Source organism: Mustela nigripes, chromosome 14 (genome assembly GCF_022355385.1).
Source record: "Mustela nigripes isolate SB6536 chromosome 14, MUSNIG.SB6536, whole genome shotgun sequence".
In the NCBI taxonomy this organism is placed as follows: Eukaryota; Metazoa; Chordata; class Mammalia; order Carnivora; family Mustelidae; genus Mustela; species Mustela nigripes.
This window is the reverse complement of record NC_081570.1, coordinates 72,662,201-72,734,289: the sequence shown is the minus strand read 5'-3', so window position 1 is coordinate 72,734,289 and position 72,089 is coordinate 72,662,201. Positions and strand designations below refer to the sequence as shown.

The following is a 72,089-nucleotide window of genomic DNA, read 5'->3' as shown; positions in this document are numbered from 1 at the left end:
AGAGAGGAGGAAGCAGGCTTCCTGCTGAGCAAAGAGCCCGATGTGGGACTCGATCCCAGGACCCTGAGATCATGACCTGAGCCGAAGGCAGCGGCTTAACCCACTGAGCCACCCAGGCGCCCCAACCCCTCGTTTCTTAAAAGTTGTTTTTCTTCTTGCATTTCCTGTAATGGTAAACTGAATTATATGCACCAAGTCACCTGAGCTAAAAATATGAGTCCCCTATAATTATTTACTCTTATTTCTCACATGCAATTGATCAAGTCTTGCTAATTTTTTTTTGCTGAATATTTCTCATCTTTATTTTCCTTTTTTTAAAAAATTGAGGTATAATTGACATACCACATTGTAGTAGTTTTAAGTGTACAACATAATGATGCACTGTGCTGAATCGGTTACAAATTTTTTTTCTTGTGGTGTGAACTTCTAAGATCTATTGTCTTTGCAACTTTCAAATGGGCAATATAGTATTTTTAACTATAGTCACTGTGTTGTACATTAGATCCCCATTACTTGTTCATTTTATAACTTGAAGTTGTAACTTTTGGCCCCTTTCACCCATTTCTTCCCCCAGCCCCCTCTGGCAACTACCAGTCAGTTCTCTGTATCTGTAAACTTGGTTTGTTGTTATTGTTTTAGATTTCATAGATAAGTGATATCATATGGTATTTGTTTTCTCTGTCTGACTTATGTCATTTAGCATACTAAGTCCATCCATGTTGTCACAAATGGCAAGATTCTCTTTATGGCTGAATAATATTCCACTGTGTATATGGGCCACATATATTTTCTTTATTCACTCATCCACTAATGGACACTTAGGTTATTTCCATATCTTGGCTATTGTAAATAATACTATAAAGGAATGTGGGAGTGCATAAATCTTTTTGAGTTAGTGCTTTCAGTTTTTTTCAGGTAGATACCCAGGGGTAAAATTGCTGTATCATATAGTAGTTTTTTTTTAAGTTTTTGAAGAATCTCCATACTGTATTCCAGAGTAGCTGCACCAATTTACATTTGCATCAGTAGTACATAATGGTTCTCTTTCCTCCACGTCTTCACAACACTTGTTATTTCCTGACTTCTGAAAATAGCCATTCTAACAGGTGTGAAGTGGTTTTGATTTGCATCTCCCTGATGATTAATGAGCATCTTTTTATGTTCTCGTTGGCCATCTGGATATTTTCTTTAGAAAAATGTCTACTCAGATTTTCTGTCCATTTTTTAATTGGATTTTTTTTCTTTTTTTTGCTGTTGAATTATATGAGTTCTTTACATATTTTGGATATTAACCCCTTATCAGACATATGACTTGCAAATATTTTCTCCCATTCAGTAGGTTGCCTTTACATTTTGTTGGTGTTTTCCTTGCTATGCAAAAGATTTTTAGTCTGATATAGTCCCACTTGTTTATTTTTGCTTTTGATGTCAGGTTAAAAAAAAATCATTGCCAAGATCTATGTCAAAGAGTTTACTGCCTATGTTTTCTTCTAGGAGTTTTATAGTTTCAGGTCTTATATATAAATCTTTACTCCACTTGAGTTAATTTTTGTGTGTGTTGTAATATAGTGGTCCAATTTCATTCTGTTGTATGTGGTTGTCCAAATTTACTATCACCATTTATCGGAGAGACTACCCTTTCCCCATTGTTCTTGACTTCTTTGTCATAAATTAATAGACCATATTGTGTGGGTTTATTTCTAAGCTATCTATTATGTTCTGTTGATCTATGTGTTTGTATTTTGACAGTACTATACTGTTTTGAGTACTATAGCTTTATAATATAGTTTGAAATCAGCATAACTCGAGCTTTATTCTTCCTTATCAAGGTTGCTTTGGCTATTCTTTCGTAAATGATTTTTAGTTTTAGGGAACATTGTGTTCAGAAAAGATACTTGATATAATTTCAATCTTCATAAACTTACTAAGACTTATTTTTTGGCCTAATATATATTCTTCCTGGAGAATGTTCCATGTCTATTTAAGAAGTACATATATTCTGTTGCTTTTGTATATTCTATATAAATCTGTTAAGTCCATCTGGTCTAATGTGTCATTTAAGGCCAATATTTCTTACTGATTTTCTGTCTGGATTATCTATCCACTGATGTAAATGGGGGTAATAAAACCCCACTATATTGTATTGGTGTCTGTTTTTCCTTTTAAGCCTATTAGTGTTTGGTTCATTTATTTAGGTGCTCCTATACAGGATGCATAAAGTATTTATAAGTATTTAATTCCCTTGTTGGATTGGCCCCTTTGTCATTATGTAATGCCCTTTGTCTCGTATTAGAGTCTTTATTTTCAAATCTAGTTTGTCTGATAAAATGTAGCTATCCCAGTTTGTTTGTTTTTTGGTTTTCATTTGCATAGAATTCCCTTTTCATTCTTTCACTTCCAATCTTGTATGTGTCTTTACATCTGAAGTCTTATAGGCAGCATATAAAATGGGTCTTGTTTTCTCACCCATTTATTCTATGTCTTATAGTTGGAGAATTTAGTTCATTTACATTTAAAGTAATTATTGATAGTTATGTACTTATGACTTATGACATTATTATAAGTACTTATTTTGTTAATTGTTTTCTTTTGTAGTTCCCTTCTGTTCCTTTTTTCTTGCTGCTTCCTTACTGGTTTGATGGCATGCTTAGATTCCTTTATCTTTTGTGTATATGTTATAGGATTTTCCTTTGGGATTACATGAGGCTTACATATAACAACCTATATCTACAGCAGTCTATTTTAAGTTGATAACAACTTAAGTATGATTGCATTCTAAAGCCCTATATTTTTACTTCATTTCCATATCCCCTTGTTTTATGTATTTGATGTCACATTTTACATCTTCTTTTTTAAAGACTTTTATTTATTTATTTGACAGAGATCACAAGTAGGCAGAGAAAGAGAAGGAAGCAGGCTCTCTGCTCTGATGCGGGGCTCAATCCCAGGACCCTGGGATCATGACCTGAGCCGAAGCCAGAGGCCTTAACCCACTGAGCCACTCAGGCACCCCACATTTTACATCTTCTTATCCTGTGTATCCCTTAACTAATCATCTTATAATTATAGTTATTTTTACTTTTCCCTTTTAACCTTCATACTAGTTTTATACATGTTTAATCTATTACCTTTACTATATATTTACCTTTCCTGTGAGATGAAGTCTTACATATGTTTTCTTGTTACTAATTAGCACCTTTTCTTTTCAACTTGAAGAAGACCATCTGCCATTTTATGTAAAGCCAGTTTAATGATGATGAACTTTTTAAGCTTTTGTTTGTCTAGGAAACTCTTTATCTCTTCTTCAGTTCTGAATGATAACTATTCATGTATTCATGGTTGGAAGTTTTTTCCTTTTAGTACTTTGAATCATGTCACTCCCTTCTGACCTGCAAAGTTTTTAACAACAACAACAACAACAACAACAACAACAAAATCTGCTTGTAGTTGTATGAGGGGTTCTCTTGTACTTAACAAGTTGTTTTTCTTTTGTGGGTTTTAAGATTCTCTCATTATGTTTGACTTTTGACATTTTAATTATAATGTTTGTTAGTGTGGGTCTCCTGGATTTGGGACTTTCTGGGCTTCCTGGATCTGGATGTCTGATTAGTTGTCCAGATTGAAGAAGTTTTCAGTTTTTATTTCTTCAAATAATTTTTCACTCTTTTCTCTCTCTTTTCTCTTCCTGGGATCCCTATAATGAGGATGTTAGTCTATTTGTTGTTGTTCCATAAGCCCCATAAGCTCTCTTCCTTTTTTTTCCTTCCTTATATTTTCTTTGTGCTATTCTGGTTGGATGAAATCCACTGTCCTTAGATTAACTGAGCCTTTCTCTTCCTTCATCTAGCCTGCTTTTGAAACCTACTAGTCTATTTTTCAGTTCAGTTATTGTAGTGTTAAGCTCTGTGACTTTTGTTTTGACTTTCTGTATCTTTGTTGAAGTTCTCACTGTGTTCATTCATTCTCCCAAGTTTGGTGAGCATCTTTATAACCATTACTTTGAATGCTTTGTCAGATAAATTACTTATTCGTGCTTCATTAAGATGTTTTTCCTGAGATTTTACCTTGTTCTTTAGTTTGGAATATATTCTTTTGTTTCTTCATTTTACTTGATTCTCTTAGTTTTTCCATGTTAGATGAAATATCCACCTCTCTGAAGTAGTGGCCTTGTGTATAAGAGGTGAACATTGTCATTCAACCTAGCCCTAGCTCTTGGTTGTCTCTCAAACCTTTGTAATTGTCTAAGCAGCCATTATATTTTTAATAGCTTCCAGTAGCTGAGGGTTTGTGAAAACCTTTCAGTGTCCCCAAGGGGAGGATCTCAATCGGCACCTAGGTTCAGGCTGATTGGCATATAGACCTTTTGGCAGCAGCTATTAAAGTATACACATGTACATAGTCCTTTGGGATTGCAAACATAAGCCCTGCAGGCCACCAGAGCCAGGCCATCTGGAGGTGTCCTCTGGGTATTAGTCACAAAAATCAGCACTCCGGGCAAGTATATAAGGTGGGTTTTTACCATGAAAGACTATGGACTGTGAAAAACAATCTGAGGGTTTTGAAGGGGAGGGGGGTGAGAGGTTGGGGAAGCCAGGTGGTGGGTATTAAGGAGGGCACGTATTGCATGGAGCACTGGGTGTGGTGCAAAAACAATGAATTCTGTTACACTGAAAATAAATAAATTTTTTAAAAAAAGCCAAAATTTAAAAAAAAAAATCCAAAACAAAACAAATTTACAAGGAAAAAAAATAAAAGAAACATGCCCCAAGTCATCAGAGTGGTTAGTGTCAGAAACAGAAGTAGAACCAAGGCTCCCCGATTAGAGGCTTTTTGTAGTCCTTTCTGTTTGTAAGCAGCCATGAATCTGTATAGGTGGGCTTGGTTCAAGACCAAAGAAGAAGTGAGTCCTTGAAGGGTAGGGTTTGGTTGTGGACAGAAGAGCAGATGTTCCATGATGGAGTGTCACCGGAAGACCTGGGGAAGAGTGAAGAAGGGAACAGCCTAATGAGAGTAGAAGGCACAAGTAGAGACTGTGCCTTCAGAGTCCTTTCAGACCAGGTAGATTTTTACATTGTGGGCCTTGGGGTACTTGCATGGATTTCTCAAATGGAAAGACTTGGTAAAAATTTTATTTTGGGAAGATCAGTCCATGTGGTGAACAGGAAAGATGGAAGCAAGAGAATTCAAAGGGCAGGAAGACAGGGTAGGCTGGGGTATCAGGTTGTGGCAGTAGGAATGAAGCAGAAAATTCAAACCCACAAGGCACTTCTAGGAGGGGAAAACAATAGCCCTAGATTATAGTTTTATAAAGAGATTAAAGGATCAAAGAGTATAGAAGAATGGGATTCCCATGGACAGAAATAAAATAACTTGAGTGAGAAAAAAAAATAAGGTGGGTTTTGTTGTTGTTTTGTTTTGTTTGTCTCTCCCCCCCCCCCCACCCCCAGATGCTGACAAGTTGTAGCAAGGTAGAGGGGGAGTGCAAAGATAGAATCCATTGGCTTTGTTCTGTGAGATTAGCTGCCTAGGCCCTAGGTGTATGCCATACCTGTCCTTCAGGCTGAAACTCTAGGATAAGCAAATAAACCTCTTTCATAAGAAGACTGGGGATGTGCTTCAGTCTGTTGAATATGTAGTGCCCTAGGGTGGTATCCTGCCAAGAACTCTTTCTGTGATTGTTATAGTCCCATGAGAGCCATGAATGCAAGCTCCCTTGGGCTCCAGAGCCAGGCAATCAAGGATCATCCCCTGGGTTGGTAGCTGCACAAATAAGGGTGCTAGACATCTGTAAAAACTACCTTTTGGGAGTTACTGCTGTGCTGGTGTATGGCAAGATAGTGTGGTGATGGTGCTCATCAGCTCTAGGAAGCGAGAGAAAGAGTATAAAGATGGCACCTACCAGAGTAAGAAAAAAGAAAGGTTGTGCCTGTTGGCTAGGAAAGGCAGTGGGAGAATGTGACAATGAAGTCCTCCAGTTTCTGTCCCCAGAGAAGGTTTTAGCAGGCTCTTATGTGTATGTTTCAAATTAGATGTCTGCCCCTCAGGCCAATACTTTCATATAAGTAGGTGAGCCTTTCTCGCTTAAAGTCTAAGAGCTATCAGCTGCTTCTAAGCTGGGCCCTGGTATGGGTGAGTCCAAGCATGTGAGCCCTATGAGAGCTGTTTCTTAGATTGCTACAGTCTTGTAGTGTGAACCCCACTGGTTTTCAAAGCTGCATGTTTTGGGGGCTCATCCCTTAGGTGCAGATCTTAAAACTTGGAATGTTGGGTATGGGTTTAAACCCTTTGCTTCTCAAGGACAAGCTCCAGGTTTTGAAATTCCCTCCTGATTATAAGTCTCCACACTTCAACTGAGGTTTATGGCAATTTATGGCAAGATTGTGTACAAGCCTCTTCTACCTGCTTTGTTGTGGCTTTTTTTCTTGTTTCCTCAAAAGGTAGTTGTTGCTCAGCCAGCCTTTAGTTTTTTTTCAGAGGAAATTATTTGGTATGACTGTGGAAAGAGGTGAGTTAGGAATCTTCATCACCATGTTGAACTGGAACCCATCTTCTTATTTTTTAAAAATAATTGTTTTATATTGAAACAATTTCAAGCCAATACAAAATTGCAAGAGTAGTACAAAAAATTTCTGTATATCCTTTGCTAGAAAGCTCTTTCAAGCTTTGCCAGCTATTCCAATAATGTCTTTATAGCAAAACGTCCAAGCGAAGATCAGGTGTTGCACCCAGTTGCCATGGTACTCCATCCTCCTTGAATCTGGATCAGTTCTTCATCTTTTTCTTTTTCTCTTTGACACTCTATCCCTACCTCTTTCTTTCTGAAGAGTTCATCATTGTTCTTAAGTTGGCTTGATTAATATTGATTGTGTCTTGTATTTTCACTGATTGTATATGGAACAATAAATGATATTAGTTTGTATTTTAAACTACATAAATGATATACAGATGCATCCTTTTGTGATTAGGAATCTAATACTGTTCTTTGTCATGTCTGTTTCCTCACTGCTTTTAGACTGATGATTCCTTTTCTGTCTTGAAAAAATTAATTTGTTTTTAATGTTTTTTTAAAAAAAGGATGTTGTTTCTATGACAGATCTTTATGGTTATCACTGGCCAGACACCAATTTTTATATGAATTTTTTTCTGGACTTAGAAGTTCCAAGATTATTCAGATATTGTAAATTTGAAACGCTAACCAGCTGAAGCATGTATCATGATTACAAATACTATTGGGAGACCATTTTCCACTCTTTTAAGAGTTCATGCCATGACAGAAAAGTTTCTTTGTCCTCTTGCTAAGGGTTGCTACAGGGTGAATTTTTTCTAATTTACTTTTTCACTGAGGGTGCAGAATTTACCAGGCCTTAATTTATGTATGTAGTGAGACAGTAGGAAGAAGGGCTTGTAGTTTCTGCTTTCAGCAATGGCTCAAAATCTTATCTTTGGTTACTACATGGGTTTAAATATTCTAGCACCTTCCTCACCCATCCTCTCCCTGCTCAAGACATGGTTATATTGTGTGCTCCAGGCTCTGGTATTCAGTTCCTTTTTTATTTCTGCCACTTAAGTATTTCCCTTCATTTTTTGTAAGCTCAAGCATGTATTAAAAGCATTTTTTTTTCATTTCACCCAGTATGTGTAGTGGAAGAGTTTTCATGTTACCTAGTCTGCTGGTATTAGAGATTGATTGTGATCAGCTCAGTTAACAGAGATCTGGTACAGTGATTTACCCAAATAGGGATTTATTTTATCACTTACTAAGAAGCTCAGGGGCAGGCAGCTTTTTGTGTTTCTATTTTGCTATTCTTAGCATGTAACTTTCATCCTCTTTTCATGAGATGGCTTCTGTATTTCTAGGCATTACATATATCTTGAAGGCAGGAAAAGGGGGAGAAAGGTGAGGCAGAAGGTACTTAAGTGAGGCTGTTTTCTTTTCTTTCTTTCTTTCTTTTCTTTTTTTTTTTTAAATCAAGAAAATACCTTTTCACAAGCTTCCATCTAGTAAACTTTTACTTATATGTCATTGGCCAGACCTGGGTCATTTCTTTCCTTGTTACAGTAGAATTTGTAAATGTAATGTGCCCTGTTTAAAAATATTAATATTTAACAAGGTTCATTATTATCCTGAACAAAACAGCAAAGCTCTTGGCAAGGAAGAAGGTGAGAATAGTTATAGAACAAACAATTATCAATATCAGCAGTGCTACTGAAGGGCAAGAACTGAAAGTCTCTTGTGCTCTTTACTATACTGCAACTTCCTTTCAGTTTAGAGTAATAAACAGAGTCAGCAACAAAACTTGAAGAGCTCAGTGCAAAATGAAACTATGAAGCCCCTTGTTCAAGGAGCAGGAGGAAAGTGCCATTAAAAGGTACTAAAATAAGAAAATTTTTCCTTTCTTCCATAGTCTCTTTCTCAACTTTCAAAAGTTTTTGTTTTTTATTTGCTGTTCAATGTCATTCTAAACAAAGAAAAACTAAAAATTTAAATTGTTAGCATGAATTTACCCTACATTTTCATATTGTGCAATGCCAGTTTAAAAATGTAAATTTAAAAGCATTTAATATGTATACATAATTAAAGAAATGACAATTTACAAAATACAATTTGTATTTCATAGTCTATATGCACTGTATTTCATTCTTACCAAAATAATGGGAATGCTGCACAAATATAACTTAATTTCTAAAATTTTGTTTCTTGACATATGCACATTCTACCATTACTCTCTATCTTTGGCTTCCTGATGAGTGAGGAAAGACTGAAAGGAAGAGGAACTATGGATTACCATTTAGATATTGTAAATTTGAAACGCTAATCAGCTGAAGCATGTATCATGATTACAAATACTATTGGGAGACCATTTTCCACTCTTTTAAGAGTTCATGCCATGACAGAAAAGTTTCTTTGTCCTCTTGCTAAGGGTTGCTATAGGGTGAATTTTTTCTAATTTACTTTTTCACTGAGGGTGCAGAATTTACCAGGCCTTAATTTATGTATGTAGTGAGACAGTAGGAAGAAGGGCTTGTAGTTTCTAATGTCTGCTTTCAGCAATGGCTCAAAATCTTATCTTTGGTTACTACATGGGTTTAAATATTCCAGCACCTTCCTCACCCATACTCTCCCTGCTCAAGACACAGGATTTTCAGTAACTTTAAGTGGTTGGCAGCTTCCATGCACCCTTGCCTTTTACTCTGGTTGGTCTATTGGAACTTTTTCTTCATGGAATATTGAGAACACTGTGTGAGTAGGGCAGCAAGGACCTGCAGTGGACATGTGTATCTGTGGAAAGATCTCCAAGGTGTGTTTAAGACAAACAAACAAACAAGGTGCACAACAATTTGAGTCCTTCTGTGTAAATAAAAAAGGAATGCGTGTGCTGTTTTTATATAAGTACATTGTATATGCATAACTTCTTTTAAATAAAAATATAAAGAGACTATAGTGGTTATCTTTGTAGAGAAGGTACAGTGGGGCAAGGAGTGAGAAGGGTTTGAGGTTTTCATTTTGTATCTTTCTTTACTGCTTGGATTTTCAATCTGTGCATCTGTGTGGGTGCATGTATAATGTTTCATATTTCTACTTTTTTGACTTTAGTAATTTTATTGATTTTATAAATATGATCCCTACTCATTAGAAATATTCATTGGCAGGGGCACCTGGATATCTCAGTTGGTTAAGTATCTGCCTTTGGTTCAGGTCATGATCCTGCGGTCCTGGGATCTTGCCCTACATTGGACTCCCTGCTCAGTGGGGAGTCTATTTCTTCTCTCTCTCCCTCCCCACCCTATTTGTACTCTCTCTGTTTGGCTCTCTCTCTCTCTCTCAAATAAATAAAAAGTTAAAAAAAAACGAATAGCTAAACCTCATTTATTTCTTTTACATGAGAGATATTAGGTCCTTAAAGATCGCTCTTGGAGTCATTAGAGTCATTTTGTGTGAGTTTTCTTTTTTTCCCTTCTTTTTAAAAAACTATCTGTTTCAACCTTAGACATTATCTTAAATTATTAAAATTTAATTAATTTAAAATTTAAATTATTACATTAAAAGTGAGATAATGGGAACCCATTTTTTTTTTTCCTTTGTTACCCTACAACCTTATATAGCTTTTATTATTTTTACTTTTCAGCCAGGGGTTAAGCAGAGAATCACCTTTAATGTCCAGTGTTATTGGACGTTGTAGGAAAACAAGTACTCTCATATACTGTTGGAGGAAGTATACACTGATAAAGACATTTGAAATGGTAATTTGCATGTTTTTCAAAATTAACAATATTAAACACTTTGAATCAGAAATTCTACTTATAGGAATCTATCCAAAGACATGTTTATACAGAGATAAGCATACAAATATTATTTTGCAATACTGCTTTTTCCCCCAATTTTTTAAAAAATATTTTATTTATTTATTTGAGAGACAGTGAGAGAGAGTATGAGTGAGGAGAAGGTCAGAGAGCAAAGCAGACTCCCCATGGAGCTGGGAGCCTGATCGGGACTCGATCCCGGGACTCTGGGATCATGACCTGAGCTGAAGGCAGTCGTCCAACCAACTGAGCCACCCAGGCGTCCCTCTCCCCCAAATTTTTATTTAAATTCTGGTTAGTTAACATATAGTGTAATATTGGTTCCAGGAGTAGAATGTAGTGATTCATCATTTACATGTAATGCCCAAGGCTCATCATAACGAGTGCCCTCTTTAATACCCATCATCCATTTAGCCCATCCTCTACCTCCCTCCCTCCATCGACCCTGTTTGTTCTTTATAGTTAAGAGTATCTTATGATTTGCTTCCCTCTTCTCTTTTTTTTTCCCCTTCTCCTATGTCCATCTGTTTTTTTCCCCCTAACTTCCACACGAGTGAAATCATATGATATTTGTTTTTCTCTGACTGACTTATTTCACTTAGCATAATGCAATACTGTTTTTAATACTAAAAATTTGGAAAGAAATTAAATGTTAATCTGTAAGGAATTGGTTTTATGACTTGTAATGTATCAATGAGGAACACTATATAGTTAGAAGAATCATGGAGACAAGTGTACTAAAATGGAAAAAAATCTCTGAGCTGTATTCTTAAGGGAAAATCCCCAAATCATATAATGTACCTACAGTGTGATTCCATTTTTTATTCATACACCTACATATGCAGAGAATGGTACACATAGAAAAAGAGTGGGAAGGGCCTGGGAGGATAAGGGGGTAGTTTCACTTTTAATCTTATATACTTAAAAACTGCTCTAGTGTTTTACAACAGAAAGGTATTCATTGTATAAAAGGTGGGGGGGGGAACAAAATTCTAGTCAATTCTAAAAAATTTATGTGAGAACAAGGAGTCTAGTTAATTTTGTTGGTATTTCATGGTTAAGAATTAATATAATAATTAAATCTGCATTACATTTCAAACAAAAAATCTTGATGCAGTCCACATGACTTGCCATAGATATTCTCAAACAAGCTAAAACTTTCCCTCATATTAAAATGACATAATTTCTTTCCTGCTATGCTTAGGGTCTTGGAATAATTTAGTTCACCACACCCTTTAATCCTCAATAAAAGTGCTAGGTTACTGGCAATGTTACTTTCTTTCAAAGTATTTGTAGAAATATCTTGCTCTTTATGCCCATGTTTTCGTTGGAAGGATTGAATACTTATTCCACTATAAAATAAGGCCTAATTTTCATTTTATTTTGTACTTTAGTGATACTACTTTATGACTTGGGATGAAGGTAAAAAAGGAAGAGTGCAATAACAAGTTGGCCCACATAATTGTAATTTAGGTTAATGTGACTCACACTAGTAATAAACTTCCTGTCCTGGAAGGTACATATCAGTTATTAACTCATGCTTTGAGGTATGGGAGGAAGGAGACACTATTATCAAAGTGGTATAAGTTTAAATTCTTAAGCTGTCAAGGAAAATTTCAAAAGGACCCACTCACCTGTTGCTTACCAAACAGATGAACTAGCAAACACCTATTATGAACAACCCCTATAATAAATTTGATGGATACCAGTCAATAAAAGATTGTTCCTTTTGTCAAAGAACACCACACAAAATATTATGGAAAGTCAAATATAAGAAAGTCTGACTTTGAAGGCATTCAATTGGTCAGTGGAGTTAGGGATTACACAAGTCTTGCTAAGAAGTACAAGACATGATCCTTGTTCTCTGGAGGCATATGATCTGGTTTTATTCACATAGAAAGAAGACCTACATGGTGAGGCTGTGTATTGCCAAATATTAACTGAAAAGAACAGAGAAGTGCTATGGAAAATCACAGAAGGGACACGTTATTACTTCACTACATATGAAGTAGTCCGGTAAATTTCACAGCATGAGACATGAGATATCTAATAATGTCTAGAAGGCAATTAGAATATGTAATTAGGGATACCTGGGTTGCTCAGTCAGTTGTGTCTGCCTTTGGCTCAGTCATGATCCTAGGGTCCTGGGATTGAGTTCCACATAGGACTTGCTCAGTGGTGAGTCTGCTTCTTCCTCAGCCTACTGCTCCCCCTGCTTGTATGTGCTCTTTCTCTTCTCTGACAAAAAAAGAAAAGAAAAAGAAAGAAAGAAAAAAAGAAATACTAAAAATATATGATTAAAGCTTGGGAAAGAACACTGGGTTGAAGATACAGACTCTGGAATCATTTGCATAGATGTGACAGATAAGGTTTTCATCCAGAGATACCCAGAGTGAGAATGGAAGGAAGATTAAAACCTAAAGAAAATAGTAAGAGTGTGGGAAAATAAGGACAGATTAAAAAAAAAAAAGAACATCAAGAAATTTAAAATACATTTAAAATAAAAATTTTATGAATTGAGTAATAGCTTATGGATACAGGTGTAGAGATATTAGTAGATGGAAGATAGTTCGTAGGAAATTATACAGAAGGCAGCATGGAGAAATACGTAATGAAAAGTATGGATTAAGAAAGCTGAGGAAAGAGTGAGAAAGTTATTATCCAACAAAATTTCCAGAAAGCAAGATAAAAAGGAGAGAGAGAAATTTGATGAAATAATGGTTGATAATTTCCCAGAATTGATGAAGCAATGTCTCAAAGTTAATAATCAGGAGTCTTAAGCTGAATAAATAAAAAGAAGCACACCCTAGGCATGTTGCAGTGAATTGAAGTGCAGCAAAGATAAAACGTGGAAAGGAATCATATAAAAGGCAGATTACCTATGAAAAAATAACTATTAGATTAGCAACAGAGCAGCAACAAATTTTCCCAAGAATAGTAGTGGAAGCTAGAAGTTAATTAAACTGTATCTTCATCTTTTTTGTTATTTTTTTGTTTTTGTTTTTTATTTTTTATTAAACAGTATCTTCGGGGCACCTGGTAGCTCAGTGGGTTGGGCCTCTGCCTTCAGCTCAGGTCATGATCTCAAGAGTTAACTGACTGAACCACCCAGGCACCCCTCATTTTATTATTTTTAGGCTTTTTTTTGGCCTATTTGAAATATACTTAAACAGGAGAGAGTTTTAAGAAAGAGAATGATCTACAATATCAAATATTAAAATATTTATATATATAATATCAAACATCCAGAAATATACAATATCAAATATCCAGAAAATGAGACCAGGAAATTCCACAGTTTTGTGTTCTAAGAGGCCACTGATTATGTGCCAAAGAATTGTTTTCCTAGAGAAGGGAGAATGGAGACATCCTTTCCAGCCTGCCTACATCTGCTCCTACCCTTTCTCCTCTCCAGTTACAATAGAGGAGATGTCCTTCTGCCCACTGAAGATCAGTCCTTTCTCTCTGTGTCTGGATCCCACCTTTCCTACCATTTTAGGACTCATATATTTATCCCTTGTCTTTCATATTATTTTTGCTCTCTCCCTTTCTACAAGTTCCCTACTAGCATTTAAACATGTTTAAGTCTCTCCTATCTATCTTTGAACTCCTCCCAAATTTCCACAAAACCAAATACGGCCTCTAATTCACTCTTAGAATGTTATTCCAACCACTGCCTTATTTATCTCTTTCCATATCTGCTAAACATCTTAAAAGAATTATCTCCAATTATTGTCTCAATATCTGTATGTCCTATTTACCTCTGAAACCTCTCGAAATGTAGCTCCTCCCTACCCACCCAACAAGAATTACTCTCCTAAAGATCACCAGTGATTTCTTTGTCTTGCTCTTTTACCATTACTCAGTATTCCGTACCACTTCTTTCTCATTCACCATCAAAATAAATGCAGTGTTCAGTGAGTATTTACCATATTCCGGGCACTTTATGTGCATTATTTGCCTCTTCAAACCTCTCTTCCTTTGGCTTCCATGACCTAATACTCCTCTGATTTCCCTTCTACTTCTTCAGTAGGTACTCTCCAGTTTCTTTGCTCATCCTCATCTCTCTGGCCTTTAATAGATGAAGTTTCTCGAAGTCATCATCCTTATTCCTTTACTCTTCTCACTTTATACCACAGATAACTGCCTCCATTCATATACATCAATCTGTACAGAGATGAGTCCCAATTTTATTTTCATTTCATCCATTAATATTTTAATATGTAAATATTTTCATTTATTATTTATTTTTATTATTATGTTATGTTAGTCACCATACAGGAGATCATTAGTTTTTGATGTACTCTTCCATGATTCATTGCTTGCGTATAACACACAGTGCTCCGTGCATTCCGTGCCCTCCTTAATACCCATCACTAGATTTACCCATCCCCAACCCCCTCCTCTCTAAAACCCTCAGTTTGTTTCCCAGAGTCCATAGTCTCTCATGGTTCATCTCCCACTCCGATTTCTCCCCCTTCAGTTTTCCCTTCCTCTTCTAATGTCCTCCATGCTATTGGTTATGTTCCACAAATAAGTAAAACCATATAATTTACTTTCTCTATTTGACTTATTTCACTTAGCATAATCTCCTCCAGTCCCATCCACGTTAATGGGAAAGTTGGGTTTTCATCCTTTCTGATGGATGAGTAATATTCTGGGTATACAGACCACATCTTTATCCATTTGTCTGTTGAAGGGCATCTTGGCTCTTTCCACAGTTTAGCGATTGTGGGTGTTTCTGCTATGAACGTTGGGGTACAGATGACCCTTCTTTTCACTACATCTGTATCTTTGGAGTAAATATCCAGTAGTGCAATTGCTGGGTCATCGGGTAGCTCTATATTTAATTTTTTGAGGAACCTCCACACTATTTTCCAAAGTGGCTGCACCAACTTGCCTTCCCACTAAGATGGTTCCCCTTTCTCCACAACCTCTCCAACACTTGATGTTTCTTGCTTTGTTAATTTTTGCCCTTCCAACTGGTGTAAGTTGGTATCTCAGTGTTGTTTTGATTTGGATTTCCCTGATGGCTAATGATGATGAACATTTTTTTCATGTGTCTGTTAGCTATTTGTTTGTCTTCTTTTGAGCAGTATCTGTTCATCAACATGTAAATCTTTAAAGGATAATCACTCTTTTTTTTTTTTTTTTGTAAAACATAACCATAAAACCATTATTGTACATAAAACAAAGCTAACTATAATTCTTTAATATTAGCAAATACCCAATGACCAACTTTCCAAGTATCTTATAAATATCATAAAATTTTCTATTTTTAAAAAAATTCAGGTTCTAATTGAGCTTTTGTCTTGATTGCAAGTCTTTAATGGTTTCTTAATAGTCTTAGAATAAAGAAGAAAATCTGTATCCTGTCCTATAGATTCTGCACGATTTTTTTTCCTGGCTTATCTATTCAGCCAAATCAATAAGGTCAAATCTGGAAATCTAAATTGTTGTTTCATATCCAGTATATATATATATATATTTTTTTTTTTTTTAAGATTTTATTTATTAGAGTGAGAGAGAACACAAGCAGCAGAGGGAGAGGGAGAAACAGGCTCCCCACTGAGCAGGGAGCCTGATGAGGGACTCGATCCCAGGACCCTGGGATCATGACCTGAGCCAAAAGGCGGATGCTTAACGACTGAGCCACCCAGGCTCCCCTCACATCCAGTATCTTGAGTTGACATACAGCTAATAATATTAAGCCAAAAAGGGAACTGAAACCCTCTTGGTGAAATTTGCATCTTTTGAAGTTTGTTTTGACCAAAAGGAGGGAGTTGAAAAATACTGATGGGGGAGGTGATGCAGGCCTAGCTCATCTAAAGCAAGGGGAAGGGCCTTAGCAGACATTGCCCTCTGACAGCCTGCCACTTGTGCTCCACAGCAAACTCCCAGTGTTTGGGGAAAATCTAACATGACTGGAACTCTTTCCTGTGTTATGCTTGGCCAGTCTTCACAAGCACAGACTGCCTAGACAAATCTCTTGCTGCTAGCTAATTAGTTTACCTCTAAAGATGTGCAGACAAAACTTGGTCTTCCTAAACTGTTTGCGTTTTTCCCCCCTCATAAGTATGGTTCTTTGTTTTTTCCTTGACAACAATAAAATGACTGTCTCCCTCTATGTCAAAAATTTTGTTTGTAGTTAAATGTCCCTAAGTTATTCTTTGGTATTAAAGGATTGGTCTTACTCTCAAATCTGTTCTTTCTTTGCTGCTTCTCTCCTCAATAGTTCCAGGTGGAAATATGGAGTATTTTTAAGTGATTTCTTGTCCCTCACCACTGGCTCCTTTCCAATTGCCAATTCGTCACCCAGATCTGAATCTACTTTTAAAATACATCTTGATAGCAACCTCTGTAGACTGAGCCCAAACCATCTATCATTTGGACTATTGAAATTCTCTCCCAGTTTGTTCTAATTGTTCTTCCTACATTCATATTCACTCCTTCCATTTCATTTCCCCATTGGAGCCAGAATGTGTTTTATTTTTAAGATTTTATTTATTGATTGATTGATTTTGAGAGAGAGCAAGAGAGAGGGAGAGAGCACAAGGGAGAGAGGGAGTAGATGGGGGAGAGGGAGAAGCAGACTCCCTGCTGAGGAGGGAGCTCCATGTAGGGCTTGATGCAGGACTCGATCCTGGGACCCTGCAATCATGACCTGAGCTGAAGGTGGACGCTTAATTGTCGGAGCACCCAGTCATCCCGCCAGTGTTTTTTTAAAACCTCCTTTCTCATCACATATTGCTCCCTTTTTTTTTAAATACTTCAGATGGCTTCCATTATATATGATAAAATGATAAATTGTGAATCCTTAACTCGGCCTGCTCTTTCACAAGGCCTGCTTGCTTTGGCCCCATAGACCTTTCTAAGTTGATCTGATACTATATTTTTCCCTTACAACTATAGTCACACTGCCCTTCTTTCTCATTTGGCAGCATATCTTCTCCTACCCCAGGACCTTGACACATGATATTCTTTCTGTCCCAAATCCCCATTGCTACCTTAGAAGTTGGCTTACATATCACTTCCTCAAAGAGGACTTTCCTGAACTTCCTACTAAGTTAAGGATTTTTTTCTGAAGTCTGTCATAGCTCTAAACACAATTTATGATTTTAATGCTTTATATAATGATTTGTTTAATATCTTATTCCTGACTAGCCTATGGATTCCAAAAGGACAAGGATCATATCAATTTTTTTAAAAATTCTGTATAATAAATGCCTAGAATGTAGCAGGCACTAAATACTTGTTTTGAACAAATGGATGAGATAAGATATCAGACAGCATTTAGTAACAGTGTCTGGCAATAAGGCAATGCTCAAGTTGATTTTCCTTTTTTATTTGAACTATTTGCATCACATACTGGTCTTTAGAGGAATATTGTTAGGTTTTTTTTTTTTTTTCAAGGTATGTATTTTAAATATTTGGGATGGCTACAATTGTTCCACAGATGTCAGGCTAGCCTAAAAAATTAATTGCTATAAAATTAAAGTACCATGTATGATTCCAGTGTTCAGTTGAGCTGTTAGATGATTCCTATATTTTCAATTTAATGAAGAGAGAGAATGTTTTTGTAGATACCTTTGAAATTGAGATTGTTAAAGCTCCATGATTGTATATTGAGTACCAAGAATGTAATTCTCCTATGCTATAGAAGGTTATAGAGGTTTGTGTACTCCCCCCCCCCTTTTTATTAACATATAGTTTATTATATGTTTCAGGGGTACAGGTCTGTGATTCTTCAGTCTTTCACAAGTCATAGAACTCAACATAGTACATACCCTCCCCAGTGTCCATCACCAGCCACTCCATCCCTCCTGCCCCTTTCCCCTCCAGCAAACCTCAGTTTGATTCCTGACATTAGGTATCTCTTATGGTTTGTCTCCCTATCTGGTTTCATCTTGTTTCATTTTTCCCTTCCTTCCCCTATGATCCTCTTTTTTGTTTATCAAATTCCTCATATCAGTGAGGTCATATGATAATTGTCTTTCTCTGATTGACTTATATCGCTTAGCATAATACCCTCTAGTTCCATAATCCCTCTAGTTCCATCTTGCCATCACTGCAAATGGCAAGATTTTGAGATTTTTGATGGTTGCATAGTATTCCACTGTATGTGTATGTATATATATGTATATGTGTGTGTGTATACATATATATATGTATGTATATATATATATACCACTTCTTTTTTTTTTAATTTTTAATTTTTTTTAACATATAATGTAATATTAGCCCCAGGGGTACAGGTCTGTGAATTGACAGGTTTACACACTTCACAGCACTCACCATAGCACAAACTCTTCCCAATGTCCATAACCCAACCACTCTCTCCCTATCCCCCTGCCCCCAGCAACCCTCAGTTTGTTTTGTGAAATTAAGAGTCTTTTATGGTTTGTCTCCCTCCTGATCCCATCTTGTTTCATTTTTTCCTTTCCTAACCCCACCCCCCTCGACATTGCTTCTCAACTTCCTCGTATCAGGGAGATCATATGATAATTGTCTTTCTCTAATTGACTTATTTTGCTAAGCATAATACCCTCTAGTTCCATCCACATCGTTGCAAAAGGCAGGATTTCTTTTTTTTTTTTTTGATGGCTGCACAGTATTCCATTGTGTGTGTGTGTGTGTGTGTGTGTGTGTGTGTGTGTATATCACTTCTTCTTTATCCGTTCATCTGTTGATGGACATCTAGGTTCTTTCCATAGTTTGGCTATTGTGGACATTGCAGTTATAAACATATAAACATTTGGATGCATGTGCTCCTTTGGATCACTACATTTGTATCTTTAGGGTAATTACCCAGTAGTGCTATTGCCGGGTACTAGGGTAGCTCTATTTTCAAATTTTGAGGAACCTCCATACTGTTTTCCAGAGTGGCGCACCAGCTTGCCTTCCCACCAACAGTGTAGGAGGGTTCCCCTTTCTCCACATCCTTGCCAGCATCTGTTGCTTCCTGACTTGCTAATTTTAGCCATTCAGACTGTTGTGAGGTAGTATCTCACTGTGGTTTTTTTTTTTTTTTTAAGATTTTATTTATTTATTTATTTGACAGATTACAAGTAGACAGAGAGGCAGGCAGAGAGAGAGAGAGAGGAAGGGAAACAAGCTCCCTGCTGAGCAGAGAGCCCAATGTGGGGCTCGATCCCAGGATCCTGAGATCATGACCTGAGCCAAAGGCAGAGGCTTTAACCCACTGAGCCACCCCAGTGTCCCTCACTGTAGTTTTGATTTGTATTTCCCTGATGCTGAGTGACGTAGAGCACTTTTTCATGTGTCTTTTGGCCATTTTGGTGTTTTTGCAGAAATGTCTGTTCATGTCTTCTGCCCGTTTCTTGATTGGATTCTTTGTTATTTGGGTGTTGAGTTTGATAAGTTCTTTATACATCTCAGATACTAGCCCTTTATCTGATATGTCTTATGCGAATATCTTCTCCCATTCTGTCAGTTGTCTTTTGGTTTTGTTGATTCTTTGCTTTGCCGTGCAAAAGCTTTTGATCTTGTTGAAGTCCCAATAGTTCATTTTTGCCCTTGTTTCCCTTGCCTTTGGCGATGTTTCTAGGAAGAAGCAGCTGTGGCTGAGGTCGAAGAGGTTGCTGCCTCTGTTCTTCTCAAAGATTTTGATGGATTCCTGTCTCACATTGAGGCCTTTCATCCACTTTGAGTCTGTTTTTGTGTGTGGTGTAAGGAAATTGTCCAGTTTCATTCTTCTGCATGTAGCTGTCCAATTTTCCCAACACCATTTATTGAAGAGACTGTCTTTTTTCCATTGGACATTCTTCCCTGCTTTGTCAAAGATTAGTTGACCAAAGATTGAAGGTCCATTCCTGGACTCTCTATTCTGTTCCATTGATCTATGTGTCTGTTTTTGTGCAAGTGACATACTGTCTTGATGATTACAGCTTTGTAATAGAGTTGAAATCTGAAATTGTGATGCCACCAACTTTGGTTTTCTTTTTCAACATTCCTCTGGCTATTTGGGGTCTTTTCTGGTTCCATATACATTTTAGATTATTTTTCCATATATTTGAAAGAAATTAATGGTGTTTTGATAGGGATTGCATTAAATGTGTAGATTGCTCTAGGTAGCATAGATATTTCCATGGTATTTGTTCTTGCAATCCATGAGCATGGAATGTTTTTCCATTTCTTTGTGTCTTCCTCAATTTCTTTCATGACTACTGTATAGTTTTCTGAGTATAGATTCTTTGCCTCTTTGGTTAGGTTTATTTCTAGGTATATTATGGTTTTGGGTGCAATTGTAAGTGGGATTGACTCCTTAATTTCTCTTTCTTCTGTCATATTGTTGGTTTATAGAAATGCAACTGATTTCTGTGCATTGATTTTATATCCTGATACTTTACTGAATTCCTATATAAGTCCTAGCAGTTCTGGAGTGAAGTCTTTTGGGTTTTCCACATAAAGTATCATATCATCTACAAAGAGTGAGAGTTTGACTTCTTCTTTGCTGATTCTGATGCCTTTTATTTCTTTTTGTTTTCTGACTGCTGAGGTTAGGACTTCAAGTACTATGTTGAATAGCAGTTGTGATAGTGGACACCCTGCCATGACCCTGACTATGGGGAAAAGCTGAGAGCTTTTCCCTATTGAGAATGATATTTGCTGTGGGTTTTTCATAGATGGCTTTGACGATATTGAGGTATGTACCCTCTATCTCCACATTGTGAGGGGTTTTGACCAAGAAAAGATGCTGTACTTTGACAAATGCTTTTTCAGCATCTATTGAGAGTATCGTATGGTTCTTGTTCTTTCTTTTATTAATGTATTGTATCACATTGATTGATTTTCAGAGGTTGAATTAAGCATGCAGCCCAGGAATATATCGCACTTGGTCATGGGATAATCCTTTTAATGTATTGTTGGATCATATTGGCAAGTACTTTGATGAGAATTTTTGCATTCGTGCTCATCAAGGATGTTGGTCTGTAATTCTCTTTTTTGATGGGGTCTTTGTCCGGTTTTGGGATCAAGGTAATGCTGGCCTCATAAAATGAGTCCTCTTTGCTTAGAGGACTCCTTGCAATATTTCCTGTAGGGCTGGTTTGGTGTTTGCAAATTCTTTTAGTTTTTGTTTGTCCTGGAAGCTTTTTATTTCTGCTTCTATTTTCAGTGACAACCTAGCTGAGTATAGTATTCTTGGCTGCATATTTTTCCCATTTAGTGCTCTGAATATATAATGCCAGTTCTTTCTGGCCTGCCAGGTCTTTGTGGATAGATCTTCTGCCAGTCTAGTATTTCTACCATTGTAGGTTATAGACCTCTTTTCCTGAGTGCTTTCAGGATTTTCTCTTTGTCTCTTGTAAGTTCTACTACTAGGTGATGGGGTATTGAACTCTTTTTATTGATTTTTAGGGGCATTCTTGGTGCCTCCTGGATTTTGGTGCCTGTTTCCTTCCCTAAATTAGGGAAGTTCTCTGGTGTAATTTTCTCCAGTATACCTTCTGTCCTTCTCTCTCTTTCTTCCTTTTCAGGGATCCCAATTATTCTAATATTATTTCATCTTATGGTATCACTTATGTCTCAAATTCTCCCTTTGTGATCCAGTAGTTATTTATCTCTCTTTTCCTCAGCTTCTTTATTCTCCATCATTTAGTCTTCTATATCAATAATTCTCTCTTCTGCCTCATTTATCTTAGCAGTAAGAGCCTCCATTTTTGATTGCACATCATTAATAGCTTTTTTGAATTCAACTTGGTTTTTAGTTCTTTTATTTCTCCAGAAAGGGATTCCCTAGTATCTTCTATGCTTTTTTCATGCCCCAGCTAGCATCTTTATAATCGTCATTCTGAACTCTAGTTCTGACATCTTACTAATGTCCATATTGATTAGGTCCCTAGCAGTTGGTACTGCTTATTGTTCTTTTTTTAAAGTGAATTTGTCTGCCTTGTCATTTTGTCCAGAGAAGAAGAAAAGAATGAGAGAACAAAATACTAGAAGGGTAACAATGACCGTGGAAAGATATACACTAACCAAATCAGAAGAGACCCAAATCTGGGGGCAGGGGGGAATGATTAGGCTGGTGAATAGAACAGATCCATGCACTTGATTTTGGGTGTATTTTGGTCTGTTAAAAGAGACTGCCTTCCAAAATTTTAAAGAAAGAAAACATATATATGTATATAAATAAGGGTTAACACAATGAAGGGATAGAATATGACTGTAAAGGTGAAAATTGAAAAGGTTTTAAAAAAGGAATTAATAAGTTAAGCAGTTGGTTAAAAAAAGAAAAAAAAAAAGGAGAGAATGAGATCAGGCTGGAGACTAGAACAAAATCATATGCTCAATTTAGGATATATTTTAGTCTGTTGAAGAAACTGTATCCCAAAATTTTAAAGAAGGAAAATCTCACATGTATATAAAAAATAAGGTTAAATACAATGAAGGGATAGAAATGAGTATAGAAATAAAAATTAAGGGGCACCTGTGTGGCTCAGTGGGTTAAACCTCTGCCTTCAGCTCAGGTCATGATCTCAGGGTCCTGGGATCAAGCCGTACATTGGGCTCTTTGCTCAGCAGGGAGCCTGCTTCCCCCTCTCTCGCTCTGCCTGCTGCTCTGCTTGTGATCTCTCTCTCCCTCTGTCAAATAAATTTAAAAAAAAATTAAAAATATTTTTTAAAAGTTATTGATAAGATAAAATAGTTAAAGTGGGTTAAAATGGAAGGAGGAAAAATTTAAAAAATAGAAAAAGAAAATAATAATATACATTTAAAAAATTTAACTTGGAAATACTAAAGAATGATTGGGGGGGGGAAGCCGTGAATTCTATGTGCTATATTCCTCTAGAATTGGTGTTTTGCAGTCTCATTGATCAGTAAACTTGTTCTTGGCTGGATGTTCTGGCTGATCTTCTGGGGGAGGGGTCTGTTGCAGTGAATCTCAAATATCTTTGCCTGAGGCAGAATTGCACTGCCCTTGCCCAGGGTTAGGCTAAGTAATCTGGTTGGGTTTACCCTTGGTAGCTTTTGTTTCCTGAAAGTTTTCCCTACAGCTTTGGAGGATGAGAATGAAGATAGCAGCCTCCTAGTCTCCCTCCTTGGAGGAGCCCAGAGCTCTGGGGGCCCCCCTTTTCAGTGAGCCCTCAGTGAAAAGCAGTCCATCGTTCCTGTCTCCCTGGTCTCTGGCCACTGTCCGAGCTCACCCAGCCTGTGACCAAGCATTTTTATCTCTGGCACATGGCTCCTTTTGGAGTCTCCACACCCAGCAGATTCCTATAGCATGCTCCCATGTCATTCCTCCCAGTAGAGGAAGTGGGGGGAGGGGTGTCCTGGATCTGACACTTGTGGCGTCTGTGCTGAAAGTGTAGTGGCCTGACATTGCTTCAGATCATTGTTTATGGCAACCCTGAGCTGAGAGTGTACTCTTCAGTTCCATCTTTGCAGCTGGTTTCCCTGCTCTGATACCTGAGAGCTCTGCCACACTTAGGCACTCAGTCTTTCTGTGACTACTGAGGGTCCTGAAACCACACTGACCCAGCAATGATTCCACCCCCACTTAGCCTCTGGAGCAGCATCCCTCAGTGGAGTAGACTTCTAAAAGTTCTGATTTTGTGCTCCACTGCTCTACCACTTGCCGGGAGCCAGCCCCTCTCCCCACCAGTCTATCTTTTTGTATATTGTCTCAGATTCACTTCCCTGCACATCCTACATTCCAGAAAGTGGTCATTCTTCTGTTCCTAGAATTGCTTCTATTCTTCCATTAGAGCTGTTGAGTTTGTAGGTGTTTGGAATAGTTTGATAAAAATCTAGTTGAATTCCTGGGACCAGATGAAATTTATGTCTCCTACTCCTCCACCATCTTGCTCCTCTTCTGACTTTGGGTTCTTTATCAAAGGATTGACTTCTATCAGTAGTAAGGTATTTATAAAACATAACAATAAGATAATAGTAGCTTATAGAATTTATTTAGCACTAACTACATGCCAGATACTTTACTAAATACTTATGTGTTTTATCTCATTTAATCTCGATTAACAAATTAGGTCAGTAACTAAAAGTATTTCAGTTAATAAAACCAATCCTGTGATATAAAAAGTATTTTCAATGCCATTTCTAGAACTTGAGTTTGAATAGGTTAAGTAGCTGTTCTTAAAAACTCTAAGAGATGGCATAATCTATCATCATTACTTGTTCATAAAATTAAATATGTGTTAACAATGGGTACTTGCCAACAATCATTGCCACTTGGAACTCAAGATTTAGTTTATGTGACAAATTAATGTTGTTTAGTGGACGAGATTAGGATTAGGAAGAGATTACATAGTGGACAGAGCATAGATTTGAAATTAGACACACCTTGGTTTGCAGCTCAGTATCAACATTTAGTTTTAGTCTAATCTTGGGAAGGTTATTTCATATCTTTGAACCTTAGTTCCCCTATCAGTTAATTGGGGATATAATATAATGCCTGCTTTACAGTGCTAAAGTAAAGGGTAAACAGGAAAATATATGAAAGTGTCTACTATTTGCCATGTAATAAGTTATAGTTCAATAAATTACAATTTTTAATTACTTTTGTTATAAATATTTCAATCTGAGAACAATAGATATTAATTTTGTGGATTTTTAAAAAGATTTTATTTATTTATTTATTTGACAGAGAGAGAGAGAGATCACAAGTAGGCAGAGAGGCAGACAGAGAGAGAGGGGGAAGCAGGCTCCCTGCCGAGCAGAGGGCCCGATGTGAGGCTTGATTCCAGGACCCTGAGATCATGACCTGAACCAAAGGCAGAAGCTTAACCCACTGAGCCACCCGGGTGCCCCCAATTTTGTGAATATTATGGGTAAAAATAATCCCTCATATTTTGATAAAAGTAGATGAATTTAGTAATGTCTAGTAAAATAGCAATATCAAAGTTATACCTAAATTACTTAAAATTTATTAATAATTTGCATGCAAAGATTAATTATTTAACTTTCAAAATTATTAAGAGTAATTTCCATTGAGGAGTAAGAATTAAGATTGTATATCTTGCAGGACTGGTGGGTGGTTCAGTTGGTTAACCAGGCAATTCTTGATTTCAGCTCAGGTCATGATCTCGGTGTCATGAGATCAAGCCCTCTGTTGTGCTCCATGCTTAATGGGGAGTCTTTCTCTCCCTCTCCCTCGGCTCCTACCCCTCTTGTGTGCATGCTCTCTTTCTCAAATATATGAATTTTTTTTTTAATGTGTATCTTGTAGTTAGTCAACATTTTTCAAGTACATTTAGTGGCTGAATGTGATAATAAAAGAAGTAGAGGGAGAAATGAGATTCACTATTTTCTTTCCATGTTTATTACTACTTACCATTTATTAATACTGATTTATTACTGCTTGCTTAAGTTTCTCATTAATAGCCTTCTAAATCATCTTTCCATTTCACCTCATTTATACAAGTTTGAAAGATGAATACTCCTAAAAGTACAGCTCAAACCATATTATAACTTAAGCATCTGCAGTTTCCATTTTCTTAAAAGATTTTATTTATTTATTTATTTATTTATTTATTTGTCAGGGAGAGAGAGAGAGAGAGTGAGCGCATGCACACTAGTGGGCAGAATGGCAGGCAGAGGAGGAGAGAGAAGCAGGCTCTCTGCTGAGCAAGAGCCTGATATGGGATTTGATCTCAGGACGCTGGGATCATGACCTGAGCTGAAGGCAGTGGCTTCACTGACTGAGCCACCCAGGCATCCCTGCAGTTTCCATTTTCTACCAAAGAAAGTATATACCTATCTTGGTTTGTAGACTGTCATGTTGTAGACTGTTTCCCTCATTTTTACTCAATGATATGTTCTCATACCCAGAGCTGGATCAAGGTGTGTCATCACACAGACTCCTGTCCTTAATTCAACTTTGTATTTTAAAAATATTCGTAAGTTTATTTAATGGGGGTGGAATGAAATAGATTTTTATTTTACACTTTAAAACATTTTTAAAATTCAGGAAAATACAAAAAAGAGTATAGCAATACTTTTATTCCTCTGATGTAGAATTAAACATTGTTAATTTTTTTTTTTATCATATCTTAGATTTTTCTTAAAGGGGTTTCTAAAACACATTACTGTTTAAGCTTAAGCCTTAGGGAACTAAAACTAACACCCCCAGTTCAATTCACTTTTCTAATTCTGCTGAAGCTTCCTCTATGAAGAGTTCAGTGTACCTTCTGCCTAAACAATTTTTAAAATAATTTTACTTATCTATGCTTACCAACAGATACAGCATACATTGTGTGATTTTATTTATATAATACCATATTATACCTATCATTTGCAATTTTCCTTACTCATTTTATATCTGAAATCTCTCCAGTATAATTTAGAAATAGATGTAATTTATTTTTTTAGCTGTTATATAGGCCCATCTCATGAATACTCTACATTTTAATTGTCTAGTCCCCTACTGCTGAACACTTAGATTGTTCCCTGGTTTCACTGTTAAAAACCATGCTGTAATGAATGTCTTCATGTATCCTGGAACATCAATATAAGAGTTTCTTTAGGATATCTCCTGTAAGTGTGTACTTTTTTTTTAACTTTACCAAATATAGCCAGATTGCTGTCATCAGAAAAATCTCTATTTCCTCCCATTTTCATCAAAAAATATTATTGGGTGGAAATGGTCTTATCTTATTGTTCTTTTAAAATCTGTACTTCTCTAATTACCTTCCAGATTCAGAGGTTGGCCTTTTAACTTTCCTTTTCTATGAATTAATTGTTTATATCCTTTGGCCATTTTAAAATTGTTGAATTGTTGATATTTTTCCGCCCCACCCCCTTTTTTTGAGCCTGAAAATATCTGCTTCCTACTATCATAAACTCTGATGTCTTTGTTTTTTTAATTAAGCTACCTTAAATTTATATATAATCAAAATACAAAGAACTAAACTCTTGGGTATTTTCATTCATGGATATGATGTGTCTCTTCATTTATTCAGATCTTTAAAAAATTTTCTTTAGTAAAGTGTTATAGTTTTCTGTGTAACAGTCTTCTGCATTTTTGGTTAGATTTTTTACCTTAAACATTTTATAGTTTATTTTACCTTAGGCATTTTGTAGTTCTGTTCATATGGTGAATGAGAATTTAAAAATTACTATTTCCAATTTATTTGCTTAAAATAGGAACATTATTGAATTTCATACATTGAATTCTCATATTCATATAGTTTGGATAGTATCTCTCAGGATTTTCTATGAAGAGGATTATGGTTTTCCAATAATGACAATTTTGTCACTTATGGTATGTATAATAATCATTATATTGTCACACTTAATCGTTATATTGTCTTTTTAAATTGATTAGCTCCTCTAGCACAATATTGACTAGGAACAATGCTTGCAGGTGTCTTGGTGCATTCCTGATGTTAATAGGAATGCTTTTATATTTCCTAAAAAATCATGATGCTTGGTATGGAATTGTCTAGATACTTCTTAAAGTTCCTTTCAGAAGGGGAAATCGGAGGGGGAGACAAACCATGAGACTGTAGACTCTGAGAAACAAACTGAGGGTTTTAGAGGGGAGGGGAGTGGGGCGATAGGTGACCCTGGTGGTGGTATTAAGGAGGGCATGTATTGCATGGAGCACTGGTTGTTATACCTAAACAGTAAATCCTGGAACACTACATCAAAACTAATGATGTACTGTATGGTGACTAATATAACTTAAAAAAAAAAAACAAAAAAAACAGTTCAAGTTTTTTTTTTTTTTTTTCATCCCCCTCCCCCACTCCCCTTTGAAACCCTTAGATTGTTTCCTGGATTCCACAGTCTCTCATGGTTCATCCCCCCCTCATTCCCCCCCCCCTTCAGTTTTCCCTTCCTTCCCTTAATGTCCTCCATGCTATTGCTTATGTTCCTCATATGACTGAAACCATATGATAATTGTCTTTCTTTGCTTGACTTATTTCACTTAGCATAATCCCGTCCAGTTCATCCATGTCAATGCAAATGGTGATGGCTGAAAAATATTACACTGTATATATGAAACACATCTTCTTTATCCATTCGTGTATTGAAGGACATCTTGGCTCCTTCCACAGTTTGGTTGTTGTAGACATTGCTGCTATGAATGTTGGGGTACATGGGCCCCTTCTTTTCACTACATCTGTATCTTTTGGGTAAATACGTAGTAGCGCAATTGCTGGATCATAGGGTAACTCTATTTTTAATTTTTCGAGGAACCTCCATACGATTTTCCAAAGTGGCTATACCATCTTGCATTTCCACCAACAGTATAAGAGGGTTCCTCTTTTTCCACATCCTTGCCAACATTTGTTGTTAAGCAGGCTTACCACTGAGCAGGGAGCCAGATGCGGGACTTGATCCCAGGACTCTGGGATAATGAGCCATAGGCAGATGCTTAACAACTGAGCCACCTAGGTGCCTCTTTGCCTTGTTAATTTTTGCCATTCTAACTGGTGTAAGGTGGTATCTTAATGTTGTTTTGATTTGAATTTCCCTGATGACTAATGATGTTGAACATTTTTTTGTGTGTCTGTTAGCCATTTGTATGTCTTCTTTGTAGAAATGTCTGTTCATGTCTTCTGCCCATTTTTTGACTTGATAATTTGTCTTTTGGGTGTTGAATTTGAGCAATTCTTTTTTTTTTTTTTTTAAAGATTTTATTTATTTATTTGACAGACAGAGATCACAAGTAGGCAGAGAGGCAGGCAGAGAGAGAGGGAAGCAGGCTCCCTGCCGAGCAGAGAACCCGATGTGGGACTCGATCCCAGGACCCTGAGATCATGACCTGAGCCGAAGGCAGCGGCTTAATCCACTGAGCCACCCAGGCACCCCTGAGCAATTCTTTATAGATCTTGGATACTAGCCCTTAATCTGTAGTGTCATTTGCAAATATCTTCTCCCATTCTGTGGGTTGCCTCTTTGTTTTGTCGACTATTTCCTTTGCTGTGCAGAAGCTTTTTATCTTGATGAAGTCCCACAAATTCATTTTTTCTTTTGTTTCCCTTCCCTTTGAGGCATGTCTTGAAGGAAGTTGCTATGGCCAGTGTCAAAGAGATTACTGCCTATGTTCTCCTCTAGGATTTTGATGGATTCCTGTCTCACATTGAGGTCTTTTCATTCATTTTGAGTTTATCTTTGTTGAGGTATAAGAGAATGGTTGAGTTTCATTCCTTTGTATATAACTGTCAATTTTCCCGGCACCATTTATTGAAGAGTCTTTTTTTCATTGGATATTTTTTTCCTGATTTGTCTAAGATTAGTTGACTGTAGAGTTGAGGGTCCATTTCTAGCAAACTCTGTTCTGTTCCATAGATCTATATGTCTCTTTTTGTGCCGATACCATGCTATCTTGATGATCACAGCTTTGTAATATAGCATGAAATCAGGCAACGTGATACCCCCAGCTTTGTTTTTTTTTTTTTTTTTCAACATTTCCTTGGTGATTTGGGGTCTTTTCTGGTTCCATACAAATTTTCGGATTGTATGTTCCAGCTCTTTGAAAAATGCCATGGTATTTTAATAGGGATGGCATTGAAAGTATAGATTGCTCTGGGAAGCATAGATATTTTAACAGGGTTTATTCTTGCAATCCATGAGCATGGAATATTTTTCCATCTTTTTATGTCTTCCTCAGTTTCTTTCACAAGTGTTCTGTAGTTCCTAGAGTATAGATCCTTTACCTCTTTGGTTAAGTTTATTCCTAGGTATCTTATGGTTTTGGGTGCTATTATAAATGTAATCAATTCTGTAACTTCTCCTTCTACAGTTACTGTGTTAGTGTATAGAAAAACAATTAATTTCTGTGCATTAATTTTGTATGCTGCCACATTACTGAATTGCTATATGAGTTCTAGTAATTTGGGGATGGAGTCTTTTGGGTTTTCCACATAAAGTATCATGTTATCTGTGAACAGAGATAGTTTGACTTCTTCTTTGCCAGTCTGAGTGTATTTTCTTTCTTTTTGTTATCTGATTACTGATGCTAGGACTTCTAGTACTATGTTGAACAATAGTGGCAAGAGTAGACAGTGGGCGTCCTTGCCATGTTCCTGACCTTAAGGGAAAGCTCTCGGCTTTTCCCTATTGAGAATGATATTCACTGTGGGCTTTTATGATGGTTTTTATGAAATTGAGGAATGTTCCCTCTATCCCTGTACTCTGAAGAGTTTTAATCAGGAAAGGATGATGTATTGTGGAAAACGGTTTTTCTGCAGCAGTTGAGAGGATCATATGGTTCTTGTCTTTTCTCTTATTAATGTGCTCTATCACAATGATTGTTTTGCGAATGTTGAACCACCTTTACATCTCAGGAATGAATCCCACCTGATCATGATGGAAAATCCTTTTAATGTGCTGTTGGATCCTATTGACTAGGATCTGATTGAGTATTTGGCATCTATATTCATCAGGGTTATTGGTCTGTAACTCTTCTTTTTGATGGGGTCTTTGCCTGGTTTTTGGATCAAGATAATTCTGGCCTCATAGAACAAATTTGGAAGTTTTCCTTCTGTTTCTATTTTTTGAAATAGCTTCTGAAGAATAGGTATTATTTCTTCTTTAAATGTTTGATAGAATTCCCTGGAAACCATCGGGTCCTGGACTCTTGTTTTTTGGGAGATTTTTGATTACTGCTTCAATTTCATTACTGCTTATTGGTATATTCAAATTGTCAGTTTCTTCCTGTTTCAGTCTTGGTAGTTTATAAGTTTCTAGGAAGGCATCCATTTCTTCTGGGTTGCTTAATTTATTGGCATATAATTGCTGATAATAATTTCTAATAATTGTTTCTATTTCCTTGCTGTTAGTTGTGTTCTCTCCCCTTTCATTCTTAATTTTATTAATTTGGGTCATTTCTCTTTTCTTTTGTATTAGTCTGGCCAGAGGTTTATTGATCTTACTAATTCTTTCAAAGAACCAACTTCTAGTTTCATTGCTCTGCTCTACTGTTCTTTTGGTTTCTATTTCATTGATCTCTTCTTTGGTCTTTATTATTTCTCTTCTGCTTCATTTAGGTTTAATTTACACTTCTTTCTCCAGTTCCTTTAGGTGTAAGGTTAGCTTGTACATTTGGGATTTTTCTACATAGCCTTTTTTGAGAGAGGCTATATATTTCCCCCTTAGAACTGCCTTTGCAGTATCCCATAGGTTTTGGACCAATGTATTTTTGTTCTCATTGGTTTCCATGAATTGTTTAAGTTCTTCTTGAATTTCCTGGTTGACCTAAACATTCTTTAGCAGGATGGTCTTTAACTTCCAGTGTTTGAATTCCTTCCAAAATTTTTTTTTTGTGATTGAGTTTTAATTTCAAAGCATCATGGTGTAAAAATATTCAGGGAATAATATCAGTCTTTTGGTATTGGTTGAGACCTGATTTGTGATCAAGTCTGTGGTCTATTCCGGAGAAAGCTCTGTGTGCATTCAAGAATAATGATATTCTGTTGTTTTAGGGTGGAATGTTCTGTATATATCTGTGAAGCCCATCTGGTCCAATGTGTCATTCAATGCTCTTGTTTCTTTGTTGATTTTCTGCATAGATGATCTGTCTGTTGCTGATAGTGGGGTATTGAGGTCTCCTACTATTAAAGTATTATTGTCAATATGATTCTTTATTTTGGTTAACAGTTGGCTTATGTAGTTGGCTGTTCCCATGTTGGGGGCATAGATATTTACAATTGTTAGATCTTCTTGTTGGATAGATTGCTACCCCAGCTTTCTTTAGAGGTTCATTGCCATGAAGAATGGTTTTCCATCCCCTCACTTTCAGTCTGGATGTATCTTTAGGTTCAAAAGGGGTCTCTTGTAGACAGCATGTGGATGGGTCATATCTCTTTATCCAATCTGCAACCTTGTGCCATTTCATGGAGCATTTAGGCTGTGATGTTGAGAGTGACTATTGAATGATATGATTTTAGTGCCATCATGTTGCCTGTGAAGCCTTTATTTCTATAGAGTGTCTCTGTAAATTACTGGTCTATATTACTCTTGGATCTTTCTTCTTTTATAGAAACCCCCTTAATATTTCCTGGAGGGCCAGCTTGGTGGTCACATATTCTTTCAGTTTCTGACGATTCTGGAAGCTCCTTGTCTCTCCATCCATTCTGAATGGCAGCCTTGCTGGATAAAGTATCCTTGTTACATGTTCTTCTCATTTAGTACCCTGAATATATTATGCCAGTCCTTTCTGTCTTGCCAGGTCTCTGTGGAGAGGTCTGACATTATTCTGATGTTCCACCCTCTGTGTGTAAGGAATCTCTTTTTCCTGGCACTTTCAGGATTGTTTCCTTGGTTCTAAGATTTGCAAGTTTTACTGTAATATGTCTAATGGTTGGTCTGTTCTTGTTGATCTTGGGGGGGGGGCCTCTCTGCCTCTTGGACACAAATGCTTGTTTCCTCCACAGATTAGGAAAGTTTTCAGCTATGATTTGCTCAAATAAATATAATTCCTTCCTCCCCCACTACTCCCTCAGTGATCACAATAATTTTGATAGTGGAATGTTTCATGGCATCATTAATCTTTCTCAGTCAGATCCCTTGGGCTTCTAGCTGTTTATCCCAGGCTTCCTCAGCTTCCTTCTTTTCTGTCATCTTCTAACTCACAAATTTGTCCTTCTGCCTCATTTACACTGGCTGTCAGGGTATCCAGTTTAGACTGCATCTCATTCATAGCATTTTAAAATTTGGCCTGATAAGATCTCATTTCTGCCCTTAGAGATTCCATGTTATTGCTAATATTTTCCCCAAGCCTAGATACTGACTTCATAATTTCTACTCTGAAGTCTGTCTCTGAAATCTTGTTTATATCCATATCCATTAGGTCTGTGCAGAGGCCATAGTCTCTGATTCTTTACTTTGTTAGGGATTCTTCCTCTTAGTCATTCTTTGGAGGGGTGGTTGAGGAATGTACAGAGTCCAAAGTATTGATCAAGCCCAAGATGCACACATCTTATAGGGACCTTTGGGTTCTCATCCTCTTGTTCTTCCTGCTTATCTTCTAGGGGAGAGGCCTGCTGCACTGTTAATCATGCAACCCTGCTTAGGCCTCCTGTCGGAGGGGAGGTGGGGGCTTAGTGGAAGCTGTTCTTTTGAGTATCTGTTCTCTGGTGGCTTTCTGCATCACTTCCATCTCTTCTGAGAGAGCAGAAATGACCGCACCCAAACCTCTGACCCCGAGTAGAGAAAACTTAGTCTGCTCTTCACTGAGCTCTCCAGGATACACAGGCTCAGTTTCTGTCTGTGCTGCTAAAAACCACAGCCTTCCATGGTAATGTGCGCCCACAGCAACTCTCCTAATGGTCAACCCCAGGGCCAGGGCATGTCTTTGCCCTTTGTGCTTCTAAAACCTCGAGTGGCCTTGGTTCACATCGCATGCTCCCACAGCTCCTGAATCCTGTCTGGGGGCTGCACTAAAGTCCTTTCCCCATGCTACTGGTTTGTGAGTCTCTAAGTTTTTTTAAAAAACTCATGAATGGGTGGTGGAATATATCAAATGCCTTTTCTGCTTCTATGGAGATATTCAGAATTTTTTCCCTTTAATCCATTAACATGATGAATTTCTTTGACAAGGTTTCTTTTTTGTTATTATTATTATGAGTTTTACTATTTTATTATTATGAGTTTCTTCATTTCATTTGGAACTTAAGTATAGAATTCAATTAATAATTCTCCTTAATTGAGGATACCCTATCATCATTGGTGAATGGCTCCTCCATTATGTCATTTTACTTATTTTTTTTCACTATCCACAACACTATTCCATTTCTCCTACCCCCAAAGGCTTTTCCTTTAAGGTGTTTATAATATATCCTGATAAAATAAAATGTTTTTTGTGTATGTCTTCGTGTTTATTTATAAAAATGGTATTATCTTATAGATTGTGCTTTGTTTCAACTCTTTTCACGCAACACTATATGTTTAAGAGATATTTTATTGCTGTTTATGCATCTACTATATTATTTTTAAGTATTGTGTAATACTTCAGATTCTGTATCCATTACATGTATTTATCTGTTCCCTTAAGGATGGACACCTAAAGTAACCTTCAACTTTCCGTAACCAAAAAGAGTTTTAAAAAAATCTTTCTGCCTATACACAAAGTATTTTCTTCTAATATAATACTCTGTCTTTCTCAGAAAAAAATAAATCACACTATTACATATTAATAGCTGAATTTCTGTTTTATTAGAGAGCTACAAATTTGATTGATGTAATAAAATTCCTGAAAGGCTTTATGTTGATTCAGATCACCATTATTAAGTCGTTAGTTTTCATTATATCAAGTCCTCACAATACCATGTGCACATCATACTTTGTGGATATTTTTGAAGTCACTGGCCAAATTTGGATTTCTTTGAAGGTCTGAAAATATTTATTGATCTTTCTCTTTTATTCCCCTCTATGCTGTGCCTTTTATTCCTGTGACTTACTCCATACCTGGAAGCCTGTACCTCCCACTCCACTTTATCCATTTTGCCCATTCCCCTGTACTCCCTATATTATTAATTTAATAAATTTAATAAATATCTATAGGATATTCACTTGTGTCAAGTACTATTCTAGAAACTGAGGATGCAGCAATTAAAAAAAAAAAAAAGCTGTACCCTGATGGGCATCATGGTGATGATACTCTTAGGACCTTATAATGTCTCATATTATAATTAGGATTTTATTGTGATATTCACATTACATACAAAAAAGTATTCTTGCTGTCTAATGATCATTTCATAGCCAGGGTCAAAACTTTGATATACCACTGTTAATCAAAAATAAAAAACACACTTGACCTCCTTACTATTTTAGAGCTTTCTCATTGAAAAATTATCTTTATTGTCCATTCTGATTATAGTTTATATAAACATGAAGTATTTATAAGCAAGAATGAAACCTAAATAATTCTACCATAAAATGTTTGTTGTGCATATATAAATATTTTTCTAATGGCTTAGATGAATTCTGATTTTTTAATATACCAAATGAATTTGTAGCACACTCTGAAAATGTTTCTTAAGACACCTTCAAGTACAAATATGCATTATCTTTTTTTATTGAGTTAACAAATGGATTTTTCAAAGATAGGAAATATTATATTCATTATGATTTACATTTAGCAGCTTATTAGCTCATTAATTAATACTAATGAACTCAAGTAGTTAGGAAATTTACAACTTTGTACATTTACAAAGAGTTTTGTTATAGACAAGTATAGCAAGTTAAATTCTAAATAAATGTTAATCAAGTATATATAAATTGAATATTCTTTCTTTTTAAAATATTATTTCTAATATATTTCCTAGTTTAAAATGTAGATAAAATCGTAGCTAATCCCCAGATTGCCAAACTGGTTGCAAAAATCTTGGTACCCAGAGCAGGGGCACTGGATTCCTGCGGAGGAATAAACTTGGTTGCTTGTGCAATGTTAGAAACCTCTGAGGTTAGGTTAGCTTCATTGATGGCTTGAATTGCAATGTAGAATTTGGTGCCATTTTCTATTTTAAAATGTTCTGGTTTAAATTCAAAATTTTCTATTGAGCCAGCCTCCTTAGGTATCAGGCTAGTAGTGTTTACTAAAGCAGCATTGTCAAAATCTTCTTGGAGATCCAGGAAACACATACTTATTCTTATAATGTAGCTCTTGGCTGAAAGACAATAGATACTTCATGTATATTAAAATCAGTAGGATGCCTTATATTGTCTTACACTCAGGGCCCTTCAGAAATGCACAGTAGGATTTAGACATGAAAATCATAGATGTAGATTTTATCTGGTTATTCCATCTTCTTTCTTTTAAGAACAAATATGTAAGTAGTTTTTAATCTAGTTATCTAATCACAAAATTAATTCAAAATCATACAGTACTAAAAAATGAAATCTAGATTTTTTTTTAAAGAAATATAAATACAAAAATCTGAATCTACTTTTAGAACAAGGAACACAATAGCATTCAAGTATAGGAAAGACATTCAGTTCCCCACAACTGTATTATTCTCATTAAGCTGAGAGGGAGTAATAGGAGTGGGGAGTGGGAGATCAGTAGAGTGGGAGACAGGGATAAGGACAAAGGGCAAATGAAAGCAGAGAGGTTAAGATGTGTACTAATTAAAATGTGCTTAAGAACTTAGGCAGATTTTGATTCATACCTTAATTCTACACTTTCTGGCTGTGTAACAAAGAAAAATATATTTCACCTTTTTACCTTCAATTTTCTTATCTATAAAAGGGAGATTCAGTCATTCAATTCATTCAACAAATATTTATTGAATGCCTACTACTTGAGTGGTGATAATTAGATATGATAATGCATGAAAAGTATTTCAGCAGAATGTCTGGGACTTAAATGTTTGAAATATATTATTATAACTGTTACTTTGTCAAGAAAAGAAAGGGAGATGCTGACATAATTTTTTTTATTCCAAAATGCTTTTAGAGGTCTACTAGAGCTATCAATATAAAAATATATTCTCACATTCTGAAATGCCATGAATAAAACATCAAATGTCTTTTTTTGAAGTAAAGACTATTTTGTCATGAAATGTTGCAAGTGTTTTAAGTGTATGGTGAATAACATTGATTTAGTGGTTTTTAAAAAAAATTCAGAGCCTCTGCCTTAACATTCTAGTTTTTTAGTAATAAGCCTTATCAATCTATTTTACTACTCTTCACACACACCCTGCATTCCATTTAGATGGTTCTATATATCTGTTTATCACCTAGCTTTTATTTAATTTAGATATTTTATTCTGAAACTTTGCTTTTTTGACTTTGAATATATTATTTTGTTCCTTCTTTTCCTGTCTGACTACCTGTATGTGCCTTTCATTATCTCTTGGAACTTCAATTTCTGCATCTAAAAGTAGGTGAGTAATGGCTCAGAGTAAACACTCCATACGTGTTTTTTATAAGTAGGACATTAGACAATTCCTAGCAAATGAAAGCCAAAGGGATTTCTTATATATGTGTGTGTGTGTGTGTGTGTGTGTGTATGAATATATATATTATTTATTTATTTAAAATTTTAAAAATCACTCTTCTTTTAAAGATTTTATTCATTTATTTGACAGAGAGATAGATAGATAGCACAAGTAGGCAGAGTGGCAGGCAGAAGGAGAGTGAGAAGCAGGCTCTTTGCTGAGCAGGGAATCTGATGTGGGGTTTGATTCTAAGACCCTGGGATCATGACCCCAGCCAAAGGCAGCCGCTTAACCGACTGAGCCACCCAGGCGCCCCTCTTTTTATATATTTTAAAACATAATATAAAACTTACCTTTTCCTTTATCAAGGACATTGCCAGGGGCCATCCATGAAAGTTGAATGTGATCTTCTTTAACCTTAGCTTCAAGGTCTGTGATTTTGCCAGGTGGGAACACATGAGTATGACTACCAGCAGGAGGAGCTCCTGATACAGTAAATGATCCTCCAGAGGTTAGTCTGCTGAAATCTTCTACTTTAGCTTCTGATATGTCATCTTTGACTTCAGGCCTGGGTGGGTTCAGTATAATTTTACCTACAAAAAAGGTAATTCTGTGACTTTTCATAATTCTATGTCTATTCTTTATCTTGTAATCTCATCTTGCAGCTATAAATGGGTTATTATTGAATGATTGTAGACAGTGAAAAATAGCTTTTAGAGAAAAAACGCTTGTTTTATTGGTATCATTTTAAAACTGATGAGACATTATGCAATGTTAGAACTATCTCTTAACGTATCTGTTTTTATTACTTGACTGTAAATTCTTTGAGGACAAGGCTGGTGTCTTATTTTTTTTTTAGTTATAGCATCTAGCACAATGCTTGCCACATAGAGAGGTGCTCAGGATTTTCTTTTTTTAAGATTTTATTTATTCATTTGACAGAGGGAGAGAGAGAGAGAGCACAAGCAGGGGGAGTGACAGGAAGAGGGAGAGGGAGAAGTAGGCTCCCTGATGTGGAGCTTGATCCCAGAACCCAAGACCTGAGCCAAAGACAGATGCTTAACCGACTGAGTGCCCCCAGGCGCCTCAGTGATTTTTTTTTCAGTGTAAATGAAATGAACTGAGGGAGATGTAAACAAAACACGTTGGAAGCATCATCCTGTGCTAGGTCTTTTAACATGAATATGGCTCTTAAATACACAGATAATTATACAACTGTATACTTATATTTTCCATAGTACATAATATTTTCAGTGTTTACCACTGTAACTTATGTAAACAGATGACACATTTCATCTTAATACTACTTACCATTTTCAACATAGCCTGGCATATACAGAGCTTTGTTCTGTTGTTTTAAACTTAGTCTGGCCATATTGTTTCTCGCCTGGGCATGTACTCTTAAACTGTATCTACCATTTCCATGGTATTCTGTAAAATATCTTGAATAGACACCATCATTCTTCAGAGTATCAGCACCTAGATATTATAACATAATAATTAGCCATTCAGCGGAGTAACAGTGACAGTCCTAAGCACTGTTCATGAGCATTAGTGTTGGTAATCATTTTGGGAGTGAGTATAGCACAGTGGTTTAAGTACATGAACCCCGGTATCAGACTGCTTGGGTTCAGAGCCTGGCCTGGCTACTTGCTAACCTTTGACCCTGGAATAGTAATTCATGGTAAACATTCAATTAACATTAGCTATTATTATTTCATATAGAAATCTTAACAAAATAAAGAAAAAGCATATGCGAAATGGAAGAAGCATATGCAAAACACACTAATGAAAATGGGGAAAAATTATATTTAATTTCCATGAGGAAAGTAAAATTACTCGTAAAATTTAAAGATAAATGTGCTTATATCTTTGTGTAGTTCAGAGAGCAGAGTAGAAAGTATTAAAAACATAAAAATCAAATTTCATTTACTTAAAAATTGATTCATTCACATACATAGGAAATACTGATTTCTAAGTTATGTGACTATAGTAGGATTTTAGCTTCAGTGGAAGTTGATGCAGATTCTTATTACCAGCACCATTGTCCCAGAGCTCCAGTATTACTCGGTGTCCATCTTCAGTTTCTATAGTGGCTGTTACGTTGATTCCCAGAACAGGCAAAAACCCTTGACTGACTTGTGCGTAAACAATCATTGGGCTAGGATAATGTGTTGTACTTTGGCTCATGTGAGCAGTTGCAATTACTGGCAGCGTGGTGGGACTTCTTGCTCGAGTAGTCATTGTAACCGTTAGCATTTGAGATTTGGCATGTTTATTTAGAAGGCTGTAAGTCCAAGTACCGGTCTGAAAATCCAACATATCTATTTGAGAGTTTTGTAATACTTTCCTGTTCTTGTTTGGAATACAAAATTATTTAGAAATTTAGAAATTTAAGCAGAGTAATAGTTAATTATTTAAAAATTTTTTAAAAAAATTTATTTGACAGACAGAGATCACAGGTAGGCAGAGAGGCAGACAGAGACAGAGGAGGAAGCAGGCTCCCCGCTGAGGGGAGCCCGATGCGGGGCTCCATCCCAGGACCCTGGGATCATGACCTGAGCCGAAGGCAGAGGCCTTAACCCACTGAGCCACCCAGGCGCCCCAGTAATGATTTTTAGTACTCAAATTTTATAAGCTAATAAATAGTATGGATATAAATTTCTATTCTACTTGGCTTTTTTTTTTTTTTTAAGATTTTATTTATTTTGAGAGAGAATGAGAGTGAGAGAGCGGGTGGAGTAGGGTGGGATGGTAATGCAAGGAGGATCAGAGGGAAAGGCAGAGGGAGAGAGAGTCTTAAACAGACTCCACACTGAGCACAAAGCCTGACACAGAGCCCCATCTCAGGATCCCAAAATCACTTCCTGAGCTGAAACCAAGAGTTGGACATTTAACTGACACCACTCAGACAGCTCTTAGCTTCTTTTTTGTGACGGATGATTGTTGCCACTTTAATATTGACAGTGTAGTGGACGTTGCCTTCATTTTTTCCCCTCGAAGTTGATTAATAAATCATGGAGAAAATAAGAGAATATTCTTACCTCTGCAATACCTGGTATTTGAAGACGGGCAGACCGAACATTTAGTTTATCTACTTTGAAATCTGAAGTTTCATATTTTGTTCCTTTTGGATCTTGGAGAAGAATTTCTGGCTTTTGTATTGTCCATGTGACAACAAAGAAAGTGTCATTTCCAATTGTACTATCCACAGGTACTGTACCATTTATCCATTTCTTTCCTGTAATACTTAAGGCTTTACTTTCTAACTGTTACATAAATAAAAAAAAGAACAGAGAGAACCAATTTGTAATTATAGTTAATAAAATTTCAAAGCTTTGTCAGTTTAGAGTAATTCTAACGTTATGTCTAAGATTTCAGTGAAATAAGAATTATTTTGAAGAATTTTGCAAATAAAAGCATTTATAATTATAAATATATAAATATATATTATAAATATATAAATATAAATAGTGGACAAATCAGAAGAAAAGATGACAAGTGTCCAAGAAAAGGGAATTCAGTAAGAATGTCTTTTAGTAGGAAATAACTTTCAGGCAAAATAGTTATTTATTAGAGAAAGAAATGTCTATTTAGGATAATGGACATTTATTACAAATGTGAAAAGGCAAATAATTTTTCTGAGTTACTAACCTGAATAGCCTGCTGAGTGATGCTGCCACTTCTAGATGAAATTCTACTGAAAGCATCGGTAAGGCCATTTATGTCTTTATTGGCATAAAAACGATGTCCTCCTAAAATGGAATTGTATTTACTTTCATAATACTAATTTTATTTTATTTATTTATTTTTTTTAAAGATTTTATTTATTTATTTGACAGAGAGAGATCACAAGTAGGCAGAGAGGCAGGCAGACAGAGAGAGAGGAGGAAACAGGTTCCCTGCTGAGCAGAGAGCCCGATGCGGGACTTGATCCCAGGACTCTGAGATCATGACCTGAGCCGAAGGCAGCGGCTTAACCCACTGAGCCACCCAGGCGCCCCATAATACTAATTTTAATTTGGAAACTCATACTTGTTCTTCTGCTTTTATCAATGTAAATATGAAGAAGTCTAAAGAACTTGCCAAATATTATTGTTTTTTTAAATTTTTTTAAAGATTTTATTTATTTATTTGAAAGACAGAGAACACAAGTAAGCAGAGAGGCAGACAGGGAGAGAGGAGGAAGCAGGCTCCCTGCTGAGCAGAAAGCCTGATTCGGGGCTTGATCCCAAGACCCTGGGATCATGACCCGAGCTGAAGGCAGAGGCTTTAACCCACTGAGCCACCCAGGCGCCCCCAAATATTATTGTTTTTATATCGGTCATTAGAATAAGGGCCTGCCACATTAGTAAAGCTGATCTAATCACTAAATGGTGTTATAAAAATGAAATTTAAGACAATTTTGAACCAGTTGCTTATTTTTAGTTCTGTTTAAGGTATACCAAAACAATTTAGAGAATTTAGAGAATAGTTTAGAATTAAGTAAAAATTAAGTGAGAAAATAAATAACATAGGAGTTAACAAAGAAATTACACAGGAGTAAGGAATGGAAAAGGATGGGGACACCTGGGTAGCTCAGTCAGTTAGGCATCTAACTTTTGATTTTGACTCAGGTCATGATCTCAGGGTTGTAAGATCCAGCTCCTCCATGGGCTCTGCCACTGGGCATGGAGCCTGCTTAGGATTCTCTCTCTCCCTCTCTCTCTGCCCCCCTACCTCATGGTCACATGCACACACATGCTGTCTGTCTCTTAAAAAAAAATAGCAATGGAAAAGGATGGATTGCTGGGGACAGGAACTGGTAATCAGGACTTTAACTACAGCCTTAGGCAAATCATTTGTACTCTGTAGGTTTCCATTTTTTCTTCTATGAATTAGGGCTATCTGAATCTCAACTGTAGGATTGAACAGGACAAATATGAGCAAGAACTTTGGAATTGCAGTTGAGGAAATCATTGGTAGCCATGGAGAAAGAAGTTTCAATTTGGTGGTATTGGTAGAAAGTGTTGAGAAATGAATCAAGACATAATATTGACTAATATTAGAAGAAGCTGGTATAGATAGAAGTGCAGAGAGTTGGAGGTGGGGAAGAGGAAAGATTAATTTGAAGGGCAAGGACAAGGAAGGGTCAACAATTAAATTTTAGGATAGGAAATTTATGAGCAGTGTTGTAGTTTAATGTGAGAGGTAGTTAATGGGAGATGTAGTTAATGGGAGAGACTGAAAATATATTTTCTATTCAAACTATATCCCAAAGGTTTACCTGTCATATTTGACAGGGTCTCTAGTTCTTTGGCAGCAGAGGGTCCCAGAGCAATGGTGTGGATGACTGCACCACTTTCCTTTACCTCCTCAAAGCATGAGCTTATTTCATCATCTTCTCCATCTGTTAGTAATATGATTTCAGAACCAGAAGTACTCTGGTTGCTGTGGATAATTGCCTGGTCGTGAAAAATCAGATGATTAGTACAGAATATCATATCTCAATAAATTTAAAATAAGAATAAGTATACTCTTTAGACTTGGAGAAGTCTTTAGGCCTATGCATTAGAGTAAGCAAAAGGAAACTTTGCACTGTCATTCCAGGCTGTGTTGGCCTAGAAATGAGTGTAATGTACAATAGTCTTGCAGTTTTTCAAAGAGTTCTTCAAAACTGTTTTTCAAACAGTGCTTCTAAACTTTTCAAATATATTCAAGCTACCCAAGAGAGGAAAATAAAACTCTTAGAACAATGCCTAGCAAATAGTAAGTGCTAAGTGAATGTTATTTATTATTATTATTTTTAAAAATATTTTATTTATTTATTTGACAGACAGAGAGAGAGAGAGAACACAAGCAGAAGGAGCAGTAGAGGGAGAGGGAGAAACAGACTCCCTGCTGTGCAGGGAGCCGGATGCAGGTCTTGATCCCAGGATTCCAGAATCATGAAGGCAGATGCTTAACTGACTGAGCCACCCAGGTGCCTCAGTGTAAGTTATTATTATTATTCCAGGAGATGCTTGAGGTAGAAGCAAATGACCCAGGCTGTTTTTTTTTTTTTTAAGATTTTATTTATTTATTTGACAGACAGAGATTATAAGTAGGCAGAGGCAGACAGAGAGAGAGAGAGAGGGGGAAGAAGGCTCCCTGCTGCTGAGCAGAGAGCCCCATGTGGGACTCCATCCCAGGACCCTGGGACTATGACCTGAGCTGAAGGCAGAGGCTGTAACCCACTGAGCCACTCAGGCGCCCCTGACCCACGCTATTTTGGCAGCATACTAGACAACATTTGCAAAGTCATGACTAAAGGTAGGTATGCAAAGTTAAATGATGTGCCTTTTTATGTATTCTATTTGATCACTGAAGAATCTGATGATTTCCTGGAAAAAACATTGACCTGCCATAAAGTAGGAATTTCATAAATTTATCAAGTATTATAATTTTTTTGTCTTTTTCTGACTTCTATCAGGAGTATTGGCTAAAAATCTTTAGTCATACAAATTGAGAATAAATTCTCCCTGAACAATTTGCTAAACAGAATATCTAGCATTTAGTTCCCCACCTTCATCATATATAATGGAGTTATAGAAATACTACAGTGTAGTGATTAGCTTTTTGGATTTTGGAATAAGAAAGACCAGATTTTGAATCCTACCTAGATTTGCTGGTTACTGACTATATGTGATCTTAAGAATGGTATTTAATTACTCTGAATAAAAATTAATGGTAAGGATAAATAAGATCATACATGTATTTAACATAGGCAATAATGTAGAATATGATCAATAAATTTTAGCTGTTATAATGATTATGTAAGTAAAATGCTATATATTGCTATGGTTTCATTTTAAAAGTAGTGAAGAGGTATTTATAACTTTGAATGTGACTTAACATAATCTGTTCAATAATAGACTCTGTGGTCAAAATATCCATCGGTATATATCAAAATATATTAAGAAAAATATACAAACCAATATTTTCAAACAATAAGACACAAGGTATATTACCTTATTATTCCCAAGGTATAATACCATCATATTTTAGAAGTGAATAGACCTGTATAAGAATTATATTTATTATAATAATAGCAGTCCTTTTTGAACACTTTAGATAGGTACTGTTGTTTTCCACATTCCCTTTGTTGAGTAAACTAAGACTTCCTGAGTTGATAACTTACCCAAAGTCATTTAACTAATAAATAATAGAGCCAGAATCCCAGATTTGCCGGAATCCAGAGCGTGTGTACCTCCTTAAACCAATATGCATTATGAAAAATGACTCAACTAGAAAGCTAAGAGATGATATTAATTAGTGGCCTGGAAAAAGTTAATAATCTCTACTTTTTTAGCTGGAGCAATGGGAGGGTCAGTGAAGGAAAGCAGTTTTTTGTTTTTGTAACTTAATGACAATAAATAGGCTTAAACAAAGTCTATCTTAGGTTGGAAGAAATTCAATTGCATACTTTAAGGCAGACTAATATAGTGCTGTAAAGTTGCTCCCAGTATTTTATTTCACAATTTTTATTTCATTAAACTTCTACCTGTGTGTCTTAGGTTTGATACTAAACTGCTTAGGGAACTATCTTTGTGGTTTTTAATTGTCAATTTAACTTGATGAACTAGAGTTGTCTTTATAACATAGAACTAGTGATAATTTCCCTCTTCCACAGTCCCTTCAGCAGCATTGTTGTTTGCTAATAGTAGTTCAGATGTTGGGAGTGATAAAGAAATGGTAAACTCCTCAATAAAATTGCAGCAATTATGTGCTCATTGGATTTTTCTTCCCTTCCTTAACCATTCTCCAGTGTGACTCAGTAACTCAAGAGTACATTGGTGGAATAACCACACCCAGAGAGACTACCCAGCTGTAAACAACAGACAGTAGGGGAGTCTTTAAAAAATATACTATTTAGATAACGGACCTATGAATTCATGACTCTTGTTCAAAGACAGTGGGGTAAAAATAAAAGCAATGGTAAGTGGCAAATGCTATTTAGAAAAAATTTTTATTTTACCTGGAATCCTGCTCTGAGACCACTGCAAATTGAAGTTCCACCACCAGCTTCTTGAGGCAGGTTTGCAGTGATCTTTTCATAAGCATTATCACCAGTTATTTCTGTTAGGTAGTTTTGGGTTGTAGCAAAACTTTCAAATGTGACCATCCCAACCAAAGATCCCTTTTCAATAATTTGAATCAAGTATAGTTCTGCTGCTTGATTCATTCGAAAGAGACGGTCTTCCTGTAAGAAAAAGATGTCTGAATATTTCCTGAGTCTCCTCAAATCTTGACAGATTGGTGAAAAACAAAGTTGTTCATGGGCCAGAGATCTTGATAGTAATTGATTACTATATTTTAAAGTTTGGCCCCCTTGAACCCTCCTACACTGTTGGTGGGAATGTAAGCTGGTGCAACCACTCTGGAAAACAGCATGGAGTGTCCTCAAAAAGTTGAAAATAGAAATACCTACAACCCAGCAATCACACTACTGGGTATTTACCCTAAAGATACAAATGTAGTGATCCGAAGGGGCACGTGCACCTGAATGTTTATAGCAGCAATGTCCACAATAGCCAAACTATGGAAAGAACCTAGATGTGCATCAACAGATGAATGGATAAAGAAGATGTGTGATACACACACACACACACACACACACACACACACAATGGAATACTATCCAGCTGTCAAAAGAAATGAAATCTTGCCATTTGCAACGACTTGGATGGAACTAGAGGGTATTATGCTTAGCGAAATAAGTCAATCAGAGAAAGACAATTATCATATGGTCTCCGTGATACGAGGAAGTTGAGAGGCAACATGGGGGTTTAGGGGGTAGGAATAGAATAAATGAAACCAAGATGGGATCAGGAGGGAGACAAACCATAAGAGACTCTTAATCATAGAAAACAAACTGAGGGTTCCTGGGGGGAAGGGGGTAGGGAGAGGGTGGTTGGGTTATGAACATTGGGGAACGTATGTGCTATGGTGAGTGGTGTGAAGTGTGTAAACCTGTTGATTCACAGACCTGTACCCCTGGGGCTAATAATACATTATATGTTAATAAAATAAATTTTTTTAAAGAAAAAAAATAGATATCATTAGGCTAAATGGACAATTTGAAGGAAAAAGTTTGGCCCCCTTATTTCATTAAAAAAAAAAATTAAAGAAAAAATTGAAAAATCATTATACTTTGTTATACTTAATATACTTAATATACATTATATTATATGTTATACTTAATAAAGTCTTAAAAATCTATGCCTTTTTATTGAACAGTTTTATATTCAGGAATTTCTGCTAAGAAAATAATTTTAAAATGTATACAAAAATGTTTATTGCAGCACAATTTTTATAAAAAGTTGAAAACTCTAAAATGTTCTATAACAGGAAGCTGACTAAATTAGGGTATGTGCATATGATCATTAAAAATTATATCATGGGGCGCCTGGGTGGTTCAGTGGGTTAAGCCGCTGTCTTCGGCTCAGGTCATGATCTCGGGGTCCTGGGATCGAGTCCCACATCGGGCTCTCTGCTCAGCAGGGAGCCTGCTTCCTCCTCTCTCTCTGCCTGCCTGTCTCTCTGCCTACTTGTGATCTCTCTCTCTGTCAAATAAATAAATAAAATCTTTAAAAAAAAATAAAAATTATATCATGAAATCATTTTTTTCCATAGGGAGTATTTATGGTATGGTAAGTAAAATAAATAATACTATAAAGTATCATACAAAATTTAATCACATTTTTGAGAAGGAAAAACAAATACACAAAAAAGATTGGAATAATATGCTCAATGGTGGAATTATGGATACTTTTTTTGTTCAGTTATAGTATTTTTAATTTGTTAGAATTAAAAGTTAAAGAATAAACATAATCCATAGTCCAATCATCTTCATATATAACAATTATTTTTTAGTGTATTTTCTTCCAGTATTTGTCCATATAGAATCATTGTACTAAAAGTTATTAGAGTAATAAATTTATGTTTTAGTTAGCTTAATAGAATTAAACCCAAGATTAAATTATATTTCTAGTAATTAACTGCTTATTTTAAGGAAGCTAACAAATGTCTTACCGAACTCATGCTTCCAGACTTATCAAGTACCAAACAGACAACTCGCTGTTTGGCCTTTAACAATGAAAATGTAGGATCGGGTGGTTGATCTGTTCCTTCCATGGGAGATGCATTCTGAAAATCATTGGAGTCCATAATTACATCCCATGTACTTCTGCTACTACACATTTTGTTTTGTAGGTTTGGAGCTTCTGTATTATGAGTTTTTGCTGTACAAAATTCCTTTACCTGGAAAAAATCAATTAGAAGACACTATTTCAATAATTGGTAAGCATTAATTTCTTTTCCAAATATGTAGCTGGCTGCCACATACATCCTCCACAGATTTTATCTCCTGATAATTAAGAATTATTTCATAATGTAACAATCTCACATCCATTTTACATACCTCAGTAGAGAGGAAGCAAGGCGAAACCATCACTGGAAAGTTTTTTGATGATTCTCTTAGGTATAGTGAGATCATGGCAGTTGGGGGGAGCATGTAGCTGGTACACCTGCTTAATTTAATTTCTTATTTTCCCTCTGGACTCTTGGGTGACTCAAACTTGAATTAAGTTTAGTGGAAGAGGGACTGGCTTTCTAGCTGTCCTTTAAAAGTGGGATAAAGAAAATGACCTTCTTTAATTGCCTAAGTGTTTTTTTATATCTTTATAGTTGACCAAAAAATTGAGGAAAGATATTTTATCTATCTATCTATTTATCTATTATTTGAGAGAGAGAGCACGCACACAAATAGGGTAGAGAGGCAGAGGGCAGTGGGCTCAGACCCACAGCGAGCTTGATTCCAGGACGGTGACACCATGACCTGAGCTGAAGACAGATGCTTAACCTACTGAGCCACCCAGGCTCCCCAGAACACAGATATTTTAGCAAGCTGGATTATTTTTGGCTCTAGTGAACTCTGACATAAAATAATACTCCTGAGACAGTAATGAAAATGTAGGGAGAAAATGAGAACATGTGATTGGTGCTCTTTCAGTTGCAAATGGTGAGCTGTACCTAGCAATTCTGCCAAATGTTTCTTTATTACAGAACCTATGAAAATTCTCCAAGTTTTGAAAACTTAGTAACTTGGGAAAATGCTCCCATAAACTCATACAGCATTCAAGAAGAAATCCATCTTGCAGTAAGCTTCTGTTTATTAGAAAAATCTTTTTTAAAGATTTATTTATTTATTAGAGAGAAAGCATGTGCATGCTCCCATCTGCATGGGGGTGGGGGTGACAGAGGGAGAGAGAGAATCCTCAAGCAGACTCCCTGCTGAGCACAGAGCCCAGCTGGGGCTCCCTCCTGGGACTTTGAGATCATGACCTAAACTGAAATCAAGAGTTGGATGCTTAATTGACTGAGCCACCCAGGCACCCTGAGAAATATTTTTATAAATGGCATTGCATGTTTAAGAATGCCCTCCCAGTACAATCTCTAGATGTAAGCTCAGATTTAGAACTCAATTATTAAATTTGAATACCTTTCATTTAAGTTTTAAGATTTTGTTTTCCTTCTAACATGGATGATTTACATTAACTTCAGAACGATTGACATATCCCAGAAGGGGTTCATTGCATGGGAGAAAAAGACAGTTTCGATCAAAGTGGTGATTGATAAGTCTTGCTGATATGAAATATGCATCAAATCTGGTCCCTTGTCCCCTGCCACTGCCTTTATTCAGAGACTTCAGGTCTCTGATCTGCCTATTGCTGTAGCCTTCTAACTAGATTCTCTGCTTTCTGTCATCTCATTCCTTCATCCTTCTCACTGTTAGTACAGTTATCTTCCTGAAAGAATTAAACTGATCATGTCACCAGTCTGAAGCTGTTAAGATAAAATCCAAACACCTTAGCTTTGTAGGTAAGTTTGTTCTTTCAGTCTTGTTTCCTGCTCCTTGCTCTGACCATCCTCTGCTTATACCACACTGATTTTTTTCTTGTTCTTAGAGTATGCTAGAAATCTTCACAAGGGTCTTTGCTAACTCAAATGGAAAAAGAGATAGGAAATCTTGCACAAATTAAAAAAAGGTGAGCTGTTCTCAAGTTGGTTTTTTTTTTTTTTTTTACTGCTATTTACCTGAAAGTTGTTCTAATAAATGTTAAAATTTTTAGTGACCATGATGCAGATAATTTGGGCAGTGCTCAACTTGTACAATCGTGTGGCATCCCTGCACCTTTCCCCACTCTTTGTTTTTATAAACTTTTTTTTTTTTAACTTAAAGTTGCCCTTCCTATTCCTGCTTTGGTAAGTTCATACTCATTCCTTTTCAGATGTAATTTTTTTATCTCTTTAGAAACAATTTTCTGACCTCCAGGTGGAGATACTTGCTGTACTCCCATAGCACTTGGTTTATACCTCTTTGTACTTTGAATTCATATATATATTTTCTTATTTCTGCACTTTCTCACTGAGAAAGAACAGTTATCTTTAATTATTTCTGTATTTCCAGCTGAGCATGAAGTGGAAATAATGAAATTGAAGGGAATGAAATTATGGAATTGAACATTCGGTATTTCAGGTCATATCTCCCTTTGGTGAGCTGATGCCCTGGTAGTACAAATACTATGCAATTTATTTAATCTGTGTTTTGATAATTAGAAGTTAGTGTTATTCTGGACAAGATGTTCAGTATTTATCTCTGAGACATGGCTTATGTAATTAGTTCTAACCATATCTCAGTTATGTGATCTTCTTCATTATTATTTATCTCTCAGGTAGGCAGCATGAGGTATTTCCTGACAGTGATATGCTTTTGGGACTTATAGCTTGGTATAGGCAATACATATTCCAATTATCCTCTCGTGTGACATGATCTGGTACCTACTTGGATGCTGAATTCTGATCCAGATTTAGCAGGTTAAAGTGAACTTTCTTGACTCATGTTTCAACTATTTCTAGAAGGGACCTTTTTCAGACTGGTAAACAACTTCTACTTAAATATCTAATTAGGTTCTTTTAAGAGTTTCAGCAAATATTAAGTCTATATTTTGATTCAAGTTCTTCATCATTAATGCCTTAAGTTCTAAAGCAGGTTTAAATTTTATTGGAAATAATAGGCATTTATAAACTTCTACCCAAAGAAATATTTGTTGCTAAGTGATTTGGTATATGGAATATTGCTTCTTTTAAATAAGTTAGACTTACTATCTAGAGGTAGTATACTTTATTTTGATTTGTTTCTGATGACTTTCATATTTAAAATTTTTTTGCATGCTTAGAAACCCTCATTAGTTAATTACAATATGTTTACATTAGTTAAGATTGGACTTATCCAGGGAAAGAGATAATTAAATATTATCCAGATATTTTATAAATTTTAAAAACTAAAACTTGGAAGTTTACTTTGTGCTCACCTTGTGCTAAGCACCGTGATCATGCTTTACTCATACTACCTCTTGTGAGCCTAACAATAATAACCTGTGATGTATTAGAAGTCCCATTTATGGGATGAGATAACTAAATTTTCAAAAGAACTTTGCAAGTTTGCTTGTAAAGACATAGCTGAAAATGACAGACTGGGTTTGAGATCAAGTCTTCTGACTCCAAGACATCTGTTCTTATCCATTCAACTTTATACATTGAAACCAGATATTTCAGGCCAAACATTAGCTTTAAAACTTGAATTATTGTGTTATTATTTTGTAATTGATGAGACTAGTAATTGTGAACTTTTCCCTTAAGTTTGTTATGTAGAAACAGAGCCATGCACATTTTCACAGTATCACTTTGCAATAGCTTGATATACTTTAGTGTGAAGGTACTACAAAGTCTAGAATGTCAGTACTTTTCCAAAGCTATAGAATGAATTACTTTGGAAAAGTAGTTTGATTAACACTTAGAAGAGAGAATTATAAGTAAGGTTGTAGTTTTAGAACTATACAAATCCGCAGAAGTCAAATGAGGGAAGAGATGTTGTTTTAAGAAATTATGTGACATCAGTGAAAAGGTACAGTTCTACTTCTGAAGAAAAGAAACTGGTTTATAAAAAAAAGGTGGAAACTTTACCAGGCACACCCTGACACAGGCTGGAAAATGGCTTTTAGTTAATCGTTTGAGTAATCTCCTTCATGTCCTTTGGTATACATAATTTCATAGTAGAAAATACAGCTTCCCTAATTAATTTTTCCTGAAGTGTTCCTTTGTGAAACTAGAAAAAGAAGGTACTTACGGAATTGAGACTTTGCATAAACATTATGGAGTCCTTTGCAGCCTGGGATTTTTCTGGGATAAATGTACATTTTGCTTCATACAGTCCTGTCTGTGAGTCACGCCTGCATGGCCTTGTTATACAGCTGCCTCCTTGACATTCCTTGAAAACCACATTAATGCCAGTAATATGAGTTGAACATCTATGATGAAAGAATTAAATTATATTTATTTATGAAGACCAGAAATCGTGAGAAAAGACTCACATTCTACAATCTTTCCCTTAATGATCTACAGATCATGGGCAAATACTTCATTTTGACAGAATTAGTCACAGTCCTGCCTCTATTTACATTTGATGTCAATAAGAACAATCATGCCAGTTTATATTTATTAACATTCATTGCTCACTAATATAATAAATTAATCTATTATCCTTGTGACCCTGAATTAAAGATAATTCCTAAGGTATAGGGATGTTGTAAAGATAAAATGAGTTAAGAGATATGGAGGATTGCTTCCTAGTGGGGATGAGAGAGTCAGCATAATGCTTAAAACCCTCTTAAATTTATGTGTATGTGATATAAACACATACATACTGGTATGTAGATATAAATGTATATACACATATGTGTGTATACCATCCATACAAAACCATGTGTGGTTTGTGTTGATAGCATTTTACAATTTACATTTTGAAAAACAATGAGCTAGATTGAAGGACAAAGTAAAAATAAACATTGCATGGAAATGCTTGTGCATTCAAACAAACTCTTTAGTCTGTATGATAAGTAAGATAGTTGTCAAGTCCCAGGCAAGGAATGGGGGCTGGAGTTATGGGTAAAAGACTTTAAAGAGTTCTGATTTATTGGATTTACTTTTATTCTGCATTAATATTAAGTGTCATGATATTAATCCACTTAAATTTTTTTAGTATTGAAAGGATTAGAGGAGATGGTGAGTCATATATTCCAAGAGGGTTAGCTCCAGGGAAAGCCTGAAAATTAAACTTACACTGCCTCAAACAAAGTGCCTGTCACACCGTAGGAGTTCATTAAATGTTATTTTAGATAATTGTTTTTACCAATATATCTCTTTTATGATTAATAAGAAAACACATTCATATTCATTTATCAAAAATTTGTTACTTGATCCATTCTTTGTTTAGCTGTTACTTCACTCTGTGCCAGGCTGAAGTCTAGGGGATTAAAAAACAAAAAAAAGTCTTCAAGGATCTTAAAGTCTAGTGTGGGTAATAAAATTACACAGACAACTACTGCTCTGTGTGAGAGAAGGCCATGTGTATTGCTTTGGGGACAGTCTCAGATCTTACACCAAATAGAGGGAGAAGAAAAAGACACTTGGGGACCAAACATTTAAACTGAGTCTGGAAGAATGAACAAGCATTGTTTGGATAAGGGAGGTGGTGGGGGAGGAGTTACATAGGGTGAGAGCCCTGTCTGCATGATACTCCAGCAGCTCAGTAGGGAAAAAGCAAACAACATGGAGAACATGGGGAGATGCATGTTTCTCTTACGCCTCTTTAACATGTTTTTTTATCCCAAAGACCTGTTTCCAATTACACTGATTTCTATTTTTCTTTAATACTCTTTAAATACTCTATACTTAAATATCTCATCCATTTATTAATAGGACATGTCTAAATCTACCCAGAATTATATTCATATTTAAGGAATATAATAATAAAATATTTATATATTATATGTAATATATAATATAAAATATTTATATTTCAAAAATCATTTACTCACTTATCCTTATGAAAAATACTTTTTTTAAGCTTAAGCTTAAATGAAGAATAAATATATTCAACATGGAGCTCTAGTACTTTCGTTGATTTCACTGGAACAGATTCACCTTAAAGAGTGGAATCAAATGGAATAAAACATTGGGGAAACTAAATAAATAAAATGAAATAAAGGATATGATAGGAATGAATTCAAGTTCTCAGATATCTTATGGTTTAGGCTACAGCTTTTTCGTTTCTTCTCTGACAATAACATATTTTAGTACAATCCCCATGAATACTGAAATGAATCCCATTTCCAGGTTGATCTTGATTCTAAGGTAGCATCTCCAGAAATATTTGGACATATACATAGTGGGTCTGGTTAGATATTGCAATTAACTCTGAGCATTCAGCCACTAAGACACCTTTTGTTTGCCTAGTATAGAAATTTAAAATTAATAAGTGAAAATTTAAAAATAATAAGTGAAAACTTTTGAAAATAAATTTGTTCAATATAATGTTACCTTGTTGCTTCAATAGTGTTCCGTCTGGAAATATAGAATGGCCGGTCCACATTATACTCATCAAATATTCCCCATCGGAGGTGGGCCCACTCATGGACAAACACTCTGCCTATGAGAGAATATTGCCACTTACAAATTTATATTTACTATATTTTAATAGAGTGTCCATGTATTTTATGTCTCCCTGCCCCAGATCCTTAGCTTAATTAAGTCAAAGAACTTTAGAAATTGGTATCTTTTATTAGGTAAAAAATGTTGAAATGGGTTAGTATTTATTACTTATTTTTAATGTATTATTTTTTATTAAATTTATTATTAAACACACAAAGAAATATAATTATATTGAACATAACTACTATATTTCTATGTAAAGATATTAATCACTACTTCTCTTAAAAAATCATTAAAAATACTATTAATTACCGTGTCATATTTGTTTCCATGGAAATAAAAATAGAAGTATAAAATAGATATCCCTACCTCGGGACCCATAGATGGGCAAATTATTAGTCAATAAGAAGTTTGGAGTAAAATGTATATATTGTCCCTTTTCCCCACATTGTCCATATTGAAGTGTATAGGGATCATCTCCAAATTTTAGGTAAGGATTGGCAACTATGACATCTGCCTAAAAATCAGAAGAATAAACCAAAACATCACAAGTGATGAAAACAAGGATTTCTTTTATCTAAATTAAGATAACTAATATTACCAATTTAATTACTGAAGTAGTGGCTAGGAATTTTTTTTAAATTATGGGTATTAATTTTTAGGAAGCATAGGAAGAAAAAAACAGTGTAGGAGCTAGATAAAATACCCTACCTGGTCATATGATTCTTGTTTTGGCATTAAGTACTCAGATTTTGACTTCCAGGTCATTGGAATTAAAATGCTTACATTCCTGAAATAAACTCTTCGTTGGGTGGCATGAAACAGGTAAGTCGAAGCTTCAGTTACCATTTCCTGACAAAATATGGTAACAATTTCACAATGAAATGAGCATGAAATTGTACACATGAACAAGAAGAAGCAAATCTAAGCTCCCTTTCCCCCAATATTTTAGCAAAGCCTAACTGAAAAATAAGTTGAATTTTACTCTATCTCTTTAGTCTGTAAACTGTTCATTTACATATGCCCAAAAATCAATCGTATTTTTTTTTAACCTATCTAGACCCGTATTCAGTATTTTGGGTTGGAGAGGGGAATGAGTTCTGGATGATATATATAAAGGTAATTAAGAATGGGAGCTTGTTGGCAAGTTGTTTAATTAAACAGAGGTGTTTATAAACGGGCTGAGAGTTTAAAGTTTTGTAGATTTTATATTTTTAATTGAAAAAAAACCACTTTGCTAGGTTTGAGTTACTTTTTCATATGGAGTATGTTCAGAAAAGGCAAAATTTTATCAAGCAGTAATGAAAATAAAAATACGTATGTCTCATTGCCTTCACATTCCAGTTTTACCACTTACTTTAAGACTGTATGATTTAGCTTCTCTCACTTATGCAACAAGGGTAATAATTTACCTCATAGAGATATTGAGAAGAAGATCAGAGAAGATAGAATATATTAAAATGCTATATATATAAAGTGTTTCTGTTATACTGACTAACCCAAATAAAATTAAGAAGTAAATCAACTTCAAAAATATGCAATATTTTCTTTAAAATCAAATACATCAGAGCTCGTTGTTAATTTTTCAGAGTTGAACAAATATGAACAATTAAAATAATGTACAGTGAAGATCTAAGGCTTAAGTATGGGTTAGCTATATAAACATTACAAAAATTAACTTTACAAAGGTAAGTTTGAAAAGAATTCTCCAGTAGGTGGTGCCTCGGTGGCTCCATGTGTTAAGTTCTGTCTTTAGCTCAGGTTTAGCTCAGGTCAGGATCCCAGTGTCCTGGGATAAAGCCCTGCATTGGGCTCCCTGCTCAGTGGAGAGCTTGCTTCTCCCTCTCCCTCTGCCTGCTGCTCCTCATGCTTGTGCTCTTTCCATTCATTCTCTGTCTCAAATAAATAAATAAAATCTTAAAAAAAAGAATTCTTCAGTAGGTCTAAGGTCTTTCTGTTAGCTTAGTAAGTTGAAGAAACATTGTAGTTTTGCCTCTTAATAATTTATTAGGGGAATGACTATTACTATAAATATATGAGAAATCATACTTAAACTAAGCAGATATTAATCTTGACAGTTTAGATACATACTACATAAATGATGAATACTGTCAAAACAGTTCTGGAAAGTTGTTACTTATGAGCATGTTTATGTGCCTTGGCAACAGGGATGGAAAATACTTACTGGAATAAAAATAAGTTCGTAATAAAATTTTCTCCCTTACCTTTATGTTTTGAATGAGTTTTTCATCTTCTGGTACCCTAGGGTTAATTGCAATGACAATGCCGGCATATCCATTGTTATTCAAATGTACCATTGAGTTTTTCACTCCAGGCAAGAGATGTAAAGCTAGAAACAGAATAAAATACAGAGTGAGTACCATTATTGCACATTACAATAAACTTTTTAGAAATGCAAGGAGAGTATTTATGTATCTCCTTAACTCAGGAATTTGAATCACGACTAAAATATTTGCATAAATATAACATTATGAATTACTAAAGTATTTTGATGAACTTCCTTATCTCACTTCCTTATCCTAAAGATTTAAGTTGTTAAATAGCAATGGGGATTATGCTGAACACATTTATCATACTTTCTAAGACAGTAGAGGTCTTAAGTTCTCATTGAGCTGAGTAATTCTTTAGATTGTGTAGTTGTTATCCTCATCATGGTGGTTAGTAATGGTCATCATCATCACCATCAAGAGATTGTCCAGTCATGGGAACTTTTCATAGAAAAGCACTTTATGGAAGGATGAAGCACTAAAATAAAAAAGCACTAGGAAAGAGCTGATGAAACAAGTGTGGTTAAAAAAACAAAACAAAACAAAAGGCAAATGAAGGAACTGGATTGGGAGCGGCAATGAATTAGGGTCAAAGACTTTCTTTAGGTGGGAGTAATACAAGTATAGTCATCAGGGACAACTATGGATCAAGAAGAAAATGGTTTTTTTTATTACCTTTTGTGGTAACTACTTGTGTATTTCAGCTTTCAAATACTATTCAATACTATAAGTCTTATATTATTTGAAAACTAAATATGCTTTAAAATTTTTAAAAAGATTTTTATTTAAGAGAGAGAGTGAACATGAATGGGTGGGGGACAGATAGGCTGAGGGAGAAACAGACTCTCCCTGAGCAGGGAGCCTTAAATAGGGCTCAATCCCAGGACCCTGACATCATGACCTATGCTGTGGGAAGACACTTAACCAACTGAGCCACCCAGGTGAAACTTAATATGCTTTGATTAAGATTTCTATTTTGAACTGAACACAAGTCTACCAATGTCCCTTAGCTTAAAATAGTTCTACACATAGCCTTGTGAGCTGGCTTTAGAGTCAGGTAAATCTAAAGCTAACCCTTGCCTTGGTCACTAACAGTCACATGATTCTTAATAACAGGTGTATGGCTCTTTGGAAAGGACTTCATACAAGACTTCTGGCACCTGACGAACACTCACTAAATATTACCCATTATTATTAAACATTATATATTATATTATGAATACAAAGCTTGCTATAAATCTTTTCCATTCTATATTTTCATTGGCTTCTTTTGTAAAATTTTAAATATAGTCTTCCAGTGTTTAACTGGGGAATAGTCTCTGAACCTACTGCAAAAAGACTAGATCAGAAGCGAAACTGTGAGCTCATTATAATGTTCTTTGGCCATCTCTAACTATTGATGATTTTCTTTGCTTTTAGTCCCACTTTGGTATGGTCTCACCCATAAAATCTTAAATTATCCACATTAGGCTCCTTCCTTTTGTCCTCATTTGAATCACTTATATAAACTGTATTGCGTTTGTTTTTATTAGTATACATAGAATACCTCCCCTACCTCCCAATATACATTTCCTCATTGGAGGAAAGAGATAGATTTATTTAGTTAGTTAAACTCCTCTCATTCTAAATTCTCTAAATTATAAAATGCAGACAGTATTAGCTCTCTGGAAGGAATGTTTTGAGGGTAAATGAAATAACATGTGTGAAAGCTCTTATGTGTACAGGTGCTAGTATAAAATAGGCCCTCAATTAATATTCCTTTATTTTCATTGTGCCTATAAATTAATATTAAAAAATACTTACATGAGTGCTTCCTTGTGCCAGGCTTAGTGCTGTGCTCTTTAAAGGCTACAAAATGAGTAAAACACAAGCAGTATGTCCAGAAAACTTGCAGACTCATTGGCATGAATTGGATTCGAATAAAAAAGACTGAAATACAAGGTAGTAAAGTTCTATAAGAGGGATACAGATACAGTGCTAGGGAGCCAGAAGTTGGGGAATAGATTTTATACAATGAAGGGAAATCAGAAAAGTCTTTAGGGTGTATCATTCTTCAGGAAACTAAGGCATGGAGAAGTTTATTAGTTTTCTCTAGATCACACTTCCAGGAAGGAATAAATTTGGAATTTGAACTCAGGTCATCCAGTTTCAGAATCTATGTTTTTAAAGTATATATATGACTTTTACTCCTTCTTAAAAAGGTAAGTCAGTGAGTGTTAACCTTGAAAATTATTGTGAAAGTAGTTTTTTTGTTTCTATTATACTCTAGAGATTGACAGTAGAAGATTCAAGAGAATGTGAATTTCTATGATTAATTTGTATGAATCAATAGAATTTTTATCTTGTTTTAATTTTAGATTAAATAATAGAATTTTCTTTTGGCTGTTTGTCATGAAAACTTAGAGTTACTAATTCATAGATTTTTGAACTATCCTAACCCATATAACCACTCATGCTCCAGTACAGTCATTCTTAGATGTCACAGTTAATCCCTATAGAGATTATGTTGGAATTAATGAACTGTTACACAAATTTGAAATAGAAGAATACGGTCAATTTGCAGCTTAATTTCTGTGTAGGTATTCCCTTAGAATTTTCTTTTTTAGTTCCTCTTTTTCTTTCCTCCTTCTTCCATGTCATCACGTTTGGATCATCATTCTATTTGCTACTGATATTAATGCTCAGCATTTATGAATATTCTCTTTATTCTTTTAACTGATTAATCTGTTTGTTCATTTACTCATTCATTCATTTATTCAACAAACTCAATTGACATTTGCTATGTGTCATGTGCTCTGCTAGGCAGAGGTATATAAGATTGAGTTATGATCTATATTATCTTCAAGATGTTTCTGATCTAGTGAACCTTCTGGGCACTGTAATTATTTTTATTAATTTTTTTCATTGCTCTTCCTACAACATTGAACATTATTTTAATTCAGAGAATACTCTATTATGCAATTTATTATTGTGATTTTTATATTTAACATTATCATAAATAACTTTGTTAACTCCTATATTGCTATAGCATATTCTGAAGGGTGATTTGATATCCATTTACCCTTTCCTCTTTGCTAATAGAACTTTAGTTTTGTTCAGATATCTTCACCTCTCATGTGACTGACATAAAGGTAACTCCTATCTCAACCTGAAGGGTAAATTCAGGGTGATCTAAATCCATGGTTCTCAAGTATGGTTTACAGACCCCTAAATGTCTCCAAGACCCTGTCAGAGGATCTTAATGGTCAAACTTTTGATAATGATAGTAAGAAGTTATTGTTACTTTACAATGTGTTCGCATTTAATGGTGATGCAAAACATATAGAGGATAAAACTGTTGGGACCTTAGCACAAATGTAAATAGTGAGATTAAACTATACTTATACTCATTTGAGTTCTTCACTGCCAAACACTTGCAGCATAAAACAATGACCTGGTGGCTCAGTTGATTAGACATCTGACTCCTGATTTCAGCTTTGGTCATGATCTTGGGGTCATGGGGGTGCATGTTCAGTGGGAAGTCTGCTTGGGATTCTCTCTCTCCCTCTTCTTCCCCTCCCCTCCACAAAATTAAAATAAATGAAAATAAAACAATGTCTGTTTTCCTTAAGAACAGAATTGATGAAGCAGTAAAAAGTAACTTTATTAAAATCTCTAATCCTGAATACACATCTTTTTTATATTCTTTGTGATGAAATAACACTTTTGCTGCATAGCAAAGTATGATATTTGTACTTGAGAAAAAACACCTGTTTGAAAGGTACGTGCTGAACTAGTCATTTTTGCAAGAACCATTTTTACTTGAAAAAAAACAAAACTGATGAACTATGGTTTTTCAGACTTAGATATTTTGCAGTCTGTTTTAAAAAATGTCATCATGGAGGAAGATAACCAACCAATAGCATTTGTTGCCAATGATAAAGTTTAAGCTTTTAAAAATTAGAATTTTAGAAACCATGTGTTATAGCAAATTTGACAGCTTTTCTATACTTAAGGACTTATCTGATGAATTTGGTGGTGGTATTAATTAATGTGAGTTTTTGGTGTTGAATAACAAAATATATCAACGTTTGGAAGATTTATATGTCTCACTGAACCAATATCTTTCAAATTACCAATGTGTGGTATTAAAAAATTATGCAGAGCTAATGCCATTCAAATTATAAGATATACCAATTGATATTTATTTAGCAGAGAATCAATTTCTTGCTTTGTGATATGATTTCTAAATCAGTGGATGTTTAAAAAATACTTATTTCTAAAATTTCAGTAAAACCAGTATCACCTAAAGTTTAATTACCAGTTAACAAATATTTCATTTTAGGGCTATCTTTTCATTACTCAAAAAGGTTAACAAATAGTAAATAGTTTCTAAGAAGCCACACTTAGCTTGCATTTTAATCATTCATTCCTTAAAAGCCATGAAAAAAATTTTTGTTGTTGTTGTTGTTATATTTGTGGATATACTTATGGATGACATGAGGAGAAGTTTTAAAAAAAGTTTAAAAGAAGTTTAAAAATTTTGAAAGAAGATGATAACCAAGGGAAGGACCCAGTATTGAACCACTGAATCATTTCTTCATAGTCCTTTGTCAGGAATCGATATTTGCTACTTCATTGAAATGAAATTATTTGGGTAGTTTGAAGTGTATACATAAACACATATTAAACACATACAGTAAAATATAGGCATGATGGGTTAGGAAGACAATTTATGGTACAGAAAATAAACATCTAGAAAGTTAAATATTTTGTAAAGCATTGTGATTAAACTACTTTTGGAGAAATTTAGTTAAGTTTGCCACTTGACTTGGGAATATTTTAGAGTTTTATAGGCAGCCAGGAGATTAGTGTTTGAAATCTACATATACAACTAGTTTACTCTGTACAAATTGTTTCAACTTCTATAGCCAGTATCTCCTCATTTATAGCATAAATTAACATCTACCTCTAAGAGTTTCCATAGAAATTGAATGAGATCATATACTACATGCAATTCAAATAGGAAGCATTATTTTTTAGGATATTCAGTGGGGTTCCCAATAGCACCAGTCATTCCATACAGTGGGTTTAAGAAGTCAGGGATAGCTCTTGATTAATGAAGAGACCTCAGTGTTGAGAGGCCATGTGGTCTGAGTAGTTTTTGACATAGTAGTGATATATTTGTGCTGGAACATAGTTATTTTCTGATATCTACTGAATAATTTAATTATCCATGCATAGCAGATATTTTATTTGAGTTTAAGGCCCAAAGTGTCAGCCATAGAGCAAATTTTCTCTGTAAAGTCAATTGTTCTGTATGCAAATAAATCATACGGAAGCAGTCTTCCTTGTGGTGAACCTTACTGGGCTGAAGACTGTCAGACAGTTCCCTTGCCATTTTTTTTCTCCTCTAATAGTTCAGAAGTTATAAGATGGGATTGGGAGGGAGACAAACCATAAGTGACTCTTAATCTCACAAAACAAACTGAGGGTTGCTGGGGGGAGGGGGTTTGGGAGAAGGGGGTGGGATTATGGACATTGGGGAGGGTATGTGCTTTGGTGAGTGCTGTGAAGTGTGTAAACCTGGTGATTTACAGACCTGTACCCCTGGGGATAAAAATATATGTTTATAAAAAATAAAAAATTAAAAAAAAAGTTATATGCTCTATTATTTTTCTAGAAATTTTAACATGAATGAGCTTAACATGAAACTCTAAAGTTACTAAAATTATATTTTGTTCCAATTAAACAAGGACCTTAGAAAACTTGAATTTCAAACCCCACTCCCAATTTATATTATCATTTTCATATATCTTAATTCTATATATTTAAAACCAAAATATTTTTATTTATAAATAATCAGTAATTGTTTATATTTACTCACATTTTGGCTAACTTTGCTCTTCATTTCTTTTTGTCTCTCAGATCTTCTAACTAGCGTTCTTTTCTTACCTCAAGACATGTTCTTAGTAATGATCTTTCTCTCAATTCTTATTTCCCTGAAATATCCTTACTTTTTACTCATTCTTAAAAGTATGCTTCCTGTGTATAGAATTCCAGCTTGACAATTCTGTCTGCTTAATGAAAACAAATGTTCAGCTTACATCTGGCTTCCATTGTTGCTGTTGAGAAGTCATCTGTCAGTCTAATTGTTATTTTTGAGAGCCTTCTATTATCTCTCTCTTCAGTGTTCTGCCACTGTCACTGTGATGTGATTAGGATTAGACTTTTAAAAATTATCTTGCCTGGGATTTTTGGAGTTGAGGTCTTCAGTATTTCAATTGGCTCTTTAATCAGTTCTGTACATTTAGCATTCATTATTTTTTTCCATCTTATTTTTGCTTCATCTCCCTCTACTCCCCTTCTGGAGGGACCTAAATGTGTTTTAGCATTACTCACTCTATCTTCTATGTCTTGTAACTTCTCAAAATCCCCATTCTTTTGTCTTCCTGAACTGCTCACCTGGATATTTTTTTCTAATTTAACTTCCAGGCCAAAAATTTTGGTGGTTGTTTGAAACTGTTTAGATCTGTTCATTGAAGTTTTAAAATTTTGTTACAATTAAAAAATTATTTATAGGCTTACTCTTTGGTACTTAAAAAATGTGCTTGTGGGGCATCTGGGTGGCTCAGTTGGTTAAGCATTTGCCTTTGGCTCAGGTCATGATCCTGGTGTCCTGGAATTGAGCTCTGCATTGGGCTCCCTGCTCAGAGGGGAGTCTGCTTCTCTCTCTCTCTCCCCCTCTTCATGCTCTATCTCGAATAAATAAATAAAATCTTTAAAAAAAAATCTAATTGCTTTTGATCATGTGTTTTAAATCTCCCTTTTTTTCTTTAAACTTAAAAAAATATTTTAAGCATTCTTAATCTATATTCTGTGTCTACTAATTCTAATAGTTATGTATATATGTACTTATATTTATATATCTACAAATGTGTGTGCTAAAGTTTTTCTTGAAATATAAGTTGACATGCAATATTATATTAGTTTCAGGAGTAAAACATGATAATTTAACATTTATATGCATTATAAGCATTACTGGATTCTTACTAGTTACCATAAATGTAGTTACTATCACCATAGAAAGTTATTACAATATTATTAACTATATTCTCTATGTTGTAATTTTCATCTCTGTGAATTATTTATTTTAAAACTGGAAGTTTGTACTTCTTGATCACCTTTACCTATTTTGCTCATTCTTCTACCTGTCTTCCCTCTGGGAACCACCAGTCTGTTCCCTGTATTTCTGAATCTTTTTGAGTTTTTGTTTATTCATTTGTTTTGGTTTTGATTCCACAATTACTGAAACCATATGGTATATGTCTTATTCTGACTTATTTCATTTAGTATAATACCTTGTAGGTTCATCCCATGTTGTTGCAAATGGCAAAATTTCATTATTTTTAATGACTGAATAACATTTCATTGTATGTATGTGTATATGTGTGTGCACGTGCGTGTGTGTATCACATCTTCTTTATCCATTCATCTATCAGTGGACATTTAGGTTGCTTCCATATTTTGGCTACTGTAAATGATGCTACAGTAAATATAGGAATGCATGTATCTTTTTAAATTAGAGTTTTTGTTTTCTTTGCATAGATACATAGAAATGGAATTACTGGATCATATGGTATTTCTATTTTTATTTTTCTAGGAATCTCTACAGAGTGACAGGCTGACAGCAGAGTAAGGAGGGACTTGCATTTCTCAAGTGTGAAATCAGTTTTCAGTTGCTTTTGAATGAGCCTGGCCTTGATATCTTTAAAATAGATTTAAAGGACTAAAGTAAAGCCCTGAACAAGTATAAACATGGTTAGAGAAGGGATTAGTATTGGAGGATTAGGCAGAAGTAAATTCACATAAAATTTGAATCAAACTAAATAGAGGCTGAAGGCTAGATGGAAGATTACTTAGGAGGAAATGTTAAACTAAAATTTGTTATTTTAGTAACAATAAGGATATAGTTCAAGATAGTTTTTCCTTATTAGTTGGGTGACTCAATATTCCTGTCTAAGGGTATAATGTTGTCTTCCTATGGTTTAAGCCCATACGATAAAGTAGCAACTGGTTTATTTTAGTGGTATTTTTGTTAGCTCTGGGATGGATTTATTACAACTGGTAGTCTGGAGAAGACAAATTCTATGCTTTTTTTTTTTTTTTTTGAAAGAGAGAAAGAGAGAGTGAGCATGCATGGGGTTTGTGGGGAGGGGCAAAGGGAGAGGGAGAGGGAGAATACTAAGCAGGCTGTGTGCTCAGTACAGAGCCCAATGCAGGGCTCAATCTCAGGACCCTGAGATCGTGACCTGAGCTGATATCAAGAGTTCAATGCTTAGCAAATTGGGCTTCACAGATGCCCCTATGCTTTTTTTTTATTGAGCATGGTGATAGTCATTGGGGATACAATGGTGATAAGAGACTGTCTTCTGCCCTCAAGAAGCTCACCTTCTGGAGAGGAAATAAGGACAAGTAAATTGTCAATTAACACACAGAGGGTTAAATGTTATGCCAAGGGTGAGGATAAGGTGATGTGAGAGAACTGAACCTGATCAGAAGGGGGATTAGAGAAGTTGGGGACTGCTTCTAAGGGGAGTGACACCAGGTCTAAGACCCGAAGTATGGTCATGAGTTATCCTTGTAACTGTAGGATGTGGAATTGGAGAGGCGGTAGAGAGGTGACTTTCCAGGAGAATGAAAAGGACTTCACAGCCTGGGGTTGATAGATACTGCAATATATAGAGAAAGGATGGATGGAGGCCAGTATATACAATGTGAGAAGGTGTGAGATCTGAGATGGGAGTGGTGAGCTAAAGGTGGAACATGGAAGGCTTTCAGTCATATCATTGGGCTTGAACTTCACACCAAGAACAAAGGAGAGTGACAGGATCATATTTATACTTTAGAAAGACTCTGATAGTAGGGCGAAGAATGGTTGGAAACAGGGCCACATTGCTAGCACATATGTCTTGTGTTAATTAGAAAAAAAAAACTTGTATGAATTATAAAAATGTGCTCTCTCTTGGCAGGCAAATGACCAAATAGTGTTCCCTCAACTTGATCTTGGGAGCTGAGTTTGGACTGTATTTTGTCCTTTTCTTCCTTACTACCAACATGACTCAATGCTTTTGGGACATACAAAACAGAAAAGGGTTATATAGGAATCCAGGTGACAGCTGCTGGGGGAATGAACTAAGGGATGAAGACAGGTGGACAGCTTTTTGAGATATTCAGAATTGACAGGAATTGGTGACATATTGTATATGAAAGGTAATAAAGGGAAAGTTTCTGTATTTGTATGTGCATTTGCATATTCAGCACTTTACCCTTCCCTCTCTCCTCTTTTATTCCTTCTCCTGAGGACATAGTTCTGTTCTCCAGAGAGCTCACAATATAGTTAAGGGGGCTAAAGGAGGCCTTCTGTCAGTTAAGTAACCAAGTAAATATATTTGGGAGTTAGAATACTATATGAAGAGTGGAGAGTAGGACACAAAAGAAGTGGTCCATTCTCTTAGAGTGATTATAAATAGACATAGTCTCTGCCTTCATGGTTTTTAGGCTTTATTGTGAAAGCAGTTCAGGAGCTAGTATAGTCTTTCTCTGATTACTTTGGGGGCAGTGTGGTAGATGTGTTGTGGGTAGACTGAAGACAGAGAGATCAGGTAGGGACCATCTTTATCCAGGAGATGATGATGGGTGCTGAACTGAGGCCACCTCACTGAAGGTGATGCAGGGAGAGATTAAAGTTAAGGAGAGGTCACTGATCAGACTCATTGACTAATTGGATATAAAGTGTGAGGAAACTGGAGGATCAGGGGATGGTTTCCTGGTCTCTGATATGAATGACTGGGCAGTAAGATATTTTTCTCTCTTGAGAAAAGAAATTTAGAAGGAGGTTTGAGTGAAGAAAATAAACTCTGTTTTATAGAATTTATTTTGTTTCCTGACCAAAAGTGATAAATTTATATCAAAATAATTCCCTAAACTACCCACATTCTTCAGGTTGGCTCAAAATTGTGTGTGTGTGTGTGTGTGTTTATGTGTGTTTGTTTGTGATGTTCATGGTGATGGGACAGAGAGTGGAGGAGGAACAGGAAACAAAGGGATTTTTTTCAATAGTACTCTGCCCTGACATTAGGCTCTCTGGAATCTGGAAAACAATGATTTCCTCTGTGAAGTAAGCTGGCTCATCAAGTTTCTAAATCCATTTGAAACAGCATGCCTATTTAGAGAAAAGCAAAAGATTTTCATAGTTGTTAGTTTCAAGCTTAGCCAGAGCTTCAAATTATGAAGTAAGTGATGGCTCTAGGTTCATGTCATCATTTGAAAAGGTATTTTGTTAGAATGTTATTATAGGTGCTTAGGTTTTAAAATAACTTCCTGGTTCATGGAACCATATAAAGTTATTTACAAAGAATACTTATTTTTTCATATGACAGCTTTAAAGGTAGGATTACCACGTAAGGAAATAGAGACTGTGCTTTGTGAAACTCCAGAAGTGCCATTCATGTAAGGTATGATTTGAATGGATCCCTTTAGTGTTGTGTATGTGGTGGTCCCAGATAAGGTTTAGGATTCTATGGAAACAGAAACAGAAACTGAGGGAAATGAGACCAATCTAAAAGAAGGACCCATGCTGGGCACCAGAAGTAAAGGGCTGACTAGAGATGAAGACAAAGACTTGCCAAGAAGTCCAGCATGGAAAATGACTGGACCTTTACCTACAGAAGGAAGAATAGATGGGGAGGTAAACACAAGTGTTGTTTTTGTTTTTGTTTTTTACAAGAGGGAATAAACTGGAAAGAGAGTAGGAGTTTAGTGTCCAGGGAATTGTTCTATGTATCAGTTGGTTTGTCACCATAAATTTGTTTAGTGATATTGTTGAATGTGGTCAATTATTGTGAAATCCATTTATTGAGCAGTATTAACTCATTGGAATATAAACATGAAAAAAATGATGTATTCCAGTAGCTATACTGAGCTGTGCTCTACTGAGGTCCCCTATCTTTTTGGGTAGCAAATTCTCTTACTGACATCATAACCCAATTCTATTAGTATTGTCAGTTTTGGTTTTCAGACAGTCCTAGTTTTATGGTTAAGACCCAAATCTTGTTGATATTAAAACTTGTGTCTTTTATTTGAGCTGTAGCTCTTTTCTTTATCTTCTCTAATTCAGACTTATCTTTAGTGACTTGAAATAGTGGGAGAAAGGGGGATATGGCCTCAGTCTCAATTAACTGTGTCTCCCTTGTCCTTGGTACATTCTACTTGAGTCTTAGGGAGGAGGAATAGGAGAGACTAGTGTCTCTAACAGCACTTAGTCCTGCTGTTGTGTGGTTTCAGGTATCACTCAGGGTAGTGGGTGCTCAAAAGCCAGTCTCTAGCAGGTTCTTAGGTGGGTTGTGTAAGGCTCTTCTCACTATGCAATTTTTTGGCATGGGAGATCCCAAGTAAATTAAACCCAGTCATCTTCTACAATTCCCCTCAGTCAGTAAGAAACTACATTCTTGGGCGCCTGGGTGGCTCAGTTGGTTGGCAACTGCCTTCGGCTCAAGTCATGAACCTGGAGTCCCGGAATCAAGTCCCACATCAGACTCCCTGCTTGGCGGGAGTCTGCTTCTCCCTCTGACTCTCCCCCATCTTGTGCTTTCTCTCTCTCTCTCTCTCAAGTAAAGAAATAAAATCTAAACAAAACAAAACAAACAAACCCATTTTATGCTGGTGTCACAGTACATGTTCATCATGCACTGTGTTTGGGTCCTACCATTTATACATGCTTTATTAGATCATTCTGGCCTGAAACACCGGCCACTACAAATAGTATGAATAAGTGCATCAGAAGGTATTTCTCACAGTCCCGGTTGAGCAGCTATGCTTGTGAATGTATACCACCCCTCAGTATTTAGCTTGTGACACTGCCCACTACCTGTCTCTAGGGGCAGCAGCCAGTTGGGTGGCTCCCCGTGTGAATCTTTTTTTCCATTCAGGAATCCTACAGTTACTTGATTCTTTGAGGTTGGTATAGAGGTTTTCCTTCTCCATTGTAGGGCTGTCTCTTTTCATTTACTAGGGAAATTTAGATTTATTTTCTGTAGTTAGATTCCCCATGAAAGGCAATAGCACTGAGGTTCCTTTTCCAAACCTGATACTTTCTTTGGTGATTAACTAGATCTAATTAACTATTAGAGTATGAATGATGCCATGGAGCCATTAAAAAAAAAAGCCCATGCAGAGATCCCATGTTATATATACTATCACCAGTTGATTCTAAACTACAGCCAGGATTGGCTTCATGGGCAAGAGACCTGTGCATTTGCATAGAGAATAGGTCTCATACAATGCTTTGCCATTGCCATCTTGAAATTCTTTTTGATTTTGAACAGGGATCCCTTATTTTCTCTTTTGCATTAGGTCCTTTGAATTATATAGCCTATACTAACTCTAACAATGTAACCATTCAGTGATTTGTCTGATTTTTACTAACTCAACAATTAGTGACTGATATAGATCTGAAAATAAAACTAAACTAGGATTTAACCTGGAAGTCTGACCTGAGAGTGCCCTACTGAGACCTTCCTAAGCATAGCTTTTATGCTGGAACATCAGGGCGATAATAACCTGGTTGGTGGGCTTTGGTTCTAGAGCAGGGGGGTGGGTAGAGAGGACACAGAGAATGTCTGGTTGTCACATATTATTTCTACTGCCAACATAGAATTTTAGGCTTTTATTCCCTGTTTGGTAAAAGGCCAGATGTCTTATACTTATCCCTTTCCTACCTTTTCTCCATAAAGCTTATAACTATGGCTTTCCACTGCGCTGAAAGAATTCCTATGTAAGAGAGTAGGTGCTTTATGTCCCATGTTGTTTGTATCATTATGGTCTCTGGCAGATTTGGCCATGGATTATAATGTGAACTTTAATGCTCTTCCCAATCTACATTCTCTCTTTAATTGATTTAATTTAATTAATCTCATTTATTACTTTGGTGTAACTTTTAGGCTATAATTGGAGTAATAATTAAAATGTTATATTTTAAATTTTTTAGTTTTCTTTCTTTATCTGAAAGCAAGGGCAGAAGACAGTACCTTCAATAATTCTTTCCTATAATAAAAGAAAAAGTACACAGGGAGGAATGGCTTTTTAACTGGAAAAAAAATATATATATATATGAATGATTGTATTGAGCTGAAATCAGGAAAAACTGTGGTTTGACAGATGGTTATTGATTTTTATTTACTAGTATTTTCCATGTCAATGAATTATAGTAAACATGAACTTATTCTTGTTTTATATATATTAGTATATAAGTGGAGACTTTAGGTGAAAGCAATAATATCAATTTAAACATAAAAGTACCAAGACCAAATTTATTTTTTCTCACGTATTATTTACTTGCTCTCCTACACTTGAATTTTGGCTACTGAAATAGATAATTTTAACTTCTTGACAGAATTTATTGTTCTTTAATTTATTTATTCTTCTTGAATTTTTGTTCTAGATAACTTTTGTATCAGAAAATCAACATGAATATCAGGTATCAATATAAAAAATCTTTATTCATCATTCTTTATGACAAATAAATAAACAAAATATTTGAACTTTAATATTAACTTATCAATTTTCCAAGTACCCCTGGACATTTATATTTAATCAAAGTATCCCTATTAGAACTCTTAAAATTATTTTTATGAATTCATGGTCACAAGAATGAACTTAGAAATTCAGTTTTTTGTTGTGTTTTTTAAAATCCTGTTCTAGGTCTTCTTGAAATTTTTTTCTTGTGTATGATACAAATGGTGGCACTTAAAATAAAACTGACAACTGCCACAGATCCAACCACTAACAACACCAAAGAAGAAATGCTAATTCCGGAATTAGGATGACTTTCATCAGAACCAGGTTCTGCTTGAGGAATAAGTAAAGCTACTTGTGCAATGTTGGATAGTTTTGATCTCAAATTGCTTTTATCCACACTTTGAATGGGAATAAATATGTGAGTTGTATTTTCTTCTGAGATATTTCCTGGTTTAAATGTAAAGGTTTCTTTGGAGTTGGCCTCGTTTGGTAACAGATCAGTAATGCTTACTTGGAGAGCATTATCAAAATTGTCTCTTAGGTCCAGGATTCTTCCACTTATTTTTATGATACACTGTTCAGCTAAGAAAAAAAAAATTAGGTATATCTTAGAAACTGGAGAATATCATGTTAAATTCTTTTTTATCCATTCTCCTCAAAAATGTTTAGTTGTGCAAAGCTTATACTCATAGCCAAAGTCTTACTAATTTTTCAGTGAAAGCTTAATTGATTTTTAAACTCCTAAATGCTATCTTCTTTGTCCGAAATGTGTACCACTTTATAATGTGTCATGTTTGATTGATTTGAAAATATCAGATTATAAAATTAATACTTCACTGAGCAGTTAATTAAAAATTCTTCTCCTCCCATCTACGCTTATACCCTTGCTTTTGCCATGAGCACCTTTCACTTAATCAACACTACATGTCATTTCATCCTTACCTTTTCCAACATCAAAATTATCTCCTAGTGCTGTCCATGTTAGACTGATCCCATCCCCCTCAAAGGTGGCCTCAATGTCCATGATTTGACTTGGTGGGTACAGGTCAGGCAAGGAAAGTTTTGAAACATTTGCAATCACAAATGCACCTCCAGATGCTGTTCTAGTGAAACTCTCCAAGGCTGTTTGAGTATCCTCGTCAATTTCAACTCTTGGTGGATTCCCTTCAATTTTTCCTGCATTAAAAATTTGCAGTATTTAATGAGAAAGTCTATACTAGTATTTTTAGAACTAAATGAATTAAATTCCTCATTCTACATTTCCCTGCTCCTCCCCTTTTTTCATATGTAGTGAAATATGAAATGTACACAGTCACATTTTACTAAGTTTGGTGACAGAGTCATAAACATCCAATTGGTGGCAGAATTTTTTCTTTAGCATCCTGACCAGGATATTGTGGGATAGAATTGGATAACAAATCACTTTAGAATTAAAGCTGCACTGAATGGGAATAATGTTATATAATTCAATATATGTCCTTTAAAAAACAATTGCTTTATTTCTCAAATTATCTTCAGGCTAGGAGTAAACCTGGGGAAATTTTTACTGTTTCCCTTTAAACCATTTGTGCCAGGCTTCTCTCTTCCTCCCTGCTACAAGTCTAAGGAATAATACTTCAAGTTATATTCCGATTGCCAAAGAGAACCCCTAAAGGTCATAAGATAAGGGACAAGCTGAAGGAAAGCTAACAAAGAATGCATTCTTAATCCAAATAGTCATCATCTTACTCTACACATTTTTGCTTTTGACTTACTAAAAACATTCAAAATAAATATTTACTTATTTAGTATCTTTATAAACTGAATCAGGTATCTATGTAACCCGAAAAATAAATTCTGCCACAAGCGTGTATTTAGGTACATAACCCATTTTTACACACATTAACCTGTTTTTCTTCATCTTGAGTTAGAAATTTGATATATTGTTGTTGATGTTGGTGAAATACCAACTGAGTATTACTCCCACCTTAAAAGACCACCAGAGACGTGAGTCAAAGCCAAGCAGCAAGCAAGGGTCGTTTATTGCAGGTTCGAACCTGGACCTCTGCACCGCTGGTTGCCGATAACACGGAGAGGTCCAGAGCTGGGTTGGTGCAGGGTTTTTATAGACAGATACAAACAAGTTTCGGGTGGGGCTGAGCTGATTGGTTGACAGTTTGAACAGGCATACTTGGCGCCAGCGGATTGGTTCAGGCGGCCCGCAGGCGCGAAAAAAGCAAGCGTTTGTACAGAAGCGAAACTAGCAGGTTAACAGGATAAAAATGCACTTCTAGCCAGAGGGGTTCTTTTGGTCTCTCATTGGTTTGGTGCTCCAAACTAATATATAATGGCTGACAATTATTGAGTGCTTGCTAGATGCCAGACCCTATACCAAAGCTTAGGTTATTTCGGAGGCAAACACAGTATGACTGAGAACTTCATTTCAGAAATGAGAAAAGCTGTACTTTGAGTTGTAAAATTTTCGAAGCTTTAATCATGTTAACTCACAATTATTCAAGCCAGA

General features: G+C 35.6%; 2 protein-coding genes across 2 annotated transcripts in view; both read right to left on the bottom strand.

Annotated features, from left to right (window-relative positions):
- Positions 1–35,556: 35,556 nt before the first annotated feature.
- Positions 35,557–56,125, bottom strand: LOC132002083 (calcium-activated chloride channel regulator 1-like). The gene is made up of 14 exons (XM_059377100.1): positions 55,967–56,125; positions 54,453–54,593; positions 54,111–54,258; positions 53,631–53,739; positions 51,379–51,559; positions 47,223–47,450; positions 45,166–45,390; positions 42,436–42,613; positions 40,824–40,924; positions 40,214–40,438; positions 39,206–39,476; positions 38,481–38,648; positions 37,523–37,762; positions 35,557–35,897 (listed from the first exon to the last, which is right to left on the bottom strand). The coding sequence occupies exons 1-14, from the start codon at positions 56,123–56,125 to the stop codon at positions 35,557–35,559; spliced, it is 2,715 nt and encodes a 904-aa protein (XP_059233083.1).
- Positions 56,126–69,797: 13,672 nt separating this feature from the next.
- LOC132002082 (calcium-activated chloride channel regulator 4-like) overlaps positions 69,798–72,089 on the bottom strand; it is a gene marked incomplete at its 3' end in the record, with an annotated part of 23,718 nt that continues 21,426 nt past the window's right edge. Inside the window, 2 exon segments of the mRNA XM_059377098.1 lie at positions 69,798–70,168; positions 70,529–70,762. Coding sequence (XP_059233081.1) covers positions 69,798–70,168; positions 70,529–70,762 — 605 coding nt within the window.

Excerpts from the sequence above, each read along its gene's own strand:
- LOC132002083 (XM_059377100.1), bottom strand. The coding sequence starts at position 56,125 with ATGGTACTCACTCTGTATTTTATTCTGTTTCTAGCTTTACATCTCTTG. Across the intron at positions 54,259-54,452 it reads AACAAGAATCATATGACCAG|GCAGATGTCATAGTTGCCAA; the intron begins GTAGGGTATTTT and ends TCTGATTTTTAG. Across the intron at positions 38,649-39,205 it reads GCTCTGGGACAATGGTGCTG|GTGCTGATACTCTGAAGAAT; the intron begins GTAATAAGAATC and ends TATAATATCTAG.